Source organism: Ischnura elegans, chromosome 2, assembly GCF_921293095.1.
Source record: "Ischnura elegans chromosome 2, ioIscEleg1.1, whole genome shotgun sequence".
In the NCBI taxonomy this organism is placed as follows: domain Eukaryota; kingdom Metazoa; phylum Arthropoda; class Insecta; order Odonata; family Coenagrionidae; genus Ischnura; species Ischnura elegans.
Window position 1 is genome coordinate 120,658,159 of NC_060247.1, and position 72,089 is coordinate 120,730,247.

Here is a 72,089-nt window from a genome sequence, read left to right on the forward strand (position 1 = left end):
AGCAGCAGCTCTGACATGGAATCAGACAGGGAGATATATAGTCAAAGGGCCAAGTATACTTTGTTTTTGATGGAAAAATGCCAGTGTTGTATTCAAGGATAGCCAGTGAAAATTATTACATTGTCAATTTGCTATCACGAAAGGCTGGGTTACTTATCATGGTTATGACAACGAAAATTAGACTGAACGAATCCTTCAATATTTTAGCCCAGTAGATCTCAATGTCTCGCCCTCGACAGCGGCACAATATTTCTCTGCTTCCATTATTCCAGTGTGTAGTTTTTTTAAAAATCTAGTTTTTTGGTTTGACAAAAATAAGATGTTGCTGAATATGCCAATTCCCTTTCCTGCTCGCTATTTGCATGTAATATCAATCATTGATTGTTTAGAAATAGAAATTGAAAAGCAAAGTAACCTAAATTGGCAAAGTTTAACCTGAATAGGAGTATAAAAAATAAATCAGTCCTCACTGCAGTGAGTGACATATAACGCATTTTCTCTTTTATAGATCAGTTTTTTTTACTGCGATAAGTATATCAAACTGCGCTTAGTTTATTACGCTGCGAAAGGTATAATGCTAAAATTAACCGAAAAAAAGTGAATTGCTAAGGTAACTCTAAAACAGTTTTTTTTACAGCAATCAGTGCATTTTACTGCTGATAGTACAGAAAATAGAAATAATGTTCTTCTAAGGCAATTATTTCAAAGGAATCAGCTTTTAACATTGCTGTAAAATTAATAGAATGTTACAGCTCAAATATTTTTATCTAAACTCAATCAAAAAAATCATATGATATTTCTTCAGAAAATTTCATTTCGAGGGGTAATGGTGGCCGAGCAATAGATAGTTTTGCTCTTCGACTGAATTTCTTGAGCAAATTCCAAAAGGCTGTGGGGTAGTGGCAGATCGCGGCTTCAAACAATCTGCTCACTCATTTAGCGGTAAAATTTGAGAGTTAATTAGACCATAAAGTGTTTCCAAGAATGTAAAGATCTCTAAAGATGAAGTAAAGCTAACTAAGCAAATAGAAAGCTTCAGGATATGTTGAGAGAATAATAAGAAAGGTAAGAGAATATTGTGAGAATAGCTTGTCCTTCACTCCTGCATTAATAACCATTTGGTGCAAAAACAGGATTACAGGATAGCTTTAAAAGACATACAATTCTACCGTAACGATATTCGGGTTCTGCCACAATGATGGGGAAAATTTGAAGGTAGCGTCGGAAAATACTTTGAATGATTCATTTAACACCATTTTTTCAAAATAAAGTTGCAATTTTCATTTCAAAAACAGCGAAATTACCTTAAATATGTGTACAGAAAGCATTTGACAACATACTGAATCAAAAAGATTACATACTGAAAGCAAAAAATCATAACTCATATCATATAAACTACATTAGCAGTAACTAGATGCAGCAATATTTCATGCAGAAATTTTGAACAAAGGCCAAGTAGTTACTTCTGTATTCGTAAAATCTGGCCCATTAATGACAAAAAAAACTAGAAAAACTTACTGCGAAGACTTCACTTCTCTAAATTATGCAGCCAAAAAGACCTGGTTACTTTTAAAATATAAAGCCATCATTATGGAATCCACCTTTGGGAGATTATCGCAACAGCTTACACGAAACCGTCATCCATTTCGCAAATATTCGATATATTCCTTTTCTACGAATATAGAAAATGGATGAAAACTATTTTACGTGACTAAAGAACATCATAACAAGTCTCAGAGAAAACGCGAATTTAAAAAATACCGAGATATTCACTTACTCAACGAGTGCTTCATTGTAGCTTCTGCGGCCTTGCATGCAAAACGATAACGACGTAGGGAGAAATGACGTCACCAACAATCAGAGCTGACTTCGCGTTTGCAGACGGATTTCACTGTTTTAAATGCATTTTAATGATAAAATCAATGGTTTACGAGAAGTTTGATAGGTGAAAATGGATTCCTGGTGAAAATTGCTATAAGAATCATGTATTATTTCGATAAAAAAATTTTCATGCAACTTCCCCATTGAAAGTGCATAAATAATACATGAGTCGTAAATTATACTCACAATTTTCCCATAAGATTGCACAACGTTTTTTTTATTTTCTCGCCCTATTTCCCTCAACTCTCCATTGAAATCTACGATTCGAATGTCTATTCAAAGCTTGTGTCTTCCGCTTGGAACGAAAAATATACAGATCGTTTGAAATTCCACACGTAAATCGGAAATTACTTTTACAACTGTACAACAATTTGTACCAATTCCTTCATTCTTTCTCAACTATAATGCCGAAACTCTTAACTTATTTTGACGCTTGAATGCCACATCATGAGAGAGAGAGAGAGAGAGAGTGGGGGGATGGGTAAGTAGCCCGTCGCGCCCCCCCCTCAAGGAAATCCTGGAGCCGCCCCTGCCTCAGAATAATATTATAGGTGGCTTCCAGACAATTATAATCCTTTGTGAGGCTAATTTTCTACATCTACATACTACTGCGCAAGCCGCCATCATGGGCGTGTGGCGGTAAATGTGAAGGACACCTGCTGTTAACGGCTGAAAATGAAATGCTCCAACGAAGTTTCGCCTTGCATTTATTGGAGGCTTTATCGTTCGAGGAAAAGCAAATCCCCATACCTATCCGTTTGGAAAAATGTCTCTCTTGACTTATCGTTTCTGATTACCAATTGTATTCGTGAGGTGCTTAATTTACATTAATTGGTAGGTAATTCTCTCTATGATTCTGCATTAAGAGGGAGACGGTGACCCTTCCTATGCGTTTCACGACAAAGTGAGAGAAGTTAGCTACTTATCACTCGTTAGACCTCATTTAGAACACACTGCCAGTGTTTGGGAACCTCATGAAATAAGCTTAATAACAGAATTGGAACGCAGGCAAAGTAGAGCTACCAGGTCCGTGAAAAGTAGTTGCGATAGTCTTGTTGATAGTGGAACTGACCTCTTAAATAAACTCGGATGGGAATCTCTGTCAGACCATAGATTGAAAAATAGACTAAACCTTTGAGATAAATTCAGGAGCAGTGTCATTTCTAAAGAAGTTAGCCATGTCAAACGAACGCCAACATACTACGGAAGATCAGATCCGTAAGATATGGTTAACTTCGTTAGAAAAGACACTACTCTTGAATTTATCTAAAAGGTTTAGTCTACTTTTCAATCTACGGTCCGACAGAGATTCCCATCCGAGTTTATCTAAGAGGTCAGTTACACTAACAAGATTATCGTAACGACCTTTCACATACCTGGCAGCTCTTCTTTGCACGCGTTCTAACTCTGTTATTAAGCCTTTAAAGACAGATTCAGAATGCCTTTTTTTCCACGATCAATAAGAGATTATAACGGCAGCGTTAGAACTCACAAATAGATTAGATGACTTGTAGTGTAGCTTACTAACTTATGTATAACTTATCGCATGTTTCTGAATTTTATTATTATTTCTAACAGCATGTGGTAGTATAATTTTTTAGTATGCGTAGTACGTTTCTTGGTGTGCATGTGGGAATCCAATTGCATGCTGCATGCTGGTGATTGATCACACCATGCTAAACAGATCCTAGAGGTGGCTCGCAGGGTTATGTAGATGTAGATTTCGCCATTCACACACACATCTAGAGGGACGAAATTGGATGCAGGAGGTATTGGTGGTGGTGAAGTGGTGAGCAGCTCATAAGTTGGTCATTGCTGGTCCCTTTCCCTCAGACACAGTGACAGGGGGAGGAGGGGTGGCGCGACGGCCGACCCTTGACGGAGGCGCCGAGTCGAGACGACGACGTCTGCAACGACGCCTCTCCCTGAATAGGGCTCCCTCGTCAAGAGGATCACGCGAATGGGTAAACGACGGACTCGACCGCTCGGACACCCACCTTCCATATATACTCACGTCATCATTATTATTATCCGCCGACCAGTGTCATTAGTGTCCCACCGGTCAAGTTTGGTTTGCATAATTAACTCATTCTACACTCTACCACCATTTTATGTCTTCCCTCCAAATAAATTCATTTTTTAATTCAACATTTATGTATTTATTTCCATCCTTCCGAATGCGGCAAATATTGGCCATTTTACAACGGAGCATTTAACAAATTTAACCATTAGCCGAGCACAAACACCCATACCCTGGATAGGGGCAACTTACCCCGGCGGGACTCGAATCTGCGACCTCTTATTTGGAGGGCAGGAACGTTACCCCGCCGCCACCGAGGCCACACACAATAGGGTGGCTTTCTATTGTATTATTATTGTCTAAATCGAAAGATTATTTTACTCCTGGAGTACGTATTTCACGCTTTTAGATTTTTAAATGACGATATCTTTTTTTCGCCATTACATGAAAAATGAAAATGTTCAATCGCGCGAAAACGCGACGGCTAAATATGAATGCTGGTAAACGCCCGTGTGATGTCATTCGTTCTGCCGCTGCGTGAGGACACCTTTGTGTGAGGCTGTGAACGCCGCTACGATGCAGGCTGCTAGCAAGTAGCAGATTACTCTGATAGCAGGTAGTGCTTGGCTTGAATAAGGGCTATTAATACCAAATCAAACGATGATAACTTTCAGAAAATTTTGATAGGTGATTATGAAGAGATGTTTCCTTGAGCTCCGTGCCTCATGCATGCATTGGTAATCTCAGACAATGTAAAATTCCTGACTAGTCAGTCGTATAGCATCTAGGCCCCTGTGACGTCAAGTGGAGTGGCATCGCATGGGCCCCAATCTGGCCTCTTTCAAATGAGGTTAAAATTGACCATTAACTTTCGTCTAAACTGGTATTCCTAAAACCAAAAAATTTATATATTTTGAATACATTAATGGTGGGTAACGAATCGCAATCAATGCCTTCGTTTCATTTGATGAAGGAACCTATCCAATTATCACTGGTTAGCAATCCTAAAATTGGTTTGACGAACCTCTCCACTCACTTCTCCTGCCAAATAATCACTTAATAGGCATTTCTTCTATTTCACACCCTTTTTCATGTGTCCCATTTATTTTATTCGAGGTTTCCCTTTCACAATTTTCCAATACACCTGCCGTGCAGCGATAGGCTTTATCAGGCCATTATGCCTCAAGATACATCTATATAATGCATCTAAATAATACCCTGCGAGCCACCTCTAGGGTGTTTGGCGGGGGGTGACCAATCACCAACATGTAGCAACGCAAGAGGACCGCCACATGCACAACGCACGGTTATAGAAATATTACACATACTAGCAAAATATACATGCTTATTAATTAAAAAAAACTTGCTAATGGTTAGTAATTCCTAGAGAAAGTACATGCAAGGTTAGAACTATGGAAAAAACATGCATTGACTCATCCTAGCGAGCGACGCCATTAATCCTATCAATTGAGACAACGGTGCTATCCTTAATCGTACGAGGGAAGAATGACATTTTAAATCTCTGTTTTCCATTCTATTTCTTTTATTTTCTTCTCATGATCATGTCTACCATCGTACGAAGGTAAACGAAGGATGTGATTCACGTCGTCTGAGAAAACATCTTCGAATTTCCTGAGTAAGTTAAGGCTATACTTCGATCTACGCTCCTGTAAAGATGTATACAAGATACCTCAATTAAATTCTCTTAAAGGGTACTTATCTTCGCGTTTTTCCTGGTGTGTAGGATGCATGCATGCAAAGTAAACGTTTGCGTGAGGATTTCATGGCTGCATTTATGTTTGAAAATCCGCGAGGGAGTGTCTCCAACCGCGCAAGGACTCAGAAATGCACACCACCCTTTTTAATAGAATGTCGCGCTTCTGCAGCTAGGCGCGCCGAGGAGATACACTACTGCGGTCGGTGGTGGCCACACACTTTCAAATACTCGTTAATTTTCTGTCCCAGTAATCCTTTAATGGGTGTGGGGCGCCGTCGGAGAGTGAGACAGACACTTCCACCACGACGACTGTGTCGAAAGTAGTTGACGGGAGGACGGGGGGAGGGGTTGAAGGGGGGGTAGGGGAGAGGAGTCAACAGAAGACTCATTCCGGACTTTCACTCCCCGTCTCCTCTTTCCGACCCCCCCCCCCCAAACTATCCCTTCCAGGGTCATCCCATTCACACCCCCTTCATCCCCTTTCACTAACTAAATGCGGCTGCAAAGAAAAAGAACCCTCCTACGAAACGCTATTCCTTTTAGCAGTAAATGAGTTTCTTGGTGTGTAGGTCTTGTGTTAAAAGAATTAATTATTAGCTTAGTAACCATAAACAACTACTGCATAAAATTTTTAAGGGAAATTCAAGTTTAATTTATGTTAATTTTCTATTGAAATTATTTCCTTCTGATTATGGTTTAAACTTTTGTACAAACAAATCTTACAATCCTATAGTTTGTTTACACCTGAAAATTATATCCATTTTTATGTAAGTATTTAATTTTGAGATATCCATTTAATAATCCGTTTTCATTTCAAGCCCTGATGGAAGTAAAAAAATTAGAAGATACGTTGTAAAAAAACATTGAATATCACTATTTAAACGAAAGACCTACGCTCTACTATTAAATTGGATGCCAAGCAAAAAAGAAGGAAAAACTCATCCTATTCGTTTTCTTGTTTCTACAACGGTTATTTTCTATTTTTAATTATTATTTATTTAATGCATTATTTCTACAAGTAATCCAGCATCAGAATGAAAATAAATGAGTGAAAATTCTACCTACCTACATAAGATCAAAGTAAAGGAACAGAACATAAACCTACGCGAAACAATAATACGCGAATACGATTACCGTAGGTACCACATACAAATGAAATTTGAACCAAATCTTTCAATATCCAACGCTCGATAATGAACCATAATGACATCAACCAAGAATCGAGCAACACCGTCTCATAAACATTTTAATTTTTACGGGGAAGATGTAAAAAAAATTCTTCAGCTAGGTCATTCCACTCCTCCATTCCTCTAGGCAGGAAGAATTCCTTCAAAATGTCCGTTTTCTGCTTCATTCATCTGCCTTCCGTATTACATACGATTCATTACTAAAAACACTATTTTACTCCTTCAGAATTGTTAACACGAAATATTTTCATCGCCAAATGTAAGTAGAAACTGCAATCATATTAACTCAAATCATTTATCTAATTAAAGGTTACTCTAACACTTGGTTGTTTAAGTATTATAAATCTAATAGTATGTAATGCCTATTGTGTGCTATGAATTAAAGTCACTTGTTTTATTTATTTCTGTAACCCCATAAACATCACATTTACGGCCTTTACAATGGGGAATTGACAATTAACAATGAAGGACATTCACACACGCCCATGCCCTGGATGAGGGTAACTTACCCAAGCGGGACTCGAACCCGCAACTTCGCTTTAGCAGGCGGGACTTTACCCCGCCGCCACCGAGGCCGACTATCTAGAAAGCTTAATATCTATTTCTATTGTCCTCAAGTCATTACAATTTAATTTTTTTCAGTTTTTTACATATTTTTTTATTTCTCGCATTATATTTGTACGAGTGGAGTCTTGTGGCTTAGTGGGACCGTGTTTGCTTACATGTACATAAATGGGGGCAAATATTATAAATTTTGAATCAAACTTCGTGACACATGGAAGCGGCTTTATTTATTAGAAGAAATTTTCCGAATATCCAAATAAAATCTGCACCACCCTCTTTCGCGCGTGCCGACGCGACCGACGCGACATCCGGAAAAGCGGAGCGTAAAGGAAGCCCGAGGCAGAGAGGGCCATTTGTCAGACGGCCGATACTTCGTGGAATTGGATGATAAATCGCTTCTCGTCCGTCGATGCTAACTCGTTTAGACAGACAGCTAATTTTCAGCGCAAAGAAGAGGAAATGGGATAGGCACTTTTGAGTATCAGATCAGTCTGACTGCGTCTTAAGAACTTGGACCAAATCGAAAAAAAGGCTCGCTAGAACGCAGTTTAGGGCAAGTCCGTGTTTCAAATATTACTTAACCCCTTAAGTGCCGCGGGCCGATGCATTGACTTTTGCTTCTTAACCTAAAAGTGCCACGATCCGAAATATCATTTTTTAGATAGATAGTAGCTCAAATTAATAATCATGCAGTAACTAAACTCTTGAATTAAAAAAATAAGATTAATGATGCAGTTAAAAATAAATATTCAACGAGCAAAATAAAAAAACGGCATTTTGATTCTACAAAAAATGGCATTATAGAATTTTTTCTCGAAGGCGATTTTACTAAAATAACTTCGGCATATCCCACCAGTGGGTGGCGCTGATTATGAGAGGATTGAAGCCTCTAAGATTCAGGTTACATCCGATAGGGGTTTAAGTTAGATTCCTGCGGCGAGTAGTCAAAGAGTTTGCTTTTAATGTAAAAAAATGAACTGGAACAATATTTTTTTAGCCGGCAGAACGGATAAATTGTGAGAGATATTTAGCCAAACGGATAGGTAAAGGAATTCAAAATTGGGGCGAAACATGGAATCCCAACAACAAACGAATGAGTAAGCTAAGAGGAAGGCGGACACCAAAAACGGACCAATCAGAAAAGACTTGAACGTTCCAACTGTCTATATAAACCCGGCACTAACCAGGTCCATCATTTGCCCTGATGACGATGGCAGAGAAGGCTATCGAAACGTTTGCAGCAATGTCCGTCCTGAACCGGCTGATTTATCTAGAGGAATTCATCAGAAAGTAATTCATTTTTCCCCTGAACAATTAAGGATTTTAATTAATGCAAAGCGGAACTTCATATACGTCTGTCATTACATTTTCTTTCTACTATTTTTGTAAATAGCTGATGTCCTTTTACCCTTCGTCACACCCCTATTGAGGTTACTTCAAGGACTTTTCGCAGATGTAAATTTCGCAACTTATGCTGACGACATCACACATTTCTCTGCGAATTCTTACTCCAAGGAACATGAAAAATCCCCATCAAATATTTGCGGAGAGATCCCGCGGAACAACACACCTATTGATCAACTAAAAAATTGCCCACATGATGCCGTGGAACAACATATCTAATGATCAACGAAGATATCGTATTGCCCACAAATTTAACTAGATAACAGCTTAACACATGTGTTTCGACTGTTACACAATCATCTTCAGGTATTAATTAAGTTCTTAAAAAATGGTGGGCAATACGATATCTTCGTTGATCATTAGATATGTTGTTCAACAACATCTCTCCGCAAAACTTTGACTTCACTACGCAGGTGTTAAAGAATTTTACGATGGGAAAAGTTAGCGGACGGCTGGGTCAAACCAATACTACGATTGGCAGGGATGCCAATTCAAAAAAAATATCTGGGGGGGGGGGGGGAATCTTGCCCCGGGAAATTTTATAAGTAGTGAGTTTTAAGTTTTTCAAGCATTTTAGAAGAGTCATATGACCAAGATTAGAACCCTGATAACTCAAATATCGATTTCTGGACGCTCCTAGGAAAATCGACAAGCCTGAAACATTTTTTCCACACACCCACAACGAATTTTTGAGGGGGCTCGGGCCCCCTCAGGCCCCATGAAGTCGGCGCCACTGACGATTGGTGACTGTTTGGTGATGAAAATGTTCATCTTCACCGACTGTATCAATGAACAACAAAAAATGGATCTATTTCCATCATTTTTCCAAAATTTTCAGTATTTAATCCTGAACCGGTGGCGTGCGGTCTGAGAGACCTTGAAATATATGAACATTTATGAAATGTTCTGCTGCGTTGCATGAAAATGCTGCGTTTATAAAATTATGAACATTTTAAAAATTGCTTACTTCAAAATACCTATAATCTTCATGAGCGCCATAATTTTGTCTAATAAGGACATAGCACTCTTACTATTTAACGTTCCTATTATTTATTTCTGAAAATTCGCAACTAAATTTTCGTAGCGGTCTGTGAGACCTCACGTCACTAAATTGGAAAAACCAATAAACGTAATGCTGGTGGAAATGATTCAAAAAGTTGTTAAAAACAATTCCTAGTGATTTTTCAAGAATAAAAATAATTAATAATTTGTAAGGAAGCATTTTAGTTGCATAACGTGGATAATTAAATACTTAATTAAAAAAAGTACGACAATAATAACAACTCAAGTGTTTTTGACATCAGTTTTTTTATTCTGTTTCAAATAACAATTTTTACTGAAAATGTTGGTTCGTATTGGGAATGTATAATATTAAATATAAGTTTTATAATAGTTGAGAAGTCAAAGAAACATTAAAATAAGCAATAAAAATGGCTTTGCATCGTTTTATGATTTTCTGTTTTATTGCGGTCTCCCAGGCCGCACGTCACTGGTAGTGTAACAATAATTGCACGTCACTGGTTAAGGGATAAACATTTAATGGCCTGATATATGAGACGTACTTGTGCTCATGATGAATTTCCATGGTGAAACTCGGGAACAGCCACAAGGGTAGAATGACCAGTGGAAAAGAAAACAGCGAGCTACGCGCATTGCACCAAATCGCAAACAGAAGTTTTTTGCCTCGTAAGTCGGAGAGGGACTTGGCCGTGTCCATTCTTTCATTATCCTCGGAGAAGTATTCTTCCAAGGTTTCAGAAGCCAGGCAGAGCACAGAGCACCTTAAGCAGCGAGTGCAACGTCCTCTTACCTTATAAATCCAGTGAATCCATACGACGCCCTGACTGCGAATGTTCTTGCACAAAATGGCCCAAGTTTGGTTACAGAAGACACCGTTGCCTCAAATAAATTTCGAAAGTAAACTGTAAAGGGGTGGAAAGTAAATGCCGCTACATTATTTCAGCTGAGAACCGCGCAGTATATACTTTATAAAAAAAAAAAAAAACAAAAATCTGTGATAAAATCTGGACCCCACTATGATGAAGCGAGAATAAGGAAAGGAGTGAGACAAGGGTGTGCACTGTCCCCCGTCGGAGTCATAGGCGAGAAAGAGAATGATTTGAAGCGTACTCTGATAAATGTTGAGAGGACAAAGGCCATTTATCGGCCAAAATTAAGGAAAAGAAAAATAAGACATTAGTTAGTAGATAAAAAAGGGACACTGAAACTAACATATAACTAGGAAAACAAAAGTGTGAGGAAGTGAAAGAGTATTGCTATCTGTGAAGCTGATTAACCAGCGTTGAGTTAGGCATGTAAGAAATAGTCAACGGAAAAGGGCATTCTACAAAAAAAAGAATCAACTAACAGCTAAGAGTACAGACATATAATTAAAGAGACGATTCATTAGATACAACATATGGAGTATGTTTCTACATGGAAGCGAGGCTTGGACGTTGACAGCAGTAGAGAAGTCAAGAGTGGAAGTATTCGAAATGTAGTGACCCGAAGGATGATAAAGAGAAAATGGATCACCCGAATAAGTTATGAGGAAGTGCTAAGAATGGTTGGAGAAAAGATAAGTCTCCTGAAAACCTTGAGGGACAACTCAGTGGGGGCACTTTATGAAACATGATGGCCTGATGTAAACAATCGTAATAGGACAGGTGGAAGGGAAGGAAGGGCAAGATATGGCCACAAATGAGCTTTATAGGACAGATTAATGTATGAATACATGACCCCCAAAAAATATTTTATTTTATATTAAAATTAAAACGTGGCATACACCCACTGATACCTCTGCATATAGGCAATGGTTTGTTAGATAAACTTAGCATAATGAATCACACCATTCGCAATTTGAGGGTCAACCCCCTCAGAGCTCAGACAAATTTTAAAGTTTAATACATTTAAATTTATTGGATTATTATTTACATATTAGTGCAAGCATTAATAAAATATCCCTCAGAAAGCCGTAAAACTCAAAATTTTGAACCATTTACCTTAAAAATATTCTGGGGGAGGGCCCCCCCACCTCCCGCTTTCCCTGTCGGGTATTTCATACCCCCCAGACCCCAGTATTAGTTGCGCCTAAATCCCCCCCCCCTAGCCTTAATTACTAGCTGCGCCCCCGATACCATTAGAAGGTGTTTTGACATAAATGGATATAATTATTTGGCTTCCAGTCGTCTGAATTCGTAGGAAAAAAATGAAATGTATAATTTGAGGTTTACTACGGTCGCCACAAAATATTCCTTACGCATCATAATTTACTGTCCTGGTAAATATCCCATATTCAAGTTTTAAGTATTTGTATTTTTTTCTAGTTGTGAATAAAAAGGTAAAAAACTTTGTAGTTCCCGAAAATGTTGAAGCCGATCCTTCCTTTAATAGCCACTTATACCATATTGCCGAAGGCTTGGATTAGTTTTTACATCTCAATTTTTTTTTCGACATCCACCCCAAATAGCTCAGCCAACTTCATTTGGCCCCAATTCACGGTTTTAGTGTAGGAGCTTGCTTGATTTGGCCGGATCTGCTGGAAGGAAACGAATAGTTTGCACAGTTTTGCGCAGAAGTTGGTTTTGGGGCCACAGTAGGAATGAAAAAGAAGTTGGATTGGCCAACTACCAATCGAGAGGGTTCGAACGTAAAAAAAGAGGCATGACGTTCCAAGTGAGAGAGGTACCGAAAAAAAAAATAGTACCGAGACTCGCAAAGTTTTGGGTCAATTGAAATGCCTTTCATTCCCTTCAATTTGATTTGGTACTCATCCTAATATCCCTACACTTTTTTTAAGAAGGGAGCGAACGTACATACTGTCTAAGAGATATGAAGTCAGATTGATTTTATTTACGGGACAAGTATACCTTTAACGAATAAAATTACAAAACTTTACATGATTTGATAAGAAAATTGAAAATGTCATTGCTACTTTTTGGAGAAAAAAAAACTCAAAAATATTTACAGTAAAGCTGAGGGAATGATGGCACACTTTAAGTGTATTCATCCATTAATTATTGCATAATTAGCTATTCACATTCTAGGGCACTAAGATTTGTGTCTCAAATGTCTATTTCGGATGAAGTAATACTAAATTCAATCACTATTCTGTATATGGATGAGAAATATGTGTAGTTCTGAGAGAGGAACAGAGTTCTTTTCAGAGATGGTCGGAGTTTCTGAGACTTCTTCTAACAAATGCATAGGAACAAAGAGTGGCAAGGTCCAACCCGATCAATTTTTCTACTTTCTGTGCCTGCAAATTAAAGAGAACCTCTCTTGAATGTGACTGCAATCGACCATATAAGTCGAAGTTTGCATTTGAACTGGTCAATTTCTTCCTGTAATAATCTATCAATTCAGGAGGTGGGTCATATTTTGGCAACGGGAAACTTACCTCTTTCCTAAAAACATCCAAGAATTTACGTTGATAAAATACTTAATACGATCACAACTCTTTTCTAGCTTCTGAAATTTCTCTGTCATCACAATTTTAATTTATCAAATATTGCAGAGGAAATAAACATACCTTAATGAGAACTTTGCTCTTGGAGTATCAAACGACTAAGAGGACTCAATGATGGAAATATTTTGATTTACTTGCCTAATAGTTATTGTATCAAAATAAAAAATATAAATATTTAATAATAAAATCCATTTTAATAATGAATACTGTCCATTACAATATGGCTATTCTTTTCTTATCTCATTCCTACGCTTGGGTAACGCTCAGCTCTTTGTTGAAAATATTTTAGCCATCATGTGTACATTTTCTGGTTACTCTCGCTAATTAAAGTAATAACCTCATAAATATCTTAATTACGGGTTCCGTACAAATATAACCTTTAATGTAATTAAGAGCGTAGGGGGGATGATTAATCTCCGGCCGAAGAGATGGTCAGTAAATTATCTCAACGTGGATATTATCCCAGCGAGATGGATCAAGTTGTACTCTTGGTGGGTGGTGGCCACCTCAGACCTTAAAAACAAAAACGCATATTCCTTCAGCAGTGTGCGTGGAAAAATTCTGCTGTAATCCACCATCAAAAAGTTTTCTTGGGTTGTCCACCCGAAAGCCCACCCTTTTGTGAAAGCCTGGTGTCCTATAACCACCCACCACAAGCCCATTAAGGTGGCAAATGGGGTAGTATATGGAAGTAGATGATACCGGTCGGTTCGAACCAGCGAAATACAGAAAGTTTATGGAATATCTCAAAGGCCGACTGTGGTGACGCTAACTTTTCCGGGATACAATTTTCACATATAATTTCTGACAGTAGCGCAACTAGGACTATGCTTTGGGGGGGGAGTTGGCATAGCCTGCGGTGGCGATCCCCAACCCCTGTTGGAGAAAATTTTTGAAAAATAATATGCCTGGAAGTACATTTCACATCATTTTTGCACTAAAAAGTTAACTTTAAGCAGACGCAGTTATCAAATGTCAAAACTAGACAATAGTTTTAAATATTTATTATTTCTCAGAGGCTTTGGGGGGGATCTATCACCTTCATTCTCCGCCCATAGTTACGCCACTGATTTCTGATAAGTAAAAGTCTTTATCGTGCACAGATTTTTGGAATGGATGACGTAGCAGATTAAATTTAAGAAAGATTTAATTTAAATCTCTTCCTTCATGACTTTTTAAATTTGACGGAAAATTGAAATTCAAATCGATATAAAACGACATGCAATGAACTCTGTCGTAAACCAATAGAACCATTAACGTCATCACTTCATTTGGAAATCAACAAAAATCCCACTTGTGTTTAGTGTCCCACAAATGCTTGAAAAATTTTAAGGTAGGATCACCTCTAATGGCCGGCTCATAAAAAAATTATGAAATAAAATATCCTTAAAGAGTACTTAACGTGTGATCCCAGTCCCAATACAGTGGCCTCTAAGTAATCCAGCAGATATCGGAACAGAGAATTGCCGCATTAATTGAAATAACAAATTATGACGCATTATTACAGCAGAAGCTATGTTTTATTGGAATTCATACATGTATATAATATATTGTCCTATGAACTACATTAGTAAATACACGCAATCGAAACTACAATAACTTCTTTGTCCCCTCCCTTTCCACCGTGGGACAACAGCTCGTGCATTACTACCCTCTTAGTAATTACTACTTCCCCTTTTTTCTGAGTTGGACTAGGCTCACCTGCGAAAGACACTACTAGAAATTACCGAGCTACTCGCTTGGTATCCCCGGTAAAAAATCGCCGGGTTACTAGCAGGTCCGCAGAGGTGAAGTGCCGGATTACTGAGAGAGTACTGCACTTCAATGGCTGCGTTCATAGAATAAATTAGCGTGGGGGTTTGGTTGATTTTGAATTAACGCGAAACTTAGCGTGAAACTTTTGAGAAAGCAGTGACGTAGCCATGTTTTTCATGCGCCTTGCCACCATGTTTTGTTTGTACCAACCGAAAATCTTGGAAGAAGGCAGCTTGGAACGAAAAATAACGTGGGCAGTATGTCACAGAATTGAGAAGTTAACTCCGAACTAAAATAAATCAATGCAGATAAGAAAAAGCTTAAGTCAATTCATTCATTTCAATACCTACTAAAATTGATGGTAAGGGACGTGAATCGGTAAAATTGCTTCATGTTAAATTAAGAACTTAGTAAATTTCATATGTGATTTTAGTAACAATCGGTTTCGACAGGCTCAAATACTGGATGCAGGGAGAGTATGGCCTTATTTACAATGAGTCAGCAGGGGTAGCCAAGGTGAGGAACCTGGGAAGGAGGGTATTATTAGTACTTGAGGCATGACAGATGACGTTCAATTCACGCAAATGTTTTCCATGAAGCTGCGAGGTTATTTTCATCGTAAATTATAATTAATATTTATCGCTATTATTTTTCTAACGGTCTTTGCCCAATGCTTCTTAAGCTGCACCACTCTTGTTTTAATGTTGTACTATTTTCTCCCACGGTGCATGCTAATGAAATGAATTGTAGACTGTAGTAGGAACTATCATACACCAATATATTTTTTTAAATTTTTGTCTTGTCTCATTTAATTCTTTCCTTGCACCCGATCCAAATCATTTTTCCTCCTTCCCCTTCAACTCCAATGCCCCTCACGAGGGGGTGCGGGTGCATGAGGGCCTCCTTAATTGGAGCGCCCTCGACCGCCTCTGACGGAAAAAAGATGGAAGACTTGGTGAACAAAAGAATGGGAGGAGGGCGCGCCGCCCCAGTCAGCTCTTTTCTTCTCTTTCCCTCATCGCTCCTTCGACCCGAAAATATAGCCCCGAGAAACGCGAAAATATTCCGAAACTCCGCCGAGAAGGAACTCTGTGCTCCAATCAAACATTGCCTCGATTCCTCAATCCATTTTCTTCAATTACAGTCACGGTACTCTCTCACACATCGCCACCTTAGAGGTTATTCTGTTTACCCGAATGGAAGTGACCATGTACGGAGAGCAATCGGATCTTCAATTGTTACGTTCAATTAATTAATCTCATTAATTGTTCATAGAATAAGTTTTTCTGGGTATACACAATTACTTGTACCATTTATTTTTTTATCAGAGCACGACCCGGGTTTCAATGAATTATCATCATCTTCAGGCGCTAATTATGATTTGTTTATCTTGTTGTTACCTAGTTACTTGATGAATTTTAAAACGGACGCCATAATAGGGGAAAAGGATGGGTAGAGATATTCATTTATAAGAGTATTTCGTCCGTTTTAACATTCATCAAGTAACTAGGTAACAATAAGATAAAAAATCATAATTAGCGCCTGAAGATGATGATAATTCATTGAAACCCGGGTCGCGCTCTGATAAAAAAATAAATGGTATAAGTAATTGTATATAGCCAGGAAAAACTTATAGTGGGATACCACAAAGTAAACCAAGTGTTAGTGAATTTTGTTCATAGAATATTGCATCCGATTGAAACTGTTTTAAATAGTTTAAAGCTCAGAATTCAATTTAATATCTTAGTATAATAATACTTTGAAATTGGTAGCGAAGGAAAATATGCATCAAAACTGCAGAAAACACAGACATGATTACACAGTTTTGAAATGGTAGGTTGGGCTACCTGGTTCTATGAGTCTATTTTCAGTAGTTTAGGCTGTGATTGAATCATTCGGGAGCCATTGCTTCGTAAAAGTAGAATATTTTAGCGTTTGAATTCTTCAAGTGGCTATTTGATTGGTAAAGAGATATATTTGTGTCGCATGTGTTTGATTATAGTGTCCATAAGCGGATCAAGTAGCCTAAAAGTGAATAAACAAAAGTGGAAAGTTGGCTGGTTAACAGGTATTGTTTTTACGCGTGTGTGCTGAGTGTTGTGTCCTTAAGCGTTTCAACTTTCCAGTAAACAAAGTCTCCAAGTATATCGTTTTAAGGGGAAAAAATGCTCATTGGGAATACTCATTCATCGTTAACATTGCAGGAGATCGCACAAGCAACCATTACGGATATTCGCGTTGAAATGAGTAACTTACGTAATGAAGAAATGAAATGACTGTAGAATATAAGAAGTTTTACACCTTTACCCTCGTTGTCAACCATGTCCGAAGATTGGAGCTTGTTTATTCCACTGTATAATCGTAAATGTTTGGTAGAGAAAATTGATATCTAAATATCATTCGGTAATGAAGTGAGTTAAGAAATGAACCCTGAGATGGCACCACCTAACACAACCTGAAAATACACACTCATCAGCCTTACCTACGCCTATTTTGCTTCAAGTAAGATACGTTTGGATCGAACTCTTTATGTACCCATGTTTAACCAATGTTTTTAAATTTGAAAATTCCTTCCAATCCTCCCTTATGTTTGACGCAAACATCACCTGAATCTTCCTTATTGTAATTCCATTTGTTCGTAACAATATCCTAACCCTCATAAGTTGAGAGAAAAGATGAGTCGTATTTTATTGGATGAATATAATAGAAAAGGATCTGGTGCTTCCCCGGCGTAGCTAACTGCTTAAAGAAATTTTCTCGGGTCGTCCACCAGGTCAGTGGATTAAAAAGACCCCGGCCGTCTACGAGATGCTATGTGTGAATGCGGAGCTGATTATTATGTGGGGAAGACAGGTCGGACCGTCAAGACACGCGTAGAGGCGCATTTACGATGTCTGCGTGCGGAACAGATTGGGGAATTAGCAGTTGCTGAGCACAGCTTCACAATGGAGCACCGCGCCAAGATACACAACGCCCGAAACTCAACCACAATGCTGGGTTATGGGACGTAGTCCACAAATAAGGCTTTTGAAATACATTTGAAAAGCTTAAGCAATGACTCCGACACCACCATAAGCAGCACCTGATAACCGATGCTGTGTTACAATTGTGGAAAACAGAAAACAAGCGGCATACTGTCAGCCAATCAGGGGGCTCCCTTGACATACTCTCCTCCACTGACCAATCACGGGTCACAAGACCCTTGGAGGCACCCTTGTGGAATGGATTATAAAATGATAAAAATAGGGTGGTTTCCCATTATTTCTTTATCACCTAAATCGAATGATTATTACTCCTGGAGTATGAATATCACGCTCTTAGATTTTTAAATGACGACATCTATTTTTCGTGATGAAATGAAAAGTGAAAATTTTCAAGCGCGCGAAAACGCAAGACATTAAACCTGAATGTGTAGGGCACACCGTGGTGCGTTTACGCATGCAGCACGTTTACGCAGTGCATTTTTTCCAAACAGAGATACTATAACTGGCGCGCCTAAAGTCATTTGATACGAATGCTGCTTCATAGGGGCTTTTCTTACACGATTTTGAGCATTAGTCAAACGCCAGTCTAGCGTTGCATTAACCTGCCCCGTGAACGAGCTAAGTTTACGCTACGGACTTAGACCTAAAACTTTTTTTACGGTTAATAACACAAATAGCCAACAACTGAATGCGTATAATTTTTATTTCATCAATATTTTCTCATTTAATTTATAATAAATCAAATATGATTAAAACGATACAGCCGCTCTTTATTTATAAATGGTGCAACTAAACTATAAGTTCATTGAATGTTAGGCGGTACGAAGTTCGCCGGGTCAGCTAGCCGGCTTAGTATGAATGCTGGGAAAAGCCCATGTGACATATTTCCGCCTTGTGATGTGACCTTGGGGCGAGGATACTGTGCGCCACTGCGATGCAGGCTGCTAGCAGTTAGCAGAGTACCCAAGTAGCAGGTAGCGCTTGGCTTAAATAAGGATTATTAATACCCTATCAAATGAAGGAAACTTTCCGACCTTAGGCAGTTTTAATAGGTGATTGTTAAGACATGTTTCCCTGATCTCTATGCCCCATGCGTGGCATCGCATGGGCGCCAATCTGTACTTTTTCAAATGTGGTTAAAATTGACCATTGCCATTCGTCTAAACTGGGATTTCTAAAACCAAATAGTGTGTATGTTATGAATACACTAATGGTGGGTAACGAATCACAATCAATGCCTTTCGTTTTCTTTGATTAAGGAAACTACCCTATTATGAACGGAGTTCAAATGTCGCGGTTCCACGAAGAGAAGCATGCTTGAAAGAAAACTTATGTTAACGAAAGAAATATTATCAAGGACGTCGTGAAAGTGAAGATGAAAATGAATCAAGGGGCGAACGAAAACAATGGTCTGAATTTTTGCACAGGCGACAATTCACACCCCTAAAAAGTAATTAACAATGCTCGAATTTTGCGTGGGAATTGAATGATTTCGGCGCCTAATCAAGATCACCCAAGGTTGTAAATGTCGTTTTATTCTAGTCTGCAATTTGGTTGAAAATAAAAATAATGAGCAAACTGGCAAGGAGCTTAAGGACAGGAGGATTACTCACGTCCTCTAGGCTGTGTGCATATTCTGCTGTGTGGTACACCTGAGGCCAGTAGTCTACCCTAGGCGGAGCGGCGTGGTTGTACGACGAGACGCCGAGGACGATATTTCACCTGTTCTATCCAGCCAAACAACCCTTTTCCCTTCTGCCTCTGCGTCAACCCCCCATCCCCTCCCCATCTCCCTTCCACTCCCACCCACCCCTCGCGACCAAACCAATTTCCACGTAAATCTTTCCCGGTGACGCAATAATCCCCGCGAAATTCAGTTTTGCCTTTCCCGCCCAGGAAAACACCTGTTTAAGAAGACATTCAATTTTCTCCAAAACGATAGCACTCACATAGCTGTATAGCACGAAGTTATTTTTTTTACTGAAACCTACTGACATAACAGAGATATGATGAAAAAATTACGGGAGTTATAGTTATTGAAAAAAAATTAGTTTTTAAATTGTATTAGTCTACATTACTATTGTCGCCTTCAAAATATTATGTACTTGTGCCAGTGTTTATTATAATTCTCGAAGCACCTGTCAAACTCGATCTTTAGATTTGCCTCAATATCTATCAGCGAGTCGCTTTTAATGTCATCTATGCTGGGAAAACGAAGACCCTTTCAAGTTCTCTTCATTTTAGATAAAAGTCATGCGGAGCCATCTCTGTTGAATATGGAGGCTGGTGAATCGTTAAAGTATTGTTTTTGGCCAAAAATTCACGAAAAAGCGATGTATTGTGAGCCGAAAATCAGCTGAGCTCATAAAAACTTATCTAACCTTAGTGGTAGTCACAGAATAAGTAACCAATGAGTACAGCTAAAAATTGTACCATGCCTCAGTCACAATCATAGCAACACAATAAAACATTGATAATCGGGCTCTCCAAAATCGCGAGAAGTTCGAAAACTCAGTTCCCGTTATTTTCTGAATACACCTCGTTCAGAATGTGAATTCAATCCAATGTTTCTACGTTGTTAAATATTTTTTTAGATAAATTATGATTTTATTTTTTTCAATCCTTCGGTTCACATTCGAAGAGTTATGGCTGTTTCGATATTTTTAAATATTTTTTGTCTCCTCGCAAAGTCATTACGGCAATCAATTAGTTATTGAAGCCTCCCCCCCTGCGAACGTAAATTATTCGCCTGGCGGAGAGGTGATCGCCGGGTAAGCTCGGATACTGGCTACTATTTTCCGGGAATGAAAATTGCCTCATAATCGTGAGTGCCGTTATTAATTTGCATAATTTTCTCCACCCGGTTTTCGCGCGCTATAAATATCTTTATTTTCCCTTCCACTCCCCATTATTCACCTTTCGTCCATTACACTGTCATATCCTATCCCCGTGCAAGCGTTCCAGTTGCCAATTTGTTTTACAAATAAAACCGATACCGGATTTTCTCAAAGCACATCCGATAATTTATCGCATAAATCACATAAAGAGTTATGCTTGCAAGTAACACAAACCTCCATGGAGTATGCGCTGTTCATTCACTTCCAATCTGGAGATTTTATAACTTTAAATTTAACCGACCATATGCGTAATCATTTCTAATTTATTTTACGGTGAAAAATTTAATATTCCTACCACACGATGCCATTAAATATAAAAATAAATCAAGGGATATTTATGTGCAACGGTAATGAAATCGATTACCGAGGTATAAAATCCTTACGCTAATGCCATTCCGTGGTTTAAGCCAGTAAGTGATGAATTCATGGGATAGAAATATTAATTGATGCCAACTCTTAAAATATTTATTTATTTAATTATTCCATTGCAGCGAATATTTTAATGCGAAATTTTGTTGGGAACATCAAATATTTTTCTTCGCCTCGAAATTTAGATTATTTCTGTTGTTTTTTCCTTTTGAGAAGGGACTCATTTAATTATATATGAAGAAAAACATATTTCACCTTTCTGATTTTTTTTACGGAAAAAAGATGGTGATTTTAGTAAATAAGAGGAGAAAGGTCATGTAAGAAAGAATAAATGCCAGTGTTCCAGACTTCATAGCCTACCATATGAAGGAAAACAAGAAAATGTAGCCCTAAAGATCAAATCTAAAAATTCATATGTAGAGCAGGTAAGAAAACTTGTAAAGTAGTACAAAATTATGGAAAAAATAATTAGGTGGTCAAAACGACCTCTGACACACTTTAGGATGTAGCCAATAATGTCCGCGTTTCCATGGCTGACCTTTAACCCGAAGCTAATCCAATTTCAATTCAAACAAATCCAATTTATTTTTAAAAAAAGTCCTGATGAAGACATATAATTGTACCGAAACGTCATTTAAAATTTCGTTTTTGATTCTTAAAGACCTACACTCGAAGATTCTAATCCACGTCAAAAATTGATGAAAAGGGAAATAAAAAAACTTAGATTATCTTTAATTGAACTAGGACTCTAATTTAAATACTTGGCGGAACTTATTGTTAGAGCATTTCCTTTTTATTTGTAAACGGCTGGTGTCATAGCAACTCCCGCCACACGCCTATTTAGACGGCTTGTGAAGTAGTTCGAATTCAAGGGACAGAAATATTTACTAATTTAATTATTGCATTGCAGTGAATATTTTAGCGTGAAATTTCGTTGGAAACATCCATTTTTTTAGATGAATAAATCTCGACGTTTCTATAATTTGGAATCATTAGTGACTAATACCACCCCAGTTTCGAACCTTCTCCAATTTTCTCTCCCGCGGTTAAAAGCGGGTGCGAGTCGTAAATCAAGAAAAAAGCGTCCCCTCCTCTTAACCACCCCTACCATCCCCTTTGGATTTCATTAGCGAAAGTCGTTTCTGCCTTTCCCTTTCTCCCGGGGATTATCTTCAATACGTTTAACGGCCGTGGTGCGCTCATAAGAATATCCAACCCCAGGCAGGCTTACCAACACAAAAAATCTCGCTCTCGGAGACACCGAGAAAGAAACGTCGCTCTGTGGTCCGGATCGCGAGAAAAGAGGGACAAAGATCAGATTTTAGTCGCATTACTTAGAAAATTGCTCTCTATTTGTATTTTCACGCGATATTTTCATTTCTGCAATTAGTTATACGAATAAAAACTAATGATAATTTGGAAGATACTATGGAACTTAAATTTATTAACTGTCTAATTAAGAAGCTGATGGCACAGATAAACGCCAGTTATGATTAAACGTGAAAATAAACAAGAATAATATACATAGTATGAGTGAATGGTTTTTGAAATTAATGAATTACCATACAATGGCGAAAAGTAAGGTTATTGGAGTCACTGACGTACTTTGAAGTGGAATGATCTTCAAGCTTTCTGTAGTAATGCTATTTGAACCACAAATTATTGCCCGACAAATATTAAAATAGTGTATGAGTGAAATTTAACTCTTGCTATTTGAACAACAAATTATTGACTAGTAAACATTAAAATAGTATACGAGTGAAATTTAACTCTTAATTTTGGAAGGTTGAAAATCGAGGGATAAAAAAATATTATGTAAATATATAATCTAGGAAACTGAAAGCATTTCTTAGCAAATTGCGAATAGGACCCGTGGCTGAATAACTGCTATTGTATGATGAGCGAGATTTGATAATCTGAGAAAGCGGAAGGGATAAAATGATTCGAGCTCCGATTAAAATACCTTCAGGCCATCCCAGTTAATTATTAAAATGAGACATTGCAATATTTCCACTTAGTTTTAAGCTTACACAACGCGGTTCGTCGTTACAAACAACAATATCAAGTTGTTTGTAACGACGAAACGCGTTGTGTAAGAATAAAACTAAGTAGAAATATTGCAATGTCTCATTTTTATAATATTACAAACTTCCACCATATCGTGCCCAACATCATACAAGACATCCCAGTTCACTTTTGAGGGGCTGTTACAGTTTGCAGTGACCTGCCAGTACCTCTGATCCTTAACAACTAATAGGTTGGCCTTGCCTCACAGTTGAAGCAAGTTCAAGGAACTTAGGAAAGTCAGGTTGAAGGCGAGTCATGGAAGCGCGAATTTTTTTGGTAAGACTGGAGTCGTTAGAAATGTGGGTGTGGAGAAGAATGAAAAAGGTGAGTCGGACGGAGAGGAGGAGGAATGTCTAAGTGCTGGACATGGTGGGTGAGGAGAGGCAGCTTCGAGATGAGGAACGGGAGAGACAGAAGGCATGGAATGTGTACTGAGTGAGGAGAAAGAAGTTAAATTGGAAAAGAATAGTTGAAAGGGTTGATGAAAACAGTTTTCAGAAAATTTTGAAATAAAGAATGTGAATGTAGATTCTGTTTATAGTCAACAAAATCATTAAAGATTCGTACGTTATACCTATTTATCGATCATATAGTAACAGGGATGCCGACTTACAAACAATATTGATGTGGGCCAAACTGGGGATCTTGCCCCGGCAAATTTATAAGTAGTGAGTTTTAAGTTTTTTAAGCATTTTAGAAGAGTCATGTGATCAACATTACAATCCCGATAACTCGAATCTCGATATCTGGACACTCCGGGGAAAATCGACAAGCCTGACACATTTTTTTCCTCACACCCATAACGAATTTTTGAGGGGGCTGGGCCCCCCTCAAGCCCCATGGAGTCGGCGCCTTTGTATAGTAATTAAAGTGACATACAGGCAATTCAATTAAAGTCGCAAGAATAAGATTGTAGAGAATACTTCCAGCACAGGAACTTCCGTTGGCGGGCCGATGAAGCTGGTGAGGTTGTAAAAATTTGATTTTCACAAAATGTGAAGGTTACGATTCGCAAAAATTCTCAACTGTCGTTAGTAGCGTTAGCGTGTATGGATTCACCTGTAACGCCTTGCTACGTAATGAATTGACTCCGTGAGAATGAGAAGATTGGCGCCAATTCACTTCCGTAAGTGGAAGCGTATCCACCCACTCAACAAGCCAGAATCAGCCGCAAAGTGGTCGTAAAGTTAATGACACTTCGTAATGCTCGAGTACTTCACCAAGTCATAAAAGGGGAGAATAAAAGACCAATTCTTCGAGTGCCTTACCTCTCACTTTGTTGCATGAAATAATAATTCGGCCCAAAAGAAAGACAGGGTGCGATATACAAGGTCTTTCCCCATCCATGCCTCATCTACACGAGGTACCGTGCAAGCCACCACCAAGGTGTGTGGCATAGGGTGACCAGGCATGCATTGCAGCAATCATCGTAGCCATAGTTAAGGGTCGTTTTACACGGGGCACGTTATTACACTATCCGACGCATGTACGAAGGCGCAGTCAAAATTGCGTCGTTTGAAGCGGAGCGGTGGATTGCTGGAACGCATGCATGATTACATGGATGCGAGATAGCCCCTGCTCTAATTCCGAAATCGCATTCTCGCATTTTTGAAAATATTTTCTGTGCTAACCTGCGTAATGACGTGCCCCGTGTGACACGGCCTTAAGAAACGCGCTCCTTTGCTGGAAAAAAGCCAAGCGGTCAGGAAAACGACACGAGGTCAGACCAGAGACCACGCGAATGCTAATGACAAGAACCATCCAAATACCATCCAAATGAAATTTCTTGTTAATAATATAAAAAATGAAAAAATAGCGTAATGCAGTAAGTACTTCATGCTGGTGATTGATCACCCCCTGCCAAACATCCCACATCTACATCTACATAGTAGCCTGCGAGCCACCTCTAGGGTGTTTGGCAGGGGGTGATCAATCACCAGCATGAAATTAGATTCCCACATGCACATTACACGGTCCAAAAACGTTACGCATACTTAGAAATTATGCCCTAGAGGTGGCTCGCAGAGTATTATGTAGATGACTCATAACATGCCAAAATATTCATGAAAATGGTTAATAGTTAGAATGAAGCCAGAGCTCTTTCAATGAAATACTGAATTATGGACGCATGGACCTGAAAAATATCGCCTTGAGATCTTTTCGCTTGAATTAACTACGCAATATCATGGGCTTATTGAGTTTTTCACGTTGGCCGATGAATGTAACTTGAATCGTGTTGTTATTCACCTATGATTTCATAATTTTATAGCATGCAAATTTAATGCAAACCATCCAAGAGCCAACACTGCCGCGCGCATGGGTGTATGATTAAAATTAAGGCTGTTATCAGAAACGGAGAAATCGGAAACACTTTGACAAATTCTGTGAGAGAAAAATTAGAATGAGAGTAGAAATGTCACCATCTTAAACGCTTTCCGAAGTTCCTCCTCTTCTTTTTAATCTTCTTGATCCTCGCAAATTTGTTTACATTATGTGTTAGATTTGAGTCTTGCACGGGTGTAAACTTTCCGAATCGGTGATGAGCGATGGGGAACAGACGGCGAGGAAGGAATTGGAGAGGAAACATTTTTGAGAGAGCGCCGAATCGCTTTTTCCCGGAAACACAACAATAACAGGGAAGTAAGACGGGTTCGTCGTACCACAGGCTCGATGACGAGCGACGCAGCTCGGCCTACATATCACTCGTTCCGTTATGACTTCCAATGCGAGCGAAGAGAGTACAAACACACCTATGTAGCCGAACTGCATCTGAGGGTATCCGAGAACGCCCAGAGATCCTCAGACTGTGGCAATGTCCTCCTATACCCGCTATCCCGCGATGAAAACTCGGAACGCTGAAAATTTATTTCTTCCTTTTCCTTTAAAAAAAAATTTTTTTCATCCCCATTCGGACATGAGTTTTCTCCACACAACAATAGCAGACAGGGGGAAAAAACATCGAGCGACTGCGGTCATAATATTGACATGCATTTCTCGTCTCCAGTGCGTCCGATTGTTTCGTCTGAACGCTGTCAAGGAAACACGTATGCACACACAAGAAAAATCTTAAAAAAGAGACTCGAGTGACAATGTTGGACTGCTGTGAATTTCCATCCCACATAAGTTGCCAATGTCGTTCCAATAGAACACACGAGGGAATTCTTCCATTCATTTTTTCTTATTTTCTAATGTTTACTCAGAGTATTACCTTCTCCCACTGACCTCAATAACCTACTGACATCCTAAAAATCCCTCAGTCATTCCTGTAATTACTCAAATTCGAGTCCATTTTTGCCCTCTCCAGCAAGTTGCCTCCAGACTCCTTTGTCCCAGCTGCCATGCCAACCTCTCCCCAAGTCTTTTCATGTTTTCAACCACTTGATTAATCCATCTTAGCCTTGGTCCTCCCCGAGGGTCCCCTCCTTCTGGTTCACCTCTCCATACTCTTCTCATTGTTGCACCCTTCTCCCTTTTTCTTACATGACCAAGCTTATGCAAGAGAATTAGGCAGATGTGGCTTCTAATCACAGCCACAATATCTTGTCAGCCAAAATATCTGACTACCTTAAAAGGTTAATCTTATTACTTAATATTTTTTTAATTGTGAAAAGCAAGTTCTGTCAAATAATGTCAAAAATTTTGATAAGAACAAGGAGATTCAAAGAAATGGCTTCAAAGAAGAAACTCATAAGCGCAGGTTGTGAAAGCATTTAAGATAGTGTGAAGGCTTTACTAATGCGAATTTTCCTCTCGCTTAAGCTGCACCTGGGTAACAGGGAGGGAGATATTTTCCATTAAATGTATGAATTTTGAAAATCCCTCTTGCCTCAATAAATTACAAACATTGCATATATCAAGCCGAAAGAAAGAAAATACTGTGGAATCATCTTCGGGAAAGCGAACTTTAGTCTACTGAATCGATTGCAAGGAAGGTCACTCAATTTATACAGGTCTACAAAAATTGCTTTTTAAAAATTGTTATCGAAATTTTTAAAATCGATTTTTTACCATATTTTGCTCGCCATATTTATTTTAATCTTAATATGGAATAGTTTTTATCTTCTATCGGCCCTACATTTGCAGACACAGCATTTTCATCCCTAAATCATTTTCATGCCACAGCTATTTAGAGGGCAATAGTATAAGCACCTACTTACGTGTTGTAAATACATCATTTTAGAATTGATTTCTATTTAATACGTCGTGCGTGTGTTCAATTATCTAGAGAAACTTTTGTATCTCAAGAAATAATTTTACTAACCATGATTAACAAAAAATAACAAAAAGTGTTAACTTTGCGTGCATGACATGCCAGAATTTTTTCAAGTATCCAGTTTAATAGTTGATTGCACCACTGTGCATCACAAAGGAACTTAAAATAGGAGTTTTTACAAAACTTCTGTCTAAATCAGGCGACAATATTCGCCGCATTTTGCATAACCAAATTTCGCAACGCTATTTTTCGATCGTGCGATCGAGACGGGTGCGACCGAGACTCACAATTCAACGCATGGTTTGGAAAGTGCAGAAAGTCTGTAGAATTAATTTTTGCTATAGCCACTAAGTTACATTGATTTTTCGGACATAAACTGAAAAAAGTGTACATGTTTTATACTATGACGAAACCTCGGTAAAATTACACATTTGATCTCGTATCGTAGAAGTGTAGATAGTGCTTAAAGTCGTGATCTGTCTTTTCATGCCCCGCCGCGGGCATTTTTATTCTTATCTGTTATACAGATCCAACGGGAATAAACGATAAAAGGTATCAGAAGAAAACTTACTAACTTCATAAAAAGGGAATATCTTGGATATTTTGGAGTTCAACTCGGCGATCAAGATAAAACTTGAGGACCATATACGTATAGTGTGAAAGACATGTGTGAAGCATTTACGACAGTGGAACACTATAAAAAATAAATGTCTTAAATTCCGCGTGCCTATGGTTTGGAAACAAACTTTGAAACACGTAGGTGTCTGCTTTTTCTGCATGGTGAAAATCAGTGGCGCCGACCCCATGGGGCCTGAGGGGGCCCGAGCCCCCTCAAAAATTCGTTATGGTGTTACGAAAAAATGTGTCAGGCTTGTCAATTTTTCCCGAGTGTTCAGATATCGAGATTCGAGTTATCAGGGTTCTAATGTTGATCATATGATTTGGGAGTCCAAATGCATGCTGCATGCTGGTGATTGATCACCCCCTGCCAAACACCCTAGAGGTGGCTCGCAGGGTAATTTGTAGATGTAGATATGACTTTTATAAAATGCTTAAAAAACTTAAAAGTCACTACTTATAAAATTTCCCGGGGCAAGATCCCCGGTTTGGGCCCCCCCAATATTTTTTGTAAGTCGGCGTCCCTGGTGAAAATCAAAGTCTAAATCAGGCTAAACATACTTAGTGGATGTAATCTGTTCCAGAGGCGGATACATATGGGGGGCGCAGGGGGTGCACGTCCCCCCTTGCGGGGCTGCCTGCATTGCCGAACATTGTAGAACCACAATCGTAACTTTTTTGTATCATAAGATGTCAATGTCTTGAATAGGTGTATTATCAGTTTAAATAAAACTACCTTAAACTTTGCATCTGACTTGATTATTTTTGGAAAAAATGGGGATTGAGCTTCTACGGCCTCGAAAGATTTAAGAAGAAAAGGAATTTCTCAATTGGCCGTATAATTCTCCCTTCTCGTCCACCTTGCAAGTCGAAAAAATTTTACTGCTTTGGTGTGCGGGAAGGGGGAGAAATTCCCCGCAGGGACCAAACACCAGCCTCTCAACCGGAAAGCCCAAAAAACACACAAGTGAAACTTTTTCACTTTCAGCCTCGTGTTGTAAGTGCATTTGATTCTTCCTTCAGCACGCTGAATTGGTTGAGTTTATTGGTTATTTTTTTTTTTTTGCTTATTGAGTGCAAGTGTTTCTATAGATCACTGGCTGTCTTTAACAGGCCCATCCTGTGAAGATTCCCGGTTTTCAGTGGAGCAAAAATCCTTAGCGGAGGTCCCTACAGCCCCCACAAAGGATCTTGTTGTGTATGTTTGTGTGATTGTGGGAGTGTGTGTGTTTTTTGGGCTTTCCGGTTGAGAGGCTGGTGTTTGGTCCCTGCGGGGAATTTCTCCCCTTCCCGCACACCAACGCAGTAAAATTTTTTCGACTTGCAAGGTGGACGGCCAATTGAGAAATTCCTTTTCTTCTTTAATTGATTATTTTTCATTACGATAAAAGTATAGGTAGCTCAAAATATCTTTTGCGCCCTCCCTTGAGTTTTTTCCCTATCCGTTAATGATCTAAACCTCGAGAACCATGCAAGATGCCAGCTGGGATGAAGTACCTATTCTTCTACATCTACTTAATACCCTGCGAGCCACCTCAAGGGTGTTTGGCAGGGGGTGACAAATCACTAACATGCAGCATGCAAGATGACCGCCACATGCACACCGCACGGTCATAGAAATATTACGCACACTAGATTTTAAGTCCTTAAAAGTCCACTTCAAGTTCAAGTCCACTTTCTTAAGTCCTGCCAGCTCTATGAGGATGGATTTAATATATTTTAAACGTCTTATGATACAAATGATAACCTTGGAAGTGATTAGAGAGAACGTCTTCAAGCCTGATACGTTTTAGCCAAGATGACCTAGTGACCTCGTCATAGATCTCAACATTTCAAAAACAGCATCTAAATTACTCAGTTGAATGATAAATATTTGTTGAGACATGGAACAAAATTTACTTCTATACATAAATACATCTCCCTTTTTCACTCAAGAAGATAATCTTGTATTATATCAAGATGTAAAGGGACTCCTGAAGAAAATGTATCTTCACGAGCACATTCTTAACGATTGATTACAATTCATTGATAGCTCTAAGCGGAGTTTGAAATGCGTTATATTCATGATGACTACAAGTATGGCTCTATACTTATTAACCATATAAAAATAAAAAACATAATGCGTTAACGTTACTTTGGACACGGGAAACATAATTTATCAAGAATATCAATGGGTGATTTGTGTGGATTTAATAAAGATTCACTTTCTCCTGGGACAACAAAGTGGCTTTACAGAATGCCCTACTTGCTTATGCCTTTGGGATTGTACGGACAGAGAAAACAATTTGGTGAGAAAGCAGAGGCCTAGGAGTTAAAAACCATGTCTCTGGGAGAGGAAAACCTCGGAAGCAATCCTTTTGTTAAACGAGATAAAATCATTTTGCTTTGAAATAGATCCTGAATTGAAGTTGAAGGAAGCGACATTTCGGAAAGCTAAAATCCTTAATAAACAGCATGTGTTAGAATCGATGGCCAGAATGGAACTGACACGGGCAGCTTACACTCGTGAGGACTATCTCAGGATTTTCCTCCTTGTCCGCTGTCGATTGCGCAGCTCTCAATGTCGTCACCACTCCTCCTCCCATCCGACCTTTTCAGAAGGTTCCAAAGCCCACCTTCCCGTCATCTCCATTTTGTATTGCCCATTGCCAGGAAGGTTAGCAAGTTGTGTGAAATAAATATATTCTAATCTCCCAATGCTACATTGGTCCTAAACGATTTTAATTTTTCCTGGTGAATACTTCTGATGAATATTTCTCGGGTTTGCAGCCAGGTTAATGATTGTATACAAGCCGACGTTTCGGGAGACGACTTGTCTCCCATCCTCAAGGCTGTGTTACTTTATGGAAGTCCAATTTCACACTAAATAGAATATGAAAATATGATTACTACAAAAAGATTATGCATTAATATGATTATTTTTTCATATTTGTGTGAAATTGGACTTCCGTAAAGTAACACAGCCTTGAGGATGGGAGACAAGTCGTCTCCCGAAACGTCGGCTTGTATAAAAGCATTAACCTCGCTGCAAACCCATGAAATATTCTACATTGGTCTTATTGAAACCACGATTGCAATATGACAATAATGAACAGAAATGATATAATACAGCATTTTTCATGTAATCTGAAAAAAATAACCAGAAGTGAATTAGAAGTGGGGTAGAAGAACTTGATGATAACGCTTGAAATGTCGAAACTGATCGACCAAAGTAAATAATGCCTCATATAATTTTACGAAGTGTTTTATTAATGCTCAATACTGCAGTAATATGGTGTATATGACTTTATTTTATTCATTTGCGTTATTCATAGCATACAGTAAGCATCGGCTATAGCAGGGCGAAATTAGGGACGTCCGAAGAGAACTCTTTTGTAAGGTTGCAATATGAAACATATCGCATCGCAAACAAACAAAAATATCTAAGCATCAAGGCAAGTTTATGCAGAGAAAAGTGTTCACCATGGCAAAAATTTCAAAATCAGTGCAAAATAACAGCAAAATATAAATTATTATAAGATAAAATTAATTACATACTTTGATTGCTTATAATTTGAAGCTCTAGGCAAGATATAAAAAAATCAATACTCTTCAACAAAAACATCCAGCCAAGTCAGTTGTAGTAATCATATTTTTTAAATTTACGGTTGATATGGTGTCCAATCCTATTTGCTCTTGAATTGAATACGAAGGCTTTTCGGGAAGCTAAAATCCTAAAAAAAAACATTTTAAATCGACACCCAATATCAAACTGACACGGGCAGTTTTCGCTCATGAGACGGTTTTTCCTGGTCCGCTGTCGATTACGTAGCTCTCTCAATGTCTCGGCCGCTCCTATTGCTTCCCGGCCTCTTTAAAAGGTTCAAAGCCCACCTTCCCCTTCTGCTTCGGAGGTTGTGTGCATATGCATGTATATACAAGGCCCGAGAGAAGGACGTAGACAGACGGGCGGGCTGGGTTGCAGCTGGCGACGCCTGCTGGTGCAATGAATAGGGGGGCGGCTGACATGTTTACCTACTACCCTCCCGTCTTTCTCTGGACATCGAGAGACCCAAGCAAGAGTTGACTAAAGGGGGAGTTGGGGGGGCTACGGTCGTACGTACACGCGACGAGAAGTTGGACAGAAAGAAAAAAATACCGTGGTTCACGTCTCAATCTTATATGAAGGCTGTTTTACACGGAGTATGGAATTGCGCAGGTTAGAACTGCATTAATTTGTGAAATGGTGTGGAAATGCGCGAACGCATGAACGAAATTAGGAAAGGGGCTATTTCGCCATCTCACGTCTACGCATTCTCGCATGTGTTCCAGCAACTCACCGCTTTACACGACGCAATTTTGACTGCGCGTTCGTACACACATCAGATTGTACAAGTATGTGCCCCGTGTAAAACGACCTTAAGACTACGCCCCCACTGTGATGCGTTTTAAAAGGGTATTAATAAGAGTGCGGAAAAAAATACGTAGCTAGTCTTCACAATGGGGTAAATGTCGTCTACACAGTCACGAATGTTTTAGAAAAAAAGTCTAAATCTACTTACCCCCATGCCACCTCAAAAGGTGTGTGACGGGGGTGTCAGGACAACAGCTGTAAACAAATAAATAGGAACTGCGCACACGAAGTTCCGCATAGCATTTATTAAAGTCCCTTATTACTCGGCGAAAAAAACGAGTTCCCATACCCATTCTCTCTTAATTTATCGTTTTATCTGTTTCGGAACTGCACATATTGGTATTTTAATATGATGTTCTCCGTGTGTCTCAGAAAGCTATTTCTTCCCAATTGCTCAAGCAATATAAGCTTAGCGCGCAGCCCATACTACTGAAAACAGAGCCGAGCAATTTTCAGAAATTATTACCCACTTGGGTCATGAGTGAGTGCATAAGTTAAGATTTTTGCAAAAAACATTTTTTAACCAATAACTTAGGTTTGTGTGGCGTGAAAAAGGCAAAAAAAAACTGCGCCGAATTCGATGCATGTCTATGAGAGACAATGATTTTCCATTTGTGGGTAAAAATTATCCAAGAGACTGTTTTTCACAAAATTCCGTACAAAGTACACATAAACATGATTAATGTGTGTTGAAAAAAGCCTGGCTCTGTTAAATAAGAAGCCTAGTGTATCCGCAAGATGCATTTAAACCTCTTGAAAATGGGGACATAAACGTCCGGAGCATCAGAGAATGTGTTTCTCATCAATGACCTCTACCTTAAGAGTCCATATTTTAACGTACACTATAGGTCAAGAACAAACGAAGTGCTGATATTTCTTATGCTTCAAATATAAAAGCACTCTACCCTTTTATACGCTCATTAAATTAGCCTCAATATTAGATGGGTACAATTTAAAATACAGATCCATTGATCTATCTTGTGGGACTCGCTCCTAATCTACATCTACATCTACAAATTACCCTGCGAGCCACCTCTAGGGTGTTTGGCAGGGGGTGATCAATCACCAGCATGCAGCATGCATTTGGACTCCCACATGCACACCACACCGTCCAAGAAACGTCCCGTATAATAACAAACTATACTACTATATGCTGTTAGAAATAGAATATAGAATAGAAATTCAGAAACATGCATTAAGTTTTACATAGGTTAGTAGGCTACACTACAAGTCATGCAATATATTTACGCGTTCTATTGCTGCCGTTATAATCTCTTATTGATCGTGGAAAAAATGACATTCAGAATCTGTCTGTTCTGCAATCTATCTCTCTTATTTTATTTATATGATCTGATCTTCCGTAGCACGTTGGCGTCCGCAAGATATGGTTGACTTCGTCAGAAAAGACACTGCTCTTGAATTTATCTAAAAGGTTTAGTCTATTTTTCAATCTACGGTCCGACAGAGATTCCCATCCGAGTTTATCTAAGAGGTCAGTTACACTAACAAGACTATCGTAACGACCTTTCACATACCTGGCAGCTCTTCTTTGCACGCGTTCTAACTCTGTTATTAAGCCTTTTTCATGAGGGTCCCAAACACTGGCAGCGTATTCCAAATGTGGTCTAACGAGGGAAAAGTAGCTAATTTCTCTCACTTTGTCGTCGCACTTTCCTAATATTCTTTTAACAAAACCCATTTTACGATTAGCTTGACCGGTTATTTCTCGAATATGTTTATTCCACGATAGATCATTATTGAGTCTAACCCCTAGATATTTCACAGATTCAACTGCCTTTAACTGCGTGCCCCGAATGACATAGTTACGCTGTAGGGAGTTATTCTTCTTCCAGAAATTCATTACGACGCATTTTTCCAAATTTAATTCTAACTGCCAAGCATCGCACCAAGCTTGGATAGCAGCAAGGTCATTCGTTAGTTCATCTATATCTTTGCTGGAACGAATTTCTCTGTAAACTACAGCGTCGTCTGCAAATAATCGTTCGGTAGTGAGCAAGAAATTAGGGGATGAAAACTTAAGTTCAACCTATCGTCCGAAGAGAATCGCTGCACATCACGTGGTTATATCAACAGTGGTCCCCAGGACAGATTTTTATCCTTCACCACTCCGCCATCTTTCGTCGCACGTGGCAACCCTCACTTCATCCACTTAAGTTCTTAATCATGTCCGACTGTGCTGCGTTGAAAACTGGAAGGAACAGCTGGACAGAGTACAAATATGATCGTACTCGAGTTCTTTCACCTCGTGGATTACCACGCAGAACTTAATTAACTGGTGACAGGCACGTCGGATTTGAGTCGTAGACAAACAAGACAGCGGAAGAGGGCGGAAGAACATCGAAGCACTTTTCGTGCTCTCTATTTCATTAAACACTCGTTTCTCCAGCAGTCATTGAGACTTAATCCATAATTATAGATGACTTAACAATATGGTCAGGCCATATGGCGTGGTGATGATAGTCTGACTGTAAATGCTGGTTAACTTGGCTTTATAACGTCATTCAGAGAGTTGATTCAGCTTTAATGTGGTGGAATTCTGCATATAAGTAAATAAAATTTATTGGCAACTTTCAGAAAATTTTTAGCCAAAATATAAAGCAAGTATACTCACACCTGAATATAATAAAAATGTCCCGAAACTGGCCGTAAAGTGAGATGTGGAAAATTTCCAGTAATTTTTAATAACCTCTATGACGTATCATCATCACACATAAGTATCTCGATGACCTGAAATGAAAAGCATAAACCTTTCACCCAATTTGCGGAGTGTTACGCATTATAATATAATTTTTAATGACATAACTGAGAAATTGGTATCGATTTGATCAAGAGAATCATAATGAGTTCACTGTTTGACATTTTCTGCAATAAGTGTCTTTAAACAAAAACTGAATATGTGAAAATGACATATAGTACCATTTAACAAATTATTATGACTCTCTTCTCTTTCCTACAAAAACAAAGATAATATTTATCTGCTATCGTTGCAGAAGATGTCTGCTTACCTACCCCTCCCAAAGGGCTGTTACGCCAAGCATTTATATGCATGCAAGATAGCAAGCTTTCGAAATGCCATATTAGCTGAATGTATTGAGATCTGATTTCCTACCCCTGAGTCATCTCAAACTTCGGGGATTTTTGATTTTGAGTGTCCGAAGACTTCAACCAGGATTTGAACCAGGGACCCCTCGATCAACATCCAAGTGCTCTACCCAATAGATCACCACGCTCCCTATACATGATGTGAAGGAGAAAAATAAGTAAATATGACGAGGCTAGCGGATAAAAGAGTGAGGTGGAGAGCTTCGTCAAACCAATCTTTGAATAGCTGACTTCCTAACATGGCTTACAAACAGCTGGTTCTGAGTCCCATATCCTGCTTCATGACAGATTTGAATTTTCCAATGGTCTCCCATGTCCTATCGGAGTTTTCAGAGGCAAGGGTGGCGTGAAGAGGCAAAATATTCATGAAAAACTACCAGGTACTTTGCAAGCCACCACCAGGGTATATGGCAGGGGGTGCATCAACACCAGGCATGCAGCAGTAGGGTGGTCGTTATTTTTATAGTTTTCCAATTTATTTTGGGACGCCCCCCAGTTTTGTTCCATTTCGTGATAAAATAAATCCTGAAAATTATTTATGCAATCGGATGACGGTAAAACGTGCCGCATCGAACTTAAAGTTTTCTAATTTTGGTATTTTTGGGCGATTTTCGGACATAACTGTTTCGGATAATTCTATCACTTTTTTGTCTTCTACAAATAATTATTAGACATTTTCAGAGCATCACCTTAAAATTCTTTCACATCTGCCCTTTTGTTCCCGAGATATCGCACCGAGAGTGAGTGCGCGCAACCCCAGTCAGACAATTTGTGTCGCACGTGGGTTGCATACGCTCAATATTTGTTCATCATTCTCACTCGTCGTAAAAGCACAAAATTATTTAGATAAACTTTAAATTTCGTCAATATAACCTTGAATGCTATATTTATGACTGCTTATTGCCCAAACGAGCTTAGTATCAGTGGCTTATTCTTCATATCTAAATGTTATATATAAGTACTTCTATCTAAATTCAGCCTGAATGTTCGCAAAATATTTAACTTTGGGGCCCGAGCGGCAGTGATTTATAATGTCCGATTTTGAGAAATTTCGGATTTGTGCCCCTGATGTTGCAGTCATTCCCCAAAAGAAATTCGAAAACTTTAAAAATAAGGACCACCCCAATGCAGCACTCATCCTAGCCTCAATCAGAAACGCGCTCGCCTACCGGACACGGACCAAGGACACAGGACAACGACATATGGTCAGATCAAAAACCGGGAGAATGCTTAGAACACGAATATGCTACCAAGCAAATAAAATTATTAGTTAGTAATAGAGAATAAAAGTTAACAGTTTTATATCTAAAGATACAGAGCCAATTTACCTGGTACGAGTCAAGATATTCTAGAGATAATCTATGGCAAATAATATGGTCTCTTATTGATTTAAAACTTTAAAGAAAAGGTTAGTGAAGAATCTAGGGTGTAGCGCTTTACGGTACGGAAATGTAGACGCTTAAAAAGGAGGACGAGGGAAGACTTGAGGCTTTTGAAGTGTGGGTTTGGCGAAAAATGGAGAAGGTGAAGTGGGCGGAGAGGAGGATGAACAACGAAGTGCTGGACATGGTGGGTGAGGAGAGGCAGCTTCCAGGTGAGATACGGAGGAGACAGAAGGTATTGATGGAGCGATTAGGTAGCAGGGAGGGGATGTTGAAAACAGTGTTAGAAGGTAGAATGATAGATAAACGAGGGAGAGAATAGGATCTTTCAATGAATGAATGGGAGAAGTAAATCACTAACTCTTGGTTTACTTTGTGGTATTCCATTATAAGTTTTTCCTGGATATCACACAATTACTTATACGACTTATTTTTTATCGGAGCGCGACCTGGGTTTCAATGAATAGGGTAGTTTCCTTCATCAAAGAAAACGAAAGACATTGATTGCGATTCGTTACCCACCATTAGTGAATTCATAATATACAAATTATTTCGTTTTAGAAATACCGGTTTAGACGAATGGCAATGGTCCATTTTTATCCTCATTTGAAAAGGGCCAGATTGGCTCCCATGCGATTCCACTCCACGTGACGTCACAGGGACCTAGTTTCTATACGAGAAGATAGGAGTTATACACCGTCTGAGGTTACCAATGCATGCATGAGGCGCAGAGCTCAGGGAAACATGTCTTAATAATCACCTATTAAAACTGGCTAAGGTCGGAAAGTTTTCTTCGTTTGATAAGGTATTTATAATCCTTTTTTAAGCCAAGCGCTACCAGCCAGCAGGGTACTCAGCTACCCGCTAGCAGCCTGTGTCGTATCAGCGCTAAGCCTCGCCTCAAGGTCACCTCACAGGGCGTCAGCGGGAACCAGAAATACGTCGTACGGAGAGATTTCCCGGCATTCAAACTTAAGCGTCGCGTTTTCGCGCGCTTGAAAATTTTCACTTTTCATTTAATCGCGAAAAATAGATATCGTCATTTAAAAATCTAAAAGCATAAAATACGTACTCCAGGAGTAATAATCCTTCGATTTAGGCAATAAAAAATTAATAGGAAACCACCCTATTATCATCATCTTCAGGCGCTAATTATGATTTGTTTATCTTATTGTTACCTTGTCACTTGATGAAATTTAAAACGGACGCCATAATAGGGGAAAAGGGTGGTTAGAGATATTCTATTATAAGAGTACTGTCCTCACTTTCAATAAAATTTAAAATTTCTAACTGTTCCCTAGAGTCCAGTTAACAGCGGTCATTGCAAAATTTTAAAATATTCATTTTAAAATCGCTTCTATGGCAGTCGCATATTAAATGTTTAGCAATATTACTTTTTTCATCTTTGTTATGTTTGTAAACACTTAAATGTTCTTTCTTCCTGATTTCAAAACTTCTTCCTGTCTATCCCACGTATACACCATTGCAATTGCTGCATTTCAATGAATATACTCCACATCTATCCAATTGGTCTATCTGATCCTTACATTTAACGATCAGCCATTTAACGAATGGGAGACGGCCTTATTCTGAATTGAAGAGGGAAGTGCTTGATGGAAGGGCATCATCCGAGAATGCTTCGTAATTACTCCATGGAAACCTACATTTATCGGTAGAATACTTTAAGAATAATTATAATTCTACCCGGAAAAAAACGAATTTTTTTATCTATCGGTTCTGCATGAGGAGCATATTGAAGGAGTCCAACCCCGTTCCCTCCCTTGATGTGCTGCCACGCGTGGTTTGCCCACTCCAGCACGGGGATGAACGTCTCAATTTCACCGTTCAAACAAGAAGAGAGAGAGCCTCATCCATCTGCTCCGTATAACCCCAGCCTGCTGCACGCCCCGCCCCGCCACTGACGTTTTCTCCCGGACGATCGTTTACTGTCGTCCGCGGGCGGCACAGCCCTGCAACGCCAACTGACAAAAATTAAAACTCACGCTGAGTCACCGTGAAAAAGCCTCTTACGCATGTCGGAACCACGAAAACGAGCCACTTCGGTTCTCCTGGGGCTCTCATTGGCTTTTTTTTGCCCTTTTCACGAGGCCTTCCTCACTATGGCATGAGGGATGAATGCATTCCCATCTGTCCCACTCAGGATTCGATTCGATGACCGCTCCGAGGATGCGTTTGAAATTGCCGTCCCGGTGAGTTCAGTGACTCTCCTATGCCTGTTTACGTAGTAAAACAATGATTTTTTTGGTTTGTCGGTGTTAGTTGTGGGGTAGTGTGAAAAAGGAAACTTCAACATTTCAACTTATTAATTCAACAATAATAAATTTATATGCATGTCGCAAAAACATTAACAATGTCAATTGAAATTAAAAAAAAAATTAAATTTGATCATTACGCAGGCCAACAATGAAAAAACTTTTTTACTGAAAATACCTTATTCTTGTTTTTAAAGTTGCTGAATCCAAATATGATGGTTTTAAAGTTGTATCACCCACGATTTATTCACATTCTACAGTCAAATTTATGAAATCAAGCAATGTTTTTAGAATTTAACAGCTTTTTTATAGCTATATTAAAATTGAAAAAGTAGGTATAATGAACGAAGATAATGGGGGATTGCTGTTGGTACTTCACCGAGAAGTTCAGCAAGCGATTCATCGCAGAAAAAGCTACATAAGAATCTTCAAGGAAAAAAGGGAAAGAAAATGTAGACCAATTCCAGTTGACAAGTGAACCCTGTATTATCACGCTGTAGTAAATAAAAACAATTTTATGATGTAACACAGTGTTTCATTGATTTCCTTAAATATAGTGTAGGGGTATTAGACTAAATATTAAATACATAGTGTTTGGAAACTATGGTTGATACAAAAAAATTAAGGCCAGGTTGGATTCGGCAAATAAAAATCTATAAAGATCAGCTATTAAAATAAAAAAAGTTTTCGAACAAAATTTTTTTTTGGCCTGTGTTATTATTATCATTCAATTTTTTCTTTCAAATATTTTTTATCATTGTAGTATTGTTAATTTTAAATACCAAACAGGCATCTTTTTATATTCGCGTTTTTATTTTAATAATCAACTAAATATTTTCAATGTCATTACGATTACAATCATTAGCTATTTGATTTTTCCTTTTCAATACATATTTTAAGCACTTTTAATTACAAATTAACATTTTTCCTTCCGTATTTGTATTTTTATTTCAAGTTTTTTTTCCAATGCTGATATTATCCCGCGGAGTCACTGGATATGAACCCGGATCCACTGGGTGAAAATTCAAATGCAAATCGCTATCTCATTTCTTGATGAATCAATGCTTCCTCTCATTGTTTATCGTCACTATCATTGTCATACGGTATGATCATCCCGGGGAGATTAGTAGCTCAGCAGGAGGAATAGTTATCTACCGATAAGGGTCCTGAGTTCACATCCCGGTTGAAGCCTTCAGAAACGCCAAAATAAAATTCTACGTCGGGCGAGGTGGGAAAGAAACTAGCTCTCGCACCTTGAATGTGTGAAATCGATGCACCGGTTTTGGTGGGGGAGAGAGGTCCGGGTCGGGGCGAACTTTACCCTCACCCATCCAAAACAACCTTTGGGTTCAATCACACAATGAGTTAATAACCTTACGGTTGATTTAATGCATCCGTATCTCTTTTGCTTGTTCCCTAAGCCAGTAGGTCCACCTATGAGTACACATACGGGCATAAAAAATAACATAGAGCTTTGTAATCTTCTACCTTTTTTAATGCAAGGGCCAAAAATCGATTTAACATCGGCCGGAAGGCCACAATGCACAACGCCAATTTACCACCACTTCAATAAAATAAAAAAAAAATTCATAGTCCAATAATTTTATTGGTTAAACAGTTCAATCAATCACTTTTTAACATTGCTAATTTTTGACTAGTGTCTCGATATATACCCACTCATATTTTATATTTTGTGGCGCGATGCAATCTTTTCTTGAGGGGCCTCAAGGAATTAGCTGTAGGGGCCGCGAGTTTAAGACCCCTGACGTAGAGGTACATACTTCATGAAATTCAATTTTCATTTTTTTATCCAAAGCTCAGGCTCCCAGTATAAGGTTTTTTTTAGAAGGACTCTGCAATACTTCAGGAGGTGTTGACAACAAAACTTCAGGAGACAATATTAAGCATTTTTTGTTCATAAACATGGGGTCGCAACTCCTTAGTTACTGAGCTATGGCAACGTAAACACTTTTAGGGTGCACTTTGCAGTTACCATGGAAACTGTTTTTCTTGGGTATCCAGCCTTGCCGACATTTTACTTAACACTAAGAATTTTTAAGGGCATTAAATAATTAAGGTTGGACGAAAATGTGCAATTATAATTGCCTGAAAAAAATAAATCTCAAATTGGGTTAGATTGATCAATCGTATTGCTGATACTCGCTCAAAGCTGTCGTCTACTTAAACGTAAGGATTAATTTTCGAATTTAAGACAAATTTCTAGTAATCATTTGAAACTCATTGTTTACTCATAATTTAACCCTATGAACTTCTTAGGTATTCATAATGAAACACAATTTTAAAAGCATATTTGTTTTAACGTTAGCCGTCCTGGTTTACGACGCGGGGACCATTTTATAGGAAACTCCTAGGAAATAAAACTAGAACGTCAAAACTTGTGTTGGTTAACGTTAAATAAGTGGGGAGTTTACAATTGTGTTTCATTATGAGGATAAACAACCTCCAAAAAGTATCGACACCGACGTTTTCTTATGCATCATTTTTTTATTACTCACAGAAATTTAAAAAATAGCAATGGGAATAACATCAACACGCTGCAAAACTACCTCAAGCTGAGTTTTGGACTTTTTCCAGCACTCAAAGCGAACGCGTCTTCTATTACGAATGCCACCGATCTGGAAATTGGGAAGTTGGTGAGATTTTGGCTTCAATGGCACCCTCTCGAGGATATCCCATAAAGTTTTTTTTGGCCTTCTTATTGGTACAGGGGTTTTTATTTCCAGAATTAGGGTGTAGGGAGCACTTTATGGCCACTTAAGTCGCTTCACTAATGAACTCGGAGGATTTTTAACAAGCTCGTAACCTTGGAACACTATTCTTCAACTTTTAATAAGCCTCGACCAATTCCGATGTTTTTATCAATATCTGCCCTCTGAAAAGAAGGGGAGGGCTGAATTCTTTTTGATGCATCCGAATGGGGAGGTGAGTTTTCAATATAAAAGGGAACCGGAGGGAGAGGAATCTGGAGTCGTAAAATCTGTAATGAGGAGTGTGAACGCGGAGTAAATCATTGATAAATAGGAGGACGTAGGCGAAATAGGGTGGTTTTATATTTTTTTATTCCCTACATGGAGAGATTATTTCTTCTGGAGTACGCATTTCGTAGCTTTTAGTTATTTAAATGACGATATCTATTTCTCGCGATTAAATGAAAAGTGAAAAATTTCAAGCGTGCGAAAACGCAACAGCTGAGTCTGAATGCTGGGAAAAGCCCGTGTGACGTCATTCCGGTTCCGGCTCTCGCTGTGTAGGGCCACCTTGGTGCGAGGCTACGAGCACTGCTACGATGAAGGCTGCTAGCAGGTAGTGCTTAACTCAAATAAGGATAATTAATACCCTATCAAACGAAGGAAAATTTCCGACCTTAGGCAATTGAAATAGGTGATAATTAAGATATGTTTCCCTGAGCTCTGTGCCTCATGCATGCGTTGGTAATCTCAGACGATGCAAAACTCCTATCTACTCGTATAGAAACTAGGTCCCTGTGACGTCACATGGAGTGGCATCGCATAGGCGCCAATCTGGTCTTTTTCAAATGTGGTTACAATTGATCATTAACATTCGTCTAAACTTGGATTTCTAAAACCAAATAATTTGTATATTATGAATACTTTAATGGTGGGTAACGAATCGTAAGCAATTACTTTCGTTTTCTTTGAAGGAAACTACCCTGTTACTTAGCGAAGTGAAATCGGTGCATTTTTGTCACTATCTCATCAACTCTCGACCTCTCTATTGATGCCATTTCGAGTGTGTGTAATGAATGTGTTATCGATGAGTAGCTTCGTTTGTTATCTCAAAGGAACGTCTATTTAATTCAATAGGTGATGCGTTGCGCAGGTATTTCTACGAACATCAAAGGCAAAAAAATTAACATTAAAAATAACAATTTTTTTCAATGAAATGTGTATTTTTTTACACTCTGGTTACGTCCATATGCATTCTACCATAGATAAAAGTTCACAGATCAAAGCTGGGGAGCTTATCTCCAGTTTCGGTATCATAGAAGCTGCGCGAAATCATTGTTATCATCTCTGCGCGAAATGTTTGTTCGTTAGATTCTATTGCTCATAAAATAACTGATCTAAAGTCGGTGCTCTTGCGTGTTGTATAGGCGTGAATATTATTGTTTCGAAAAATCTTCAGTTCGTCTTTTTTAGAAGCTGTTTTCTCAAGTCTGAATCCGACGATCATTTTCGTCTGTCCCTTCCGAGTGATCCCTCCAGCGATCGCTCCAATGATGGCGGAAAAATGTCAATTTCTTGCCATTATTTTCCGCGATGGCTCCAGGGCTGGAAATTTCATCCCTTTTCCAATTACGCCATACGTCCCTTCCTCCATCGCTGAAACCATGGCTGGTACCATCTTTCAGCCTATCAGGATGTACGGCCGCTAACAGCGATTTTAACGCCACAGTAGGCTTTTAATTGAATAACAGTTGTGAATACGGAAAATGATGGAATAAGCGATGGAAAAAGGGACAGTGGGAATGACCATGTGAATCAGAAAATGATGAGTCGAGCGATCACTCATTTAGTCCCTGAAAACCTATCGCGGTAGCTATCACTCTTATGTACGAAAAAAATGATCTTATGATTAGTCGTTATAGAGTAATGCACCGCCCTGCCTGAACGTGTGCCACCTTTATTGAATTTCCAGCGATTTTCTTTCGGAGGCACCCGCGACACAGTTAAAAATATCAACCAATAGTTTCGTCTACACTGCTGGAGACTTCTTCAGGGGACTGATGATTGATTGTAAGTATGAAACGCCATAAGGCACTTAACAATTGGCGCGCATCAACAATTATCGCTCATCAACAATCACGGCGCATCAACAATTACCTTTACTCTGAGTAAGTATCCTGCAGGGTAAACGAAACGACTGGTTGATATGAGAACGAAGATTTTCGTGGTCTCGTGATTCCAAATTCTCCATGTGTTTGTTAATACCACCTCATTCGCTGTGCAGTAAAAGATAATATTTTCGATGGAACCAGTATATGAGGAGGGCCAAATAGTGGTCGGGTATCTTCAACCCATTGGGTAGCATGTAAATAAAACATATACTTTGATGAATCGGAAATACTCTACCGAGAATCCAATTATTTAGACACAATGTATACACGCTGAGCAATACTCGGGGGCTATTGCTGAAAAATATTAAGTCATTGGAGGGTGACGATGGAAACCAATGGAAGGAGACCACAACTGCGTTTCGTTACGGGTATAAATACAGGCCATGGTAATGGCAACAGAATATATCCCTCTTGAAGAGGAAGGAGTCAAGACCTCGAAACGTTGGAGAAAATGGACACTTTCACCCCGCTGAAAACCCGAGAAAACCTCATTCAGTCCATTCGCCGCGAAAGCACCAGATCCTTCATTTTTCACACCGTTAGTTGACACTGTAAATCGAGTACCGACCTATCGCAAAACTTGTGACCCTCCAAAAAGAAGCATCATCCCCACATTACCCCCAATCCGTCAGCCTCCTCCTCCCTTCCTGGAGAACTTCACCATGGCAACGCACACTCTCAGTGCCCGGTGCCTTTTCCCAATCAGCAGGACGTGACAAAAGCATCGATTTACACTCGCCCCGACCCCTCCCTCCACTTGCCACCTGCTCCAGCACCCAGTCCAACCCTCCTCACTGCTCCAATCTCATCATCCACCTTCCTTCCTTCCTTCTTTACGGTCGCCGAATAAAATAAAGTCATGAGAGAGTCAGGGGTGGGAAAAAAATAAAATAAGACGAAACCGCCCCACAAATGCCCTCCTCCATAACCCCGCGCACAATCCTCCTCTTCAAAAGAGAGGAAAAAGAAAAGAAATTCAGGCTTTCTCAAAAGTTGCCTCTTCTCTCGCCTCGGTCACATTCTTCTCCTCCCCCGCCTCTATCTCTCTCTTCCGCCCATAAAACTCCTCCAATGGTGTGCCCCCTTTCCGAGGATTTTCTCCAATTCCTCCTTCATCCCTGTTCCATTTTTATTCCCTCCCGACCGACAGAGCCGCAAGAGGACACAATCGATCCTTCTACCGCCTACAACCCGATTTCCTTGATACCTCCTCCTTTCACACGCGGTTCGGTTTTTTGTACACAATGTTTTTTAAATGTTTTTAGGAACTGAATTAAAGATGTACATTCATTGGCGTACCCAGCGGGGGGTGGGAGGGGGCAGCAGCAGTAGTAGAAGTAGTATTAAATTTATTTCAGAACGAAATTTGTGAATAAATTTTCTTTAAATCCTAGGAAAGTGATACAAGTATTAAACATGTAATAAAAATAAAAATATTTTTTCCCGAGCAAATAATTTAAAAAAAACCAATGAAACGCGGGTATAATTTTCTTGAAATTTAGGTTTCATAACCTTTTCTGTGTTAAAACTTGAACGACCAAAGGCTTGCCCCCCTCTAGTTTTGATCCTGGGTACGCCCTTGTATACATTAACTTGGAATGGTGGAAGCAGGGGAAATGGAACGCTTCCAGCTCGGAAAGGTGTTTAGTTGCTTACTGAAGATGCGAGCTTTTTTCCCAGCGGATAATGCACAGGAATGATTTTCGGGTCATCAACTGGGTGGTCAAACTTGGTGGGAAAAATGATCAATATACAGGGTATATAGAGTGGAGAAAAATTACGCCGCGAAATTTTAATCTTGGATGGATGATGCCAATGGGAATCAAAATTCCTGATGATGTTTCTGTTGAAAAAGTGCAATTTTTAAACTACAGATACTTTGAGACTTTTCCCCTGTTGCCGGATTCCTTGAATACATCTCGATCTCCGGCAGGGAAAGCATTTGAAGTCATGAGTTGTCCAGAGCATCCGGCAATATGGAAAACTCGCGGCCAATCGGATCTCTTGGCCCAATAGACTTGTATAGAAACTATGTCTCACAGGGACCTAGTTTCTATACGAGCAGATAGCAGTTCTACATCGTTTGAGATTACCAATGCATACATTAGGCACAGAGCTCAGGGAAATATCTTTTAATAATCACCTATTAAAACTGCCTATGGTCGGAAAGTTTCCTTCGTTTGATAAGGTATTAATAATCCTTATTTAAGCCAAGCGCTACCTGCCAGCAGGGTACTCTGCTACCTGCTAGCAGCCTACATCGCAACGGCGTACATACCCTCGCCCCAAGGTCACCTCACTAGGCGGTAGCGGGAACCAGAATTACGTGACACGGGCTTTTCCCAGCATTCATACTTAGCCGTAGCGTTTTCGCGCGCTGGAAAATTTTCACTTTTCATTTAATCGCGAAAAATAGATAGGTATCGTCATTTAAAAATCTAAAAGCGTAAATGCGTACTCCTGGAGTATTAATCTTTCGATTTAGGAAATTAAAAAAATAAAAGGAAACCACCCTATTGATTCAGTTTATCACTGGTAACCAAGATTGTGAACTAGGTCGCATGTTTGACTTCGGTTTTTCGCGGCGGAAAAGTTATGCTTCGCCTCTGGGCGGGAGGAAGCTATCCTTTTTTTAACGGCAGCTCCTCGCCCAGGGGGTGGGTAAAGGGGGCGTCATACATCTCCGATAAGTATTCGAACCACGTAACCGCCCACTAAGCCTTATCTCCTTCAACCTCTTCCTCCGCCTCGCCCCAGACGTCTTCTAGACGTTTTTATTTTCCTCTCAAGAAGAAAAAAAATAGAACGACTTCTTCACCATGCGGCGTCAACTCTAGACCAAAAATATTCGTCCCATTTATTTTCCCACCAAGTCGATTTGCGTTTTATTTCACTAGACGCGAACTTACTGATTCCATCGACGGAGGGAGAAGATTGATTGCATCCGATAAAAAAAGGCGGAACACGTTAAGTGATTTTCCGCCGGGATTCAAAACAGCTTGAAATAGTTACGACGTATCTCCACAGTTACACCCTGCTGAGTAATTTTACGGAGGGAAATTATTTTATCGATTTTTACTGTTTTATTTATTAATCATCGCTGAAGGGAATTTTTTTTCCAATGATCGCATTTTATCATACAAATTGCTCATGTAGTTCGTATGCGTGTGCCTTTTTTCATTAAATAATGCATTGTGCAAATTGAACTTAAATTAGGCATTCAAACTCTCATCCGCAAAGAAAATAAGTATTTCAAATGAAGTTAGCTTGACAAAAAAACAACGGGCAAACTTTACTGCAAAATGGCAGGTAAAATAAGCTATCCGAATGCATGACTAAACCATGCATGATTAGATTAACGGTGTTATGAAGAAAAAAGGAAATACACGTTTGAAAAAAGTTTTTCGTTCTTTGAATATAGATATCAATGAATATTTTTTAGTGTAGACCTGAAAAATCCCACCTGAAAATGTGTTCTACTAGTTACTGCCGTTCAAGTAAATAATTACCTGGTTTCAATATGCGTCAAGCATTATAGCCCAATAATGTGAAGGTTTTATTAAAGAAATTAGGCAAGTTCAGACTTCTCTGGTGTTCATCGGATTATAGCCTCTTGGAGGGTTTTTCGAGTGCCCCATCAAGTAATTGCTGGAGTTTCTTCTAACATTTCGAGTGCCGAGTTGGTTCTTATATTCAGGGCAGCAATATCCACAATCACCCCGTGGACAGCCCGAATTATTGGGCGATATGGATTGACCAGATCTAGCCCCTCATCATCTAGCCCTTACGACGATGATGCCTAGCTGGCATCGTCATAAAGGCTAGACGATGAGGGCTGTCGATGCTTAGATGGCATTATTGGCCCTGATGACGATGGGAAAAGATTTCAGCGAAACGTCGGCGGCGATGGACATTGAGGGGATAACCCGGATGGAATCCCGAGAAGAATTAATTGCCATTTAAAAGTGGATTTCAGATGGATGCCAACAGTTTCTGAGTGGCGTTACTGGAGAATTTCCAAAAGGATGGCTAAACTGTCTTCTTCACATTAAAATCGGGAATAAAAAATGCCTCACTCTGCCTCTGCAACCTCTGCAAATTGCCTCTGATGGTTAGCTGTAGCATTGTCAAAGCATTGTGCTATTCGTTTGAAAGACATTAATCGTATGTCGCATTTTATTCTAGTTATGCCTTTGCCTTTCAGAGAATTAACAGCCATTAATCGTCTGAAAGACGATGTTTATGGAAACAGGGTGCCTATGATGGACCGGTGTATGAATACGCTGTTTAAGTTCATCCAGATAATCCCGGAAGATGATCCTGACATGTTTATCTAAAGAGAGCGGGAAATGTCTCTTTACTCTTCTGACATCTATAAGTCGACTGGCGAGAACAATCCATAGGGTTTATCACCCTGTCCCGCTGGCCCGATAAGGAAGAATTCGCTCTTTTATGGAGGTTAAGCCAGCAAAACCGCGCAGTAGGTATATCACGGAGTGGAAATGGGTGGAGTGAGGAGAAGCAGAGGGCGTTCATCCGTCTCCCTTGCGGTTCTTCTATCTTTCTCCGTGACAATTCGGGTCCTGTCCACCTTTTTATACTCTTTTATACGACCACCTATTTCCACTAATAAAATTCAAAGGAAAGTGCGCGATTCGTAAAAAAAAACTTTTACCGGCGTACAGAAAGCGTTAACCAGTGATGATGCTGTTTAAATAACATGATTTAACTTCGATTAGTGCGTTCATTTGCAAGTAACTCAAAACGTGTTGCTATGATGTGGAAAATTTTTATTTTATTTTAATTTTCAAGGGTGAACAAGTAGTATATGTTCCATATTAAAATCAAAATGAAAAATAATAAATACGCATGTGTGAAAAAACTAGAGGATAGGATGTTGAATTGCGTTGATTGCTTCGTCAAACCAATACCATAAGTAAGAAAGGAATGTTCTCAGAATTGATGACATGAAATTGCATTTTCCATTAAAAACATCAAGTTCTACGGAAAGGAAGACCTCGAATAAAAAATATGGAACAGGCAAAGAATGATGAAATAGAGAAGAAAAGCGTGGGTGCTAAAATATTAGGTAAAAGGAAACTTGAATGGAGAGCTGCACCATACCGATCATATAGAATTGTTTGCTGGTGATGATGAATAAATATTACCTACGTAAGCAGTACGTCCCACTCTGCAATTTCGCCTTTAATTCCTTCATCTTATTTGAAGTTCAGGTTTTTTTTATGGGTTTTATGCAGAAAATTATCTTGTGAGTAATAATTTCTCCCCCATCTCATGCTAAGAATAGTAGGAGAGAGAAGCAAAACGAAGCAAACTAATCTGCTATATCTTGATGAATGATGGCCTGATGAAGACGATCATTAAGGGACAAATGTATAAAAATAACGAAAAAGAAGATCTGGAACAAAATTATGGAACAGGTGAAGAAGGATATAAAAGAGAAAAAATGCGTGGGTGCGAAAATAACAATGGATAGGAAATTTTAGGAGGAAGCCGAGTCAAACCAACCTTAGGATTTTAAAATATGAGGTTTTCCCGGCGTACAATTTCAATAAAGTAATCGAGAGAGAACCGATCAGGGCACTCGTGGATATAAATAAGTGAAATACCGACAAGAATTTAGTTCCACATTCTACCCCTCGGACCACAATCTAAACTCGGGAGGGAATCTCTGCCAGACCGTAGATTGAAAAATAGACGAAACATTTTAGATAAATTCAAGAGCTGTGTCTTTTCTAACGAAGTTAGCCACTTCTTACGTACGCCAACACACTACGGTAGATCACATCATATAAATAAAATAAGAGAGATAAGCTGTAGAACAGACAGATTCAGAATGTCTTTTTTTCCACGATCAATAAGAGAGAACAATAATAATAAAACGTCTTTATTCGGGCGAGTTTGAGACTAAAAAGTCCCCTCTTCCTAACCTAACCCCTCCAATAAGGGCAGCGTTAGAACTCACAAATTTATTTGATGACTTGTAGTGTAGTCTACTCACTTATTTATACCTTAATTCATGTTTCTTAATTTTATTATTATTTCCAACAGCATGTGGAAGTATAATTTGTTAGTGTGCGTGACGTTTCTTGGACCGTGTGTTGTGCATATGGGAGTCCAATTGCATGTTGGTGTCGTTGTCAAAATTGTTGCCAAAGTAAAAGGTTTCAAACAGAGACTCGTCAGAGAAGCCATTGAAATATCTAAAGAAGAGAAGAACAATTTCAACAGGGACACCGGCATTAAAATTAGCCATACTTGGCGACCCGTAGTGAGAAAAAAATATCAACAAACCTCTCCTCCAACCTCCCGCTCCCCTCACCCCACAACCTGACACGGATAATAATATATAAGATTTTAAATTCCCTACTCTTCAGATTCACTTGAGAAAACGACCAGCATCGGTCGGGAAACGTTGGGGCCACCGAAACTTAGTTTTTATTTAGCATGGCTGAGTTCATAGTTATTTTAATATGAATGTATGCTTGATAATATATAATTTGTATCTATATGTGGTTTGAGGATGGCCGATAGCTCAATAGCTGTTATGTATTGGAAATTTGTTTTCAAAGGAGAATTAAGGAAATTTCTACCGTGTGAATATGTGGCAGTTATGTCTCAGGGACAAGTTAAACTCCATAACATTAATCTTTATGGAACCTCATGAGTTGAATAGTGCCACTTGTACATAGTCATAAACACCCTGGAGGTGGGTATTATGTAGATCCTTCGAAATGCTGGGACCAATCGCCCAAAACCACACCCGGTGGGAAACCCGAGAATTATTCCTTCGATCTTAGGATTGTTTACCAGAGGGCTTTGCGAAGGTAGGTACGAAATTGCTATTTACAGCCTCGCACGCTCCCTCTTCCAGTCTTTGGTAATGTCAGTCCACTCTTCCAGTCTTAAGAATGTTTTTTTTCCACGATCAATAAGATAATATAACGGCGGCGATAGAACTCATAAATAGATTAGATGACTTGTAGTGTAGCCTACTAACCTATGTAAAACTTAATGCATGTTTCTTAATTTTATTATTATTTCTAACAGCATATGGTAGTATAATTTGTTGGTATACGGGACGTTTTTTGGACCCTGTGGTGTGCATGTGGGAGTCCAATTGCATGCTGCATGCTGGTGATTGATCACCCCCTGCCAAACACCCTAGAGGTGGCTTGCAGGGTATTGTGTAGATGTAGATGTAATACCACCGCCGCCATCCCTCATCACTCGGCTATTATGTTTCCCTCGCCCTCATCTAAATGGCCCCGGGCGACCTCATCCTTTATGCTCAAGAGTCCTGGAGCCCCTTCCACGCGCCCTTTTCACTCCACATTCCTGGAAATCCTCGGCGCCACCGTGGTGCAAAAAGGGAGATGTATACCGTAACTCTCGTCGCCTAGGAAACCATAACGCGAGCCCACGCCTGAAACCTGGTTTGTCTTCTCGCCTGCAGTGTGTGCGGATTCCGACAAACGAGGGTTGAATGGTTGTTGCGAGGAAACTCAAGTGTCTCCACCCGAATTCCACGGCCGTCCCCCTTCCCACCTGCACCGCGTGACGTACGGCTCCCCAGGTGACCACGACCGCGATGCCGAGAGAAAGATCAAGACACATGGCCCCTCACACTGAACAGTTAACAATGGAGTGCTGATACCCGCTTCCTCTGCGTATCGAGGTTGCAGCATTTACCTTGGTAACGAAAACTGAAATGCAACCATGCAACTTTGTGACCTCAAGAATCCACAAATTGCATGAGAGGTATGTGTCGAAATCCTAACTACTCGTTTTGCTAATTTAACGGTTAATTGCTCATTGCCTAGTTAGTCATGCAGTGCAATTTATTGCGAGATATGACGAAAACCAAGAACGTGATATCCTAGTGGGTATAGCATTTCGATACCTCCACTGCACGAATACTCAACAGTGGCCCATCCCGCACAGTGGTCCGAAATCGGAAAAAGCCGGACATGAGTCCGAAATAGCGTTTTTTGAGGTAGAGACTTGAAAATTGACGTATACGCTCAGAAATAATTGTAGATCATGAAAAAATAAGAACATTTTTCATAGATTTCATCTGTTGCTAAGATACAAAGGACCAAACACGACCAAATTTTCAAAAACACGGCCGATCTCATTTTCTTCGAAAAACTTTGAAGTTAAGCTGCTGGTAGAGTTTTGGGAGGATTTTAATGAATTAAAAGCATTAAATTCCAATAAAATGGCACTTTATCTACATTTTCCATTATTTTCAAATATTTTGGTTGATATCGATGTGGTATAATGTCGAAAAATGGCGGATCCATTTTTATGACAAAACCTGATATAAAGTAGACTCAATCTTTAGTTTGAGAAATAACAGTTCTCCACTTTTTACTGAGAGTATTTAGTAGAGATAGCTTAAGAGTATAAAGCAAAAACTTGGAAAAACGTTGGCATCTGCAAAAATGAATTTTTCGATCGCGCTTCACGTCCCGACTCCGCGACACGGATGCTTAGAGACTCGGTGATACCGATGGATATTTCATGTTGTTTGGAACTTAATTACTTAAAATCGTCGTTTTTTCACACTATAAAGTATCTATTAACCTAGTATATCGATTCAATATCCCAGTAATATCTTCAATTAGGTATTTCGGGTCAATAGTGAAATTTGAAGAAAAAAATTTCGGAAATGACCGGAGTGGAAATCGTTTCCTCAGGCAACTTTAAGAGTCAGAATTTCTGGAAGAAAATTACGCCATGTATTGAGAAAATTTAAAACAATTTTTCCAAGTGGAAATTAAATTAAATAATCAGAGAAGTATGGAAAAAAATGTCAAATATCTGATAATTAAATATTATGTTTTCATCAGAAGGAAGCAAGTGTGAACAATTTTCAAACCGATCCGACGATGGGAAGTGTGTTGAAAATCAATTGCAAACATTTAATCGATGAAACAGACGAAATAAGTCAATAAAAAAGCGTCTATTAAGAAAGAAATGAGTTCCAAAGTATTTGCCTAACATATACTTTAATAGATAAGAAATAGACCCTTATGCCGCAGTAAAAAGTGCACGCACATATTAAGAGATCAAGAACAGAACTCACTATAGCGATAGAATTTCAAGAACGTTGCACACCGTGTTTTGACCTCTCATTGTCCCCTCAAGGTTTAGGTATTCCTTTATGAGCCTATATCTATCAATAGACGACGTTGAACCTGGAAGGTGGAATGGTGTGTGCTTTATTGTACTCCGGCCTTAAGCCGTGTCCCAACTCCTTAGCCAATGGGCATAATGTATTTAGCCAGCCAGATTCTGGGCAGCCAACCACAAGGGAGCATGAATTGGGAAATCCTTACGCAGGTGCTGCCATCTACTGAGCACTAGGCCAATGCAAAACAAGAGATATTCGGAATGATTCGAACAAATGATGAACAAAACCCACCCAAAATTGTTAAAATGTGACAAGTCAAGTGATTTTGAGTATTAGATGTCGGAGAAGAGTATTTTATCATAATTTTAGTACTTATCTTAGACAACCTTTTTGTATTGGTAATAGTAAAGTAGGGGTACACTTTCAAATTCGTATTTTTAGTTCCGTATGGTTTTGTTTAAGAGGTTTTAGCTAAGTTTGTGGCGAAATGTTAGCGTATATTCCTTTTAATTGGTTTGTAATATTTCAATCGTCTCTCAATCAAGTAGGTACTTCTTCGAGTTTCTTATATTTTAGCAATTTAATTTCTAGTTTTGTATAATTAAGAACCGGTCTATTCAGTCTACTCAAACGGTTACCGTCTGGCTCGGGAATTATTTTCAAAATCTATTTAAAGTATGGTTTACGTACATAGATCAGGTTTCGGTATCATCTTATAATCACTATAGATTTTAATTTTTGTTACCTATTCCGATTCCAATTTCGGGACTTCGTCCAATAACATATAATAATAATTGTTTATTCTTACGGGTGTTAACCTAATGTACAAAAAAGTGTTACATAAATAAGAATTTAGACAGTGTGACATAATTAAGTATATATTAGAAGCATATAAACATCAATAAGCATTATTTAACACGTTAAAAAAGTAAAGGGTAGCAAAAGATAACATGTGATCGGTATAAAAAGTTATAAAATAACATATACATATATAAGAAGCATATAAACATTAATTAGCATTAAAATTAACGCCGCCTTCTCTTTAACTAATTTATCCGTAATTCTTACACTTCTATTAACGCAATTTCATAATTGTAAACAAAATTAAAATTAATAATTATTCGAACAAGTCTCAAAATATCAACACTACTTGCAAACAAGTACTATCCCTTGTTGACAGCCATGATGCCCTTTCTCTGATTTCTTCCAGAAGACGCTTTGCACGCTTTGAATCATGGGAAAAGTGGGGAGAAAAATGCACTCCTCGATGCCTAAACCTGGCGGCCGCGTTAGCTGCCTCAATTCTCTCCCTTATGCTGGCTAACGAGTTGGGACATCCTTCCAATATGGCGTCATGGGTAAATCCAGGAATTGGCTTATGTTAGCCAAATGGCCAATTGGGACACGGCTTTAGTATTTGTCTCCTGCAGTTTGAACTAAGGAATTTGATCACTTTCCGAGCTTACTCAAATTCCGCCGCCAAAGATGGACTTCAGGTCGTACTATTGAACAAGCCTGCTCAATACCTAGCCGTAACTGATGGGAAAGTGCAACTACGTGGGAAATGTATAAAATAAAAGAATAATGACAGTGTTATAACTCCATACAACGAATAACATTTTGGTAGCATATGTAGACTATTAAAGGCAGTAGAATCCGTGAAATGTCTAGGAGTTAGACTCATTAATGATCTATCGTGGAATAAAAATATTCGGGAAATAACCGGTCAAGCTAATCGTAAAATGGGTTTTGTTAAAAGAATATTAGGAAAGTGCGACGACAAAGCGATAGAAATTAGCTACTTTTCCCTCGTTAGACCCCATTTAGAATACGCTAACAGCGTTTGGGACCCTCATGAAATAGGCTTAATAACAGAGTTAGAACGCATATAAAGATGAGCTGCCAGGTCTGTGAAAAGTCATGGTCCATGGTCGTATCTAATAAAGATTTAAGTGGAAGCTGCATTGGTGTTCAATCTTTTACTCTCACTGTGAAAAGTCGTTACGATAGTCTCGTTAGTGTAACTGACCTCTTAGATAAACTGGGATGGGAATCTCCTCGGACCGTAGATTGAAAAATAGACTAAACCTTTTAGATAAATTCAAGATTAGTGTCTTTTCTAACGAAGTTAGCCATATCTTACGGACGCCAACATACTACGGAGAGATAAAATTAGAGAGATAGACTGTAGAACAGACAGATTCAGGATGTCTTTTTTTCCACGATAAATAAGAGATTATAGCGGCAGCGATAGAACTCATAAATAGGTTGCATGACTTGTAGTGTAGCCTACTAACCTATGTAAAACTTAATCCATGTTCCTTAATTATATTATTATTTCTAACAGCATACGGTAGTATAATTTGTTAGTATGCGTGACTTTTTTGGACCGTGTGATGTGCATGTGGGAGTCCAATTGCATGCTGCATGCTGGTGATTGATCACCCTTTGCCAAACACCCGAAAGGTGGCTCGCAGGGTATTATGTAGATGTAGAGTACCTTAAGGTAGCCTTGAAGAAGAACCTCTTTAAGGCTACCATCAAATGATAATACATAATGGTTTTACTTTAAGGTAGCTCGTGTAGTGATACCATGGCAACCTCTTAACATTGTTAGTTCGTACCTTAAAGCTACTTACTAACAGTTTATTTATAACTCTTTTACATAAATAATTTATAGCAATATTTGCTTTCTTTGGTGTGAAGCCTAAAATGTGGATTTTCCAAACATTTTTTCACAGACTTTGAAATAGTACATGACTGTTACATTGTAAATTGTATGCTTTTGGTCCTACATACAAAACATTATTCAAGCAACGTAAACGCCGAACAAATATTTTATATTATTTATAATACACGTAATTATCAACCATTTTTTACCACTGTTTTGTGACCCCGCCCCCTTAATGAAGTTTTGATAAAGAAATAATTTTATTTACTTCAGAATTATTCCAACGTTTCGATGTTATATAATAATTTTTACCAACCAATAACCTAATGCTGATTATTCAGCTTTTTTGGAAAACGTTTTGAAAGTATTTACATAACATTTATACTGCAAAAATAAATTCACCAAACCGTACGTAGTCGCCTTTCTTATCTGTATAAATACACAACAAACCGTTAAAACATGTTCTTTAGTTGAAGATGAATATGATATTGAATGATGCAGCACCAACCACAGCAACATTCCTTCCTTTGAACGAACGCCCAGTTTTATTCCTTGCATTAAAAAATTGGTATCACTGAAACCAGAGAAAAAACTTAGCAATAAAGAGAAGTATATAATAAAAAGAGGATTTCAATGACAGATACGGAAGTTGGATGTAAATCAATAAGTGCTGTGTGTCGGTCATGCCGAAAAAATGAAAGGCTTTTAAGCTTAGCGGTAAAACCCTCTTCGGGAAGATTTTTTTTAATATTCCAGAGCAATCGATAAATAAAAATGGAAAAAAAAACAAAACACGAACGTAATGTAATTCACGAAGGCAGTTCGGCATGCCGACTGAGGGAGGTACGTGACGGATATCAAAGTGGAGCGAGCAATGGCCATAATAATCTCGTAAACGGATGAAGCCTCACGGGAGAAGAAACACAGGGATGGGGGAAGGGGGATGCCGAACTGTTGTAGGGTTTAGGGGTATTTCACCCCTTACAATCTCCCCTTCCCCGTCCCCCACTTCAATACCGTCCCCGAAGGGAAAGAAATAGATTTCATCGGCATTTCTTCCTCATCGAGACGAACCGCGAAGGTGTGTGCAGCGGACCGGTAAAGTGGTTTTGCTATTGGGACGACTCAAAGGATATGCATTAGGGGGCGGGGGGATAAGTAAATCGATGACGCGAATGAAAGGCTGAGGGACATTATGTATTCCGGAGTTCTGCAGTACTTACGTAAATACATTTAACAATAATCTTGTAGGGTATACCGGGGCACTTAAATGAGTTAATGAATTTTCAATTTATACTATGCTTTAACTTAGGAAATTTTTGGCATTGTGGTATTGATGAGCAGCTAATAAAGTCAAAATTTGTGCAATCAGTTGCTCGTCAATTTGTGCTCTAACCCATTAACGGCCAAGGCTAATATTCGGTAGAAATATTTGAATTTATCATCATATTTAGTCTTAATAGATATTAGAAAAGAAATTTGGAAAAATTTGAGGCTCTAAAAAATTTATTTATAACAGAAAAATAATGGTGCGTTTTCGCACCTTTGGCGGAATGTGGGTACTTCGGTTAACATACCGTGAAAAACTAAAATCTTATTCTTTTCCACCTTTTAAATTTATAAACACATATAAACGCATAATTTAGTATTTAAAATCATTAAGTAACCGTTCATACTCTAACAAATCCCTTTTATTAATGAAAATTATTTGAATATAAGGGCACATTACATTTTACCCAAAAATATACATTGTGCCTATTACATTACCTACACCTTTCCTTGTTACCTTTTTCTCGGTAGTATGACCTGCATTAACTTCTTTAGTGTCTGCTAGTAAGGAATTACGAGAAGGTTTGTCTTTTTTCGGATTTGATGGTCCTTCTGCATGTATTTCTTTGTGATTGCCATAACTGAATCGGTCACCTTTGATTGACGTTAGCGCGTCATATGACCTTTGAGAAATCAATTGGAGACATTTTGAGCCAACTGGCCCTCCTATGGAATTTCAAGGAATTAGTTAATACACTTTCCAGTAAATTGGTAAACAATGTCCACCTCCACTTTTTCCCTCTGATTTTGATTCTATAATTCGCGTTTGCATTATCGTGATGTATCATCCACCAGTGGGATTATTGGACATGCAGAAGCTGGGGAATAGTTATGCCTTTTCTTTCAAATGGTAAATTGGCTATTTGTTGCTGGACACAATTGCAACAGAGGTTTCATTCCATTTGACCGCGAAAAATTCAGATTCCTCGTCAAAAGCATGATCAATTTTCAGAGGTTTTTTCCAAAAGCTTTAGTCTTCAAGCGGGCACTTTCCAGTTACCCGAGTGGTTCAAGTTGCAAAGGATCGCTTTTCCTTCACTGTTTGGAACAAGGAACATGTATAAGAGAAGTTTTCAATAAATAACCGATGCTGAGTAATATCGGGAATTAATTTCAAGAGATGTGAAACAACGATAGCTCCTAATCCTACCTTCACTCCATTAGAGTTTGATTGATTTAGCCCCTGCATACGAAGACAAATTGGATGAGGTAAAGAGCAAAGGCACCATAATTTGAACCCTAATCAAACCGGTTTATTTTGAATCAGCATTTTCGCTGAGTGGCGTCCAAAATACGGAACCATTTGCTCATCCATAGGAGGGTTATGAGAAAAAATTCCAAACTGCAAAAAATTAGCATTCAGCATAGTAAATATTGGTTTCAGCTTTGCACATTTGTCCGTTTTGTCGAGAGAAAAGGTGGATATTTTCCTTTATCTCTTTCTACTCATAGTTTGACGAACTAATTCAACCCATTTATCTTTATAATATCTTTAGACAAGTCCTGCTGCAGGAGCACATGATACCTAGAGAGAATCAAAATCTCAAGACACTTTTCAAGTCTACAATACTAATTATTACTGATGCAACATATATTACTTTTTTTGAAAAATATACCATTCCCTCCCAAACCTCGTCATCAAGAAATCGGAGGAAAATGTCAGATGGAGACATACCTCCAAATTCACGTCTTATTTTTTCGTCATATTCCTTCTCTTTTGATATTGGACGACACAAAAACTTAGCATCAATATCCTTTTTCCATTTTGGAAAATTAGTGCCTTTTATCAGACGACTGGATATCTTTTTTGGTACTCTGATGGCTTTCCTTCTTCTTCTTGCGCACTCAGCCGGTGCTCCACTATGACATCGCCTCGATGCGTTTGCAATGTTACCGCGATGTCATTGCAGTTCAAATGTTATCATCGACGTATTCTTCATCAGTCAAGTTCTTAACGTCTGGCGGTATTTAGACAACATCCGTGGCGTCATTCACAGAATCCAGGGTTTCCTTTAAAGTGGTCAAGATATATTGGGTGGACATACACCTTCTTTTATTATCAACCTACAGTAGTCTCGGAAAATTTGATGAAATGAAAAAGATAATTTTTTTCACTCCTACGTCGCTTGAAACGTTGATATTGAAATGTAGAATCACCCATTTACACCCGTCATACCTAACGGATGCGAATAGACCAATGAGACTAACTTCTTGAAGCTTTCTTCTAGTGTTTGAAGGTAAGAGCCATTGAACTATACATAGCAGTGATCCGTTTTTGAATGACCAGCGCTGTTTGAGAAACAGTACATTACACTCAGGTGAAAACCGATAGGTCTCGTGGCGGGGAATCGAGCTGCTCATTAGTACACAATGGCTAAAAGAAGCCACATTTTATAAGACGACAGCTGTGAGACCAATAAGATAAGAAAGTACATTTTATGATATTTACAACCCAACAGGGATCAAATTGATTCACCGAATAATTACAGGGCGGCGTACAATATTAGTGACCAAGGTTTGCTACATTTGTCTCTCGGTACGGTGCCTCAGTCCTAATCCGCCATACCCCCAAACGCCAAAGGTGCGAAAACGCACCATTATATACAAGTGTCAAAATTGTACATCTCTAAATATATTATTTGGTTTTAAAAAATCTGAGTAATTAAGCATTATTAGTACACTTATAATACTAGTATTAGGATTCATAAATATTCTTAGTGCACTCGTAAAAAAATATTAAGTAGATAGCCCTCGATGAGCTAGAAATTAAGTAAACTTGAAAAATTATAACTAAATAATCACGTCAAAATTGTTAAAGAAAATGGTTTTAAAAATAAGTTTACCATCTAAAGGCTAATTTAGCATGGAAAAACTATTAAATAACGGTGTAAATATTTTTTCACGAACTAATTAAAAAATGGTGCGTTTTCGCACCTTTGGCCGTAAATGGGTTAAAACCGTTAAAGAAAATATTTTAGGGTCGAAGTCTGTATGCATATGCATTCATATGTTTGTTCCTCCTTAGCTAAATATAATTAGTCCACAATAAGTTTCGATAAGTTCAATTCAAAATGTACTCACCTTAATAGAAAGTATTTTATCCTTTCCGCATGTTAGACTGATACTCAACTGACGCTCAAAAACTTGTGAGAATACCCTCTTATGACCGGTGGCGCGCCAGTTATTACTCGTTTCAGTATAAGTGCCCCGCGTAAACGTGTCCCGTGCGTAAACGAACCCCGGTTTGTCCTATGCACGGTGCATCTATGATTCATAGAGCCCTCATCGTGAATGACTCACTCACGTGTATAAAGTTTCATCGACTTTTATTAATCTTTTTTGATGCTGCATCGATGCTGAGGAATTGACAATTATGAGAGTTAACGGTGGCAGAAATGTGAATTTATGATTAATGGGGAAACGAAGGGACATATGTTTAGGAAGTATGCTGACTGATTACCGGAGGAGTTAGACAGAGATCAAGTGAAGCATAGCTATGGGATAGGAAGCTTTTAGTAAGAAGAGAAAGGTTTTATGTAGCAGCATGGACCTGGTGTTGAGGAAGAGACTGGTGAAATGCTACGGGTGGAACCTTGTGTTTAACCCTCGAGCGGGCGCGTCTGATATTTTTACACAACCGGGTGCGTGGCGTACTTTGTCGACGATATGCATACGCAATTATCATATATATGCATTTATATGATAACAATCGATTTTTTTCAAATTGATATTTATTTGTAAAAATTAGTTCAACCTTGTACACTATAACTCTGTTCATTTTATCTCTGCAGGTGAGCTGGTGTGGCCAAAGCAAGTGGAGATGAGGGAAGGGAAAGTTTCTTGACGTGTGACTTTGCCTTTACCAATCAGCACACAGTAGGCGTGGACTCGGTGAGTCGTTCTCAGACCTCCGCCGAGTGAACATCGTGAATCTGCTCGTGGAGCAGTGCTGCCATACCTCACGCGTTCTCCTTGTATGTGACTTAAGTATGCCTTCCACCAAATGGTGCCTCCTTCAGCGCGGTAGCTGACAATGTCATGGGCTCAGTGAAGAGATTATCCCCAATGCCTTCCAAATGAGTAGGTATATTGTCTCAGCGCCGGGACCAAAATACCTTTGGCCACCTATAACTCACACGTTTTCAGTGACAAAGTAGGGTGGCTACGTACATTTGGCAACGTTATGTTCGCTCCTCCTCTCTCTCTCTCGGTACTACCCCTCTCCTATCAGCTAAGCCATCCGAGAGTGTCCGGGCTCTCACGAAAGCTCACCCGCAGACATAAAGTGAATAGGCTATAGTAGGCGATACAGATATAAAGGTACACAGGTGGTACCGGTGGTACGCGGCTGGTCGCGCGGCTTAATTTATACTCCACGGGTGTCGAGTTCCCCTTTTGATCTAAAATAAATTTGCTACAATACTTTGTGCTTTAAAATCTAAAGCCATAGGCAGTCAAAACGATACAGTGAGAATACACGAGGCATATTCAAGAAAAGAAAAGCACGAGATACAGGGATGGTCGAGCGACGTACTTTGTACGCCTCGGGTGTCCGTTCCTCCTGGCGATCTAAAAATAAATTAGCTACAATACTTCGAGCTTTAAAAGGTCGCAATATAGCCAATCAAAGTTCAATGTAAGAATACATTAGACAAGGGATGCCGACTTACAAAAAATATTGGGGGGCCCCAAACCGGGGATCTTGCCCCGAGAAATTTAATTAAGTAATGAGTTTTAAGTTTTTTAAAGCAATTTAGAAGAGTCATACGGTCAAAATTAGAACCCTGATAACTTGAATCTCGATAGCTGGACACTCCCGCGAAAATCAACAAGCCTGGCACATTTTTTTCTCACTCCCAAAATGAATTTTTGAGGGGGTTCGGGCCCCCTCAGGCCTCATGGAGTCGGCGCCACTGCATGAGACCATTCTAGACCAGAACGTACGTGCAATATTCAAATCTCTGGTTTTCGAAGATTGTCTTATTTTATACGACAGCGCGCCCGCTCGAGGGTTAATGGCTGCGAAACGTGGACCATGAGAAGAAGATACACGGATTACTCCCACACTTTTGAGATGCGGGTGAGGAAAAGGTTTAGGAGAGCGAAGTGGATGGATAAATGAGGAATGAGGAGGTAATGGAAAGAGTTGGGAGGGAGATCAATCAACCACTTCTTTAATAAATCAATTTCCATATTTTAGTCTTCACTACATATTGACATCAACTAGTACATTTCGCTTACCGATATATTTATGTTCAATTATAAGCGTATCGCGGCAGGAGCGTTCCGTGAATGGGGGTTGGAACTCGATCGACTTACGGCGATGTTCAATTTTTTCAACTCCTCACAACAATGCCCGGAGGGATCACGCCCTGGGAAGATGCAATGAGGTGTGAAATTAAAAGGCATGGGGTATATATCGGAGACGTGATCTCTCGTGCCCCTATCATTGGACAAGTCTAGAATCATTATCATCCATATAATTCACTCCATCAAGGCATACTGAAGACATCATTCATAGCTGAAGATTAGATTGATTTCGCAAATAAGTTACTCAAATAGCCGTAATATCTTAGTTCTCTGACAACAATTCAAGGTGGTACATTTAATTATAGCTAAATGTAATATATAAATTTTTTACATTGTGTATGCAACCGATTCTCATGTAGGCACTTAGATAACGAAACCAATAGAGAAATTCGCTTCTAATTTATTTAATCATGCAGTTGATGATTATTGTACTTAGGGAATTAAAACTTGCAGTTTCACCAATTGGTCTCAATTATATCACAATACATTTATAATATGTGTGTGTAGTTTACTCATTAATAATACTTAAAGCAAAGTTTTATAGGTATGTAATTTTTATACAATTACAATTCATAAGTGAAAAGTTTCATTTCTTTCCAGCTTGGAATTTTTTCACAAAATCACTCCCAAAAGAGTTCGTTAGTATTTAGGTATATTTTCACATTAAATTGTATTTTTAACATCAAAACACCAGGACCGCCTGTAATCCTACCCTCTTTTTAAATAAAAGCTCAATACCTTAATCCTCCTGATTTCTGCTGATAAAACAGTGAAGCTGGGATTCCGTCAGCTTAAAGTCCGCAAATGCAATGGAGTCATCAGCCTCTGTCTCCAGGGATACGGACCGTAAACAAAGGAGGGGGAAGTAGAAGTGATCGATCAATTTCGGTTGTCATGGGAAACGACGTCAGCGCATTTTCCCCTCGAAAGCCTAAATTCCAAGTAAAAGTTGTAATGGATGAATGTGCCGGAAATCAAGAAGTAGGAGAGGCAGTATATTTGACCGCCAAAAAGTTGATCACATACTTGATCTTTCGCTATATCGCCCTTCATATAAACATGTGAGCGTAGTGCCAAATTCAAAAAATAGTTTATTAACAACATTATACTTGCGGACATTATTCTATTTATTTAAATGACATGAATTTGCAAAATCTCGAACGCAAAAAAATCAGAATCAAAGGAAGTCATCGCTGTCGGGAGAGAAGTTGCGGAAAGTAAACGTGAGCGTAAAGATATAAAATGAAGTATGAAAATGAATGGATTGATGACCTCGAGCAGTGGGAAATCTCCAACAGGAGGAAGATAGGGAAAAGACTGATGAATGAGTGACATTGAATGCCGAATCCATTCCCCGATAGTATGCCTCTTGCATTAAAAGTCCCCTGTTAACACTTTTGCACCCTATATAAAGACTCCCTCTACCCGAACCATGAGGGTTACCCGAAGGAGACGCACGAATGCATCGAAACTGTTTTTACGATATATGCTACATTCAAGGACGGCTATTCGGGCTTCCAGCCGGGCGGTCTACATCTACATAATACCCTGCGAGCCACCTCTACGGTGTTTGGCAGGGGGTGATCAATCACCAGTATGCAGCATGCAATTGGATTCCAACATGCACACCACACGGTAGACTATCGTAACGACCTTTCGCATACCTGGCAGCTCTTCTTTGCACGCGTTCTAACTCTGTCATTAAGCCTTTTTCATGAGGGTCCAAAACACTGGCAGCGTATTCTAAATGGGGTCTAACGAGGGAGAAGTAGCTAATTTCTCTCACTTTGTCGTCGCACTTTCCTAATATTCTTTTGACAAAACCCAACTTGCGATTAGCTTGGCCGGTTATTCCCCGAATATGTTTATTCCACTATAGATCATAATTCAGCATAACTCCTTGATATTTCACGGATCCAATAGTCTCTAATTGGGAATCCCGCATGATACAGCCATGTTGCGGGGAGAATTTTCTCAGCGCTGAGGATGGAACACGACTCGAGGACCGAAACGTCGGCAGAATGGAGAGAGACCACGCGGCTGGATACCCGAATAGCCTTCTTTGACTTTCGCTGGGAAAGCATCAGATCTTACTTCATCCGTACACATTTTTTTTAAAGTGACAAGGAATTTTAATAATAAATAATAAGCTGTATAAGTGGCATTGTATTAATATTATTGAGTATATTATTTCTTATTATATTGTACACTGTTATAAAATATTATAACGTAAGTAATAAATTATTGACACTCTAATGACACTTCAGTTTTAATGATTGTTATATTTAATAATTTCTGGTAATAGCTAACGATTAAAACTTTCACCATAATGCATTAAGATAATGAGATAAGAGTAGCTGACTAATTGAGAGGTTTGGCGACACGTGCGTATTGGCAGCAAAATATTTGAAGAGGCAACCCGTATACCTCAATTTGTTCCGAAAACGGCCTTTGTTGCCTCTCAAACTTCGTGTAATGGGTTTAACGTAACATATTAAGGTGAAAACGAAAAACTTTGGGCGCATGTAACATTACACTTAGTATTTGCAATAGGTGACATTATTCTTAAAAATCCTTACTAAACTGCGATTTGATTTACCAACCTTATTCTTATCTAAAATCAACAAATTCGCATAGTTGAAGACATTACTGATCTTTGAGAACTAAAACGGAATCAAAAACGCTGAAATTTAATAAATCTTCAAACATTGCGTGTCAGGTAATAACCACATTCATGCATTATTGCTGAATACTTAAGCATTAACGGATGAATTCTTGAATATTAACATTAATCAATCAACTATTTAGGTGCTAATTTGTAATACGTTCAGATGTGAAGTACTGAGCGTCACCTTCTCATTCAATATAAACTGAATTTTAAATTACCTTAATAATATTATCAATTAGTAGCACATACTATCAATTTAAAAAACGATGGAAAACCCAATTTAAAAACCCAAACTGTAAATGATAATAATCCAAATTCATATTTATTGCAAACACTAAATGTAACCTTACATGCACTCAACGTTTTTCGTTTTGGGCGTAATGATTTTCATATAGTGTGTCACCATTTGAGTAACAATGCATATCGAGACTCAGATATGGACAGAGGAATTTATTTTCTTCTCTTAAGTTGGCGAGAAAAACGTTGCTTTTAATTTTTAAAATTTATAATATTTTTGAGTAATTTGAGCCCCTTACTGCTGCACAATCACTCCTGCTGAAGAGCAGGAAAATGTCACACTGGCGCCTGGAACTGTACTCTGTATATAACCTGGCAAAACACTTCGGATGGTCTTCGTCGAAAAACTCAGCAACGTATGAGAGCTTGTGGTCAGACTCTACGATATAAACTGATGTATGATTTCTGACGAGTTTACGGAGACATTCAATGTGGTGCTGTGAGATTGAGAAACCTAATCGAAACACCACGTACCAGAAACCATTGGAGTACAATTAGCTTGAAGCCCAAGAAAACTTTATTCACCTAAGTGCAGGCGAGCACTAGCTCGACCACGACCACGGCCACGACCGCGACAGATCTCTGTCACACACCTTCCGACCAGAGCACGACCACGACCACACCCACGATAGCAAAACACATCCACTTGCTCAGCCGGTATGGTCGGGTCGGAGTGAAGTCGGAGTCAGTGCGCGGCGCGCCATTAGAATGAGTGTAATTCCTGGCCGCAACGACCGCTGAGTCGGGGACGACCAGATTCAAACATTTTGGTTGGACGACTCGAGTCCGACCAACGAGTCGCACTTGGCCTAGTGCGCGTCGCTCCATTTGTTGCAATGCTAAAATTGGTCGTGTGCCACAGGTCACGGTCGTGGCCGTGGTCGCGCTAGTGCGCGCCTGCCCTAAGGGCCCTCGCGCACTGGCAACTTTAACAAATCAACCATTTAGTTGCTTTGTGGAAGTCCCAATGAAACACACGGCCTTGACCGTGGCCTCGTGCACGGGCGACTTTTTGGTTGCTGCAACTAAACGAAACACGGCTCGGACGAAGTGCTGATCTTGAAGTCGCCTCCACAAATCACCCAAGCAGGAATCGGGCACACAGTGAACAATCCCCGCCGCCATCGGGATATGAACCCCGTCAGACAGGGTAGGGAGCCAACACTCTAGACAATACACCAACCATATTTCTTTAAGGTAAGAAACTGGCCTTACTCACTCACTCATTCATTCAACCCGAAGGTCGGTTTGGTTAGGTTTGAGGGTACAGCTCACTCCGTACTAGGCTACAGGCGTGCACACATTCGGAGTAGGATGGCTAGTTCCTTTCTCTGGAACACCTCGCATTTCGAGGATTTTTTATTTGTGTTTCCGAAGGCTTGAGCCGGGATTTGAATCCGAGACCTTTCGGTCGGTGGCCGTGAACTCTACACACTACGTTAGTAAACTTGCCTACCTACACTAAATGAGTGTTATTCACCCATACTAACAACTTTGTATCAAAGCAACCAACTCATTCTGAATGGTTGAAGCGTTCAAGAAAAAATCCAGTTGATCGGTTCCCTTTAAGCTGAATGGGCACGCGAACAATGTATCGACTCCTTCCCTCCCTTCAAACCACAATTTATTAGCTGTGGGAAGAAGTGCCTCACAAGCCCGAGCACCGACAAGCCCTTGAGTCGAGGGGAGAAAAGGATGCGCCCAAGGAGTCGATGGCTCTTCGCGGGAGGAACAAACGAGAGGTCGGTACGTTGTGAGATGAACCGATGCACGCGGATCCTCTATGGGAACACGGAAGTATTTCAGAGGTTGCCGACCCTGAAATACCGGGTTTTCATAAATGAATATCTGGGTTTTAACGCTTTATCATATTTATTACTTTATACTTACAGTTATAAATTATATGTCAAATGAAAGTACAACTCAAACAGTTTTGTTTTATAGCAACAATTCTCATGTGCGTGAAATGTTTCCGCCGTGAGCCGATAGAAAGCGGTAGTAGCAAAGATGGCGACTAGTGAACAGAAAGCGTTTTGTGTTTTACAGTTTGCAAAGACTGAATCTGTAGAGCGTGCTTTCCGCATTAAATCCGGTTGTGATTCTCCAAGTGACAATAGCATCCATAGATGGTATCATCAGTTTGAAGATACAGGTTGACTTGCAAAGGGAAGAGCACGAGGCGACCAAGAGTTAGCTAAGAGACTGTTGAGCGAGTGAGGGAGTCGTTCACTCGTAGCCCAAAGGAATCAGTCCGGAAGGCTAGTCGTGAATAAGAAATTTCTGTTTCGACTGCTTGGAAAGTTTTAAGGAAACGCTTACAACTACGCTCCTACCGTTTACAGTTATTACATACTCAAAAGCCTACAGACCACGGATTACCTGCCAACTTCACCATGGAATTGTTCTTTCATGACGATGATGACTTTCTGGATCATGTTGTCTTCAGTGATGAATCGACCTTTCACCTCAGTGGACATGTAAACACTCATAATAAGGTGATCTGGGGTTATTGTGCAACACACGGTACACAGTAACTACAGATTCAGTCTTTGCAAACTGTAAAACACAAAACGCTTTCTGTTTACTAGTCGTCATCTTTGGTACTACTACTTTCTATCGGATTACGGCGGAAACATTTCTTGCACATGTGCATTGCTGCTAAAAAAAAAAACAAAACTGTTTGAGTTGCTCTTTCATTTGACATATAATTTATAACTGTAAGTATAAAGTAATAAATATAACAAAGCGTTAAAATATTCATTTATAAACACCCGGTATATAAAGCGCCGACCATTTACAATTGGCTTCGTTATTTTTTTTGCTGACGATACAGTTCCCTGGTTGTTTGGATGAGCTTTCGATGAGGCACGACCAAGACCTCAGCGTGTTCAGGGTTTCCGCAGTTACCCATGAATCGAGCGCAGAGTAAATTTAATTGAAAACCGTAAAAAACAACAAAACATTAATCAACATGATGTCGATTAAAGAGGACTACCGTAATTAATTCAGGTACAGAAAACCAAGTATTTGGGCAGGGAAAGGGATACAGCATTACTGGAGATAAGGAAGAGAATTGCGTTGGCAAAGGAGGCGTTCATTAACAGGAAGGAGCTTATCGCCATTTAAGAGTTCAAAGAAAAGCCTAGTTAAGAGACTGACCTGGAGTGTAGTGCTTTACGGCGCAGAGATTTGAAGGGGGACAAGAGAAATCGCGGAGGCCTGGGTCTGGAGAAGAATAGAGAAGGTGAGGTGGACGGAGAGGAGGAGGAACGACGAAGTGCTGGACATGGTGGGTGAGGAGAGGCAGCTTCTTGGTGAGATACGGTGGAGACAGAAGGTATGGATTGTGGGAGTACTTAGCGGGAAGGGGATGTTGAAAACAGTGTTAAAAGGGTAGAATGTTGAGTGAATGAAGGGGAGGAAGGAAAAGAATAGGATTTTTAAAAAGAATGAAAGAAAGTATGCCTTACGGTGAGTTGAAGAGGAAAGTCCATGAAGGGAGGGGAGATTAACAGAATACTCCTTGAATGGTACTCCATGCAAACTTAATTAAACTGGTAGAAAGCTTTAATAATAATCGTAGGTAAAACCATTATTGCAAACAGAAATAAACAAAAGCTAGTGTCAATGCTCAACTGATACTTTAATTTTACGACCGGTTTTGAAGATGATACATTTTGTATTATCTTCGTGTGTCTCCCACCCTTTTCTTTCTCCTCAGTGGTTCTCCTATTTTTCATGGTAACTTCAAAGTGCATTCAAAGAATGTTTCCGTTGCCATGACACTGTAACAAAGTAGTTGCGATCCCATGTTTATAGGACAAAAATGCCTGAAATTGTCTCTCCTATAGCAGGGGCGGATCCAGGATTTCTTCCCACACGAATCGGGAAACCAAAATCTTGTTGTATAACACGATATTCTGTTTTATAACACAATGTTACATGTAAAATGTTACACGGATTTGTAACTTTTTCGTAAAACATGCTAAATGTAACTTGTTCTATATATAACGTGTTACACAGTGCAAACGCACCTTTACGCACACGTACCGCATCCGCGTTTGGGTTCAAGCGTGTTGTGTCTGCATCCGATACCTTCTCGTCGGCGATATCTTCGCGTATTCCTATTTGCGAACCACGTTACAGGCTCACGTTGATTGTATACCAGTCTCCCTTCATTGGCAAATATCTTGCGGTACAACATGCAACGTGGCTAGAATTAGAGACTCAAATCACCGATGGCGACGCCGAAAGCAGTGACGTAATTTGCCGATATGGCTGACGCATCGAGGATACTGTTGTGATGACAGGTGCAATGGAATGAGTCGTCGAGCCACTGCGGTAATTAAAGTAGAAAATATCTAGGAAGATTTTCTTGGCTTTGAGGAAGTATTTCAATTCCCACGGGCAATAAATAGCAATTAAGATTAAGGCATTAATAAATTTCAGCTGAAATATCCTCTACTATCTCACGGACATTACTCAAAGGGTTCCCTGTAAACCATAATGGTTGCCACAACGTTGCAGCTACGTCTCACGGCAACCAACTGGGAGTTCCATGCAACGTTGTGACAACGTCTTATTTACTGCCAAACGTCCTCCGTACTACGTTTTCACAACGTCTTCACAACATCTTTGCAACGTGACACGTAACATGATTGCAACCTGCCCGAAACCTTCTGTAAACCATATAGGTTGCCACAACGTTGCAGCTATGTCTCATGTCAACCAACTGGGCAAACAACTTTCATGCAACGGTGTGAAAACGTCTAATTTAATGCCAAAATTTAATCCTTACTACGTTTTCACAAATCTTCGCAACCAGAAGCTTAACGTGATGCAACCTTTAATAAATAATACTTTAAATTGTGTTGTTTCAAATGAAATTTTTTTATTATTCCTTATTTGCAATTTTTTTCCTTTCCTCCACCCTCTGATGCCTTGACTCAGCATGCCTGAACCAGTCAATTGCCTTCTCCTTTATGTGCTTATAGTCATATTCCTTTAATGTGGGCTTGCAACGGAAAGCATCTGAAATTAAATTTTAGTAAGGATTTTAGACACAAGTAGTTTTATTGAGCAGTTCCCATTTTGAAATAATTTTATAAGCACAACATACCAATAATACATAATCGGCGATAATACAAACGTTCCATGTATGGAACATTTGCTATAGCAACCAAAACGAAAGGAGCTGAAATGTGCGTACATTTTCTGAGTAAAGCTCAACACATTCATAGTTTTTCGACACGTCGGGAGAAATCGGCAGCAAAAATTAAAAACTTTAAAGCTTTGGCCTCATTTTAGCGCGAGAACTATTACCTATTCTTTTAACTCAATATTTTCATATTTTAATGAATGAGGGAAAATTGTTGTAAGGACGTTGCAAAGCAACCTGTCTGCAACGTTGCAAAGAGACCTTAGTAGCTCTGCAACCTCGTGCAACCTGTCTGCAACGTTGCCAGGACGTTGCAAAGAGACCTCAACAGCCCTGCAACCTCTCCAACCTCGTGCAACCTGACTGCAACGTTGCTGCAACTCATTGTGTTTACTGGGTTCCTAGTGACCATAAATGAGTGACTGCGATAAAAATAACATTATTCTCTGCCGACTAGAAAAGAAAAATTGCAATACGTCGGTTTCCCCAAGTGCATTAAACAAACAAACCACCGTCCCACTAAATGATGAATTGTAGCAAAAATGGCAAATGAAAAGGCATTTCACATGAATATGAATGCTTAAAATATATTACTTGCGACGTTATGATGGCTTAATACCACAAATATAATTGGAAAAATCAGTAAATTTTCAGAAATACCAATGATTTGTCAACGTGGTTTCCTTAGGTATCCTAGGAGCTCTACTTCCGAATTCGGCCAATAGTTGGTGTATTGCTTGCCAGGATTCTCGAATAAGAGAACTCTTTCACGTAAGTATTTGCACTTCGGGCAATGTATGTTGTATATTTGTAAATGTGTATGCTGAAATGCGTGTAATAAAGAAAACTACAGGCACCTCTTAGAGGTTTCCAGAACTACGTTGATGCTTCATGAAAATAAACATGGCAGCGAGCAGATCACTGCCTCGAGAATCATTGGTAAGTTTTATAAAAGCTTTTATTATTAATGGTCAGTATAATTTATTGTCTATGGACTTGTTGAAAATCATACTATTCAGTCTTATGTTAATGATGCATTAGTCTCTTTTCAATTTCTTTTTCATCAATGCAAATGAATCAATTATCCAAAATGAGCAATGATCCACATTATATACTAATTGAATATGCGTGAAAATCGCAAATGCGGTATAGATGCGATGTGCGCAAATAAATGCGACATAGATGCGATGACTGGACTTTTATGATATTTTTACGCAAATTTGCCTTTTCGACAGCAAAATTCGTACATTTTGTGCCGAGCGCAGTTTAAATGCTCCGCCGACACTCACCGTTTAAAGCACG